This window comes from Nicotiana tomentosiformis, chromosome 5, assembly GCF_000390325.3.
Source record: "Nicotiana tomentosiformis chromosome 5, ASM39032v3, whole genome shotgun sequence".
Taxonomy (NCBI): Eukaryota; Viridiplantae; Streptophyta; class Magnoliopsida; order Solanales; family Solanaceae; genus Nicotiana; species Nicotiana tomentosiformis.
The window spans coordinates 64,974,632-65,046,720 of record NC_090816.1 but is presented as its reverse complement, the minus strand read 5'-3'; the positions used below and the strand labels follow the sequence as shown (position 1 = coordinate 65,046,720).

At 40.9% G+C, this 72,089-nt stretch overlaps 1 long non-coding RNA gene across 1 annotated transcript; it reads left to right on the top strand.

Annotated features, from left to right (window-relative positions):
• The first annotated feature begins 36,966 nt into the window (after positions 1-36,966).
• Positions 36,967-51,969, top strand: LOC117273030 (uncharacterized). The gene is made up of 5 exons (XR_011407837.1): positions 36,967-38,735; positions 41,888-41,955; positions 49,706-50,398; positions 50,742-50,810; positions 51,716-51,969. It is a non-coding gene; the product is annotated as an uncharacterized lncRNA (long non-coding RNA).
• Positions 51,970-72,089: the final 20,120 nt, after the last annotated feature.

Here is a 72,089-nt window from a genome sequence, read left to right as displayed (position 1 = left end):
TTATTACATCAAAATCAATCATCCCTAGTTCAATAAGAACGGCCATGGTATCCCGATCATGCACCGTGACAACACAATCTCTATAAACCCGCACGGCCGTAATAAACTCGCCAATTAGGGTAGATACAGAGAACGGCTCATGAAGTTGTTCCGGTTCTACCCCGAAGCTCGTAGCAACATAAGGAGTAAAATAGGACAAAGAAGATCCGGGATCAATAAGGGCATACAAATCATGAGATTGAACGGTCAATATACCTGTGACGACATCTGGGAAAGCTTCTGCACTCTGTCGACCACTCATAGCATACAATCGGCTGGGTCCTCCCAAACTCTGTGCACTACCCCTAACTGCACCAAAGCCATGCGGGTGATGAAGAGCCTCGGACTGGAGGGTGTGCTGAAGATGTGGCAGCTGTAGGACTGGATGACTGAGTTGTGCCCCTGCCTGTACCCTGACGGGATGCACGACACTCCTTCTGAATATGGCCTCTCATTCTGCATCCGTAACATACTGACATGTCCAGGTAGCAGACTCCCAAATGTATCCTCCCACACTTAGGGCACAGGGCCCTCTGTTGCTGTTGGAATCTCCCTCCTGATCGGCCCTGATGGTGGGACCCCCTGCTGCCCTGACCGGGCCTAAAGCGACTCCCCTGCTGCTGACCGTGCCCTGATGGCAGGGCACTAGCTGAAGACTGAGCATAAGACTGGGATGGCCCTGATGATCCTCCCCGAGAAGCTGATCTCCCACCTCTGAATGAGTCCCAAAGGTTGCCCGCTGATCGGGCCCTACTACTACTTTCCCGTTCCATCTTAAGCTTTAACTTTCGAGCCTCCGTAGCTTGGACAAATGCCACCATCCTTCCATAGTTCATGTCAGAATTTAGAGCAGCTGTGGCAGCCTCATTAATAACCAAAGGGCTAAGGCCCTGCACAAATCGACGCACTCTTGCCTCCAGAGTCGGCTTCATATGAACAGCATACTTCGACAGGCACACGAACTCCATGTGATACTCCCACACATTCCTACTACCCTATTTAAGGGTCTCAAACTCCACAGCATGGTCTGCCTTAGTCTCGGCAGGCAAGAAATGGTCTCTGAAGGCATCCGCGAACTCACTCCATCTCGTCGGAGGGCTCCCCTCCTCCCAGAAATCTTTCCACATTTCAAACCAGGAATATGCCACCCCTTTTAGACGATAAGAGGCCAACTCTACTCCCTCTACTTCAGTAGCAAGCATAACTCAGAGAGTCTTATGCATCTCATCAATGAAATCCTGAGGGTCTGCCCCGGGATCAGTACCTGTGAACACTGGAGGGTCTAACTGAAGGAACTTGTTTACCCTGGAACTAGAAGAATCCTCTTGCGAGCTAAATAAGGTGGGTGCAACATTTGACCTCTGGGCCTGAGAAGCTACTAACTGAGTCAGCATCTAAATAGCTCCCCTAAGATCCCTATCAGAAATACCGGGACCAGGAGCTGGGGCTGTAGGTGGAACAGGTATATCGGTGGGAGGGATTGTGGCACTCTCCGCGGGTGTAAGAACTAGGGTAGTCTGTTACAGAGTAGATGAATCAGGCAGTGTGATAATAGGGGGATTATCCTCACCCGCATTATTAAGTAGTGGATCAACAGCCACTCCTGGTGTGGCATAGGCTTCTTGGCCAATTCTCGCTCTCTTCTTAGGTGTCATTTACTGAAAGTTTTTAGAACAATGCACGAGTTAGGGGAAAACAACCTCACGTTCCACTCTATCACACGATATAGAACAACAATGAAGGGTATCATTCTTAAATGTCCAAGTAGCCCCCTAATTATAGATGTGGTCGACAACACACCGATAAGAAGGGCTCTGCTAGACACTGCTCCGAGACATCCTAGGACACTTTAAAACCTTAAGCTCTGATACCAAGTTTGACACGTCCCAACCTCGGGGAGCGCGACCGACGCTCAACCGAGTGAACCCGTTCGAGCAAGCCTAGTAAACCTTTTCTACCCGACTCATTCATGATCCAAAAAGGGAATGCGTCACCATTTGTAAAATAGTGGAGAGATCAGTTATATAAGTGTATAAATGTTACTAGTTCATTTTTTTCATTTTATGCATTATGCCATAGTTAAATTTCAAAAATACAACTTGCTGTGAGGAGAATAAGAAAGCACCACTATCTGCGATCGACACTATCTGCAATGGAACCGCCTACATCCATTCAAAGATGTTCGTCCCCGGCAAAAGGGACGTTAGTACTGTCTAATAGTACTAGTATGTAAGGCAAACACTAATCTTAGTAGAATGAACAGTGAAACAAAGAGAAGGCAGTAATAATAATCAATAAGTACTTCATAGAAATACAAAGAAAACACCAAGTAAGGATCACGTAGTTTCCAATTCAATCTTTTCCATCTTTTTAGATTAATAATCTTTAGTGCCAAGCCACAACTCTCAATGCCACCGTGTTTTTACACGGAGTCCGGTCTCGGCCCGACCAGCTAAGCCATCTCAAGTGAGACATATCCTTATCCACAATGTAATTCAATAATTCCAATACAAATGCTACCATGTGTACAACATGGCATCCGATCTCGGCCCGATCGGCTAAGCCATCTCACTTGAGACATAACCTCTTTCAACTGTCCACTCAATTCACATTTCTTTCCCATCTTCATTACATGGCACAAACAATCTCATTTATTAAGTAGTTCTTGGCACTTGGGCACATTTTACAATTCAAGTCTTTCCCTTTTTATTTGTTCAAATAACATCATCATTCATGTCGATAAGTACCATCACATAAGGCATTTAATACATAAGCGAAGGAGCTTGGAAAATCATAGTCACGTTCTCAAATAGCATGATGACATGGTAAACATCTAAAACAATTAGGGAACATGAATCTTCCAACCCAACACACTAAGGTAAAAAATTCTAGTATGATCAAGTCGGAACTTACACCAAATATTCGGACATCAGGAGTTCGATTCTAGGAAGAAGAGAGTTAGCCATACATACTTCAATTGCGCTTCTTTAGACTCTACAATTATCCGGAACCCTTAGCAACCTCAATCTATTTTAGCAATATACAAATTGAACCCAAAATTAGGAAAACATTCATGGTTCTAGTTCCCTTTTCCACACTCTTTTTACCACACATGCATGCAAGATAAACAGCCCTCATACCCATGGACCATCTTATTAATTACTCATTTTTAGTATAAGTTTCAAAAATTTAGGGCTAGGGTATAGATTCTTAACTCTAGGATGGAGGCCTAGATTGCTTTCCTTGATAATCTTCAAAGTTTTAAGCAAGAATTGAAGAAGAATTGATGAGGATTACTTTCTCACTCTAAGGCTCCCTCTCTCACTCTATAGCATCAGAAAATGAGCTCAAAATAGACTAAAGGGGGTGTTTTAACGGAATAGGTGTCGAGTTTCAAATTAAGAAAATGGGTGCCCCGACACAGGTCTGTGGTCGCATATATGACCGCATAACAGTTATGTGGTGTGCAAAGTGACCGCAGAAATGGCCCTCAAGGGCTTGAACTTACGGCTCCGGTATGCGACAGTATGTGGTCCACATACTCGTTCTGCGGTAGCATAATGCACCGCAGAAGTTCCTCCGCAAAATTCCAAGAGGGATTATGCGATTGATATGCGGTCCGCATAGTGGTTATGCGGTCACATAATCGACCGCAAAGCTGACCTCAAACTGGCCAACGTACTGCTTCACTTTGCGGCCATTATACGGTCCGCATAGTGATTATGCGGCCGCATAATAGGCCGCAAAAATGTGTTCCTCTGCGATATATTTTCCTCTCAGTTCGTAGGGTACTGTTCAATCCAAAAAGTTCTAACCGCGGTGAGGTTGTGACCCGCGAAGAATTTATACTATAATAATGCAAGAATCTAACTTGGCACCATGAAACCCCGAGTTTTTGGTTAAATTTTTTACGGGTCCTTATAGATACATGTTATATGTATTCAATCATGTATGAAACATATAAACAGATAATTGGAACAAAACATGTAACAAACTATCAATAATCAAATACTATGAGAAAATTATACTAATGTGGTGGTTATACATGGAAAATAATTTACCTTGAAAACCTTTCATTGTCATTAAAAACTAAACCCCTAAAGAACCAAAAGTGTCAATGAATTAAGGGCTAAGGAGAGAGTTCTACTCAAGGTCGATGCCCCCTTTGAATCCCCCGATACTTCAAAGTTCCCAAGGGTCTCAAGGCCTAGGGCAATGCTTGTGCAGGGGAGCGCATCCCAACTTAGAGTTAAACTCCACTCCCAAATACCCCTAACCACTAACGACTCATTTTTCCCTATGGGTTTAAATGCCAATGAGGCTCTTTCAATGTAAACCAAATACCACAATACAACTACCATAGAAGTATACTTCTCCCTAACAGAACAGCATAAAGACAGAAGAGTAGTTCCATTCTAATACCAAATGAAGTATACACATATTAAACAAATCAGACTTCAAATACATATGGGGAGGGGAACAGAACACTAAGCTTCACTGCTAAGGACTTGAACACTTGGAATCACATTCAAAGAATAAGTAAAGAACACACAACTCAGATATGCAGCAACCCAGAAATGGATACTTCTGCCTTTGCAGACTAATTATGGGTTGATTAGCTCAGGTATTGCCGCTAGCACATGCATAGACTGACTACACTGCTTGGAATTCTTAGAAGCATCAACAAGGATTCAAACAAACAATCACATCAAACAACTCCTATAGGTGTTATCAAGAATATCATAACATGATCAGGATTCTTAGTAGCACTACAGGCTTACAAACTCAAACATGGAACTCCTAAAGATACTTAACAGGATCATTCTCAAAATAGTATTAATCTTGAATAAGCCACTATGTTCAAGTTGTGGCAATAGAGAACTTCTCATATGATTAAAAATCAGGATTCAGTTTCAGAATAGTAGGAAAGAGAGGACTGAGTACAATTTCAAAACAAAAGCATGGAGTCATGAAACCAAACAGAGGAACTTACAACATTTAAAATCAACTACACACAGATACTTTAGTGGTCTTACAAAGACATGGAAAGTTTCACAAAATCAGCAGTGTCATAAAAGAAAACTAAGACAGAAAGGGTGTTGTACCAAACAGGTTTAATTCACTCATGTAACTGAGGGTTACATCTAAACATGAGGCAACTATGTTCAGCTTAACAACAGTTACTAGTCAACTATAACAAACATGATTATGACTTATTTTTCACGAAAAGGGATGACTTAATTTTAGCAGGATATACACATCAGAGTTATTAATATTCATGAAAAAAAAAGTTTAACTCAACAGGATTGTTTCATATAGATGCAACCAACAATTAGATATGAACATGAGAATGTCATAGTGATAACTCAGAAGTTGCCCTCAGATTTAGCAGATATATGTATAGAGAAGGAGAGCACTTAAACACTTATACTTTCCATGCTTCGTCTAAGTAGTGAAGGATTAAACTATGAACTTTCAAGTTTTGTCCTAATTAGGATTATCAAACAATAACATCGACCACAAGAATGCACACAAATAGTGTATAGAGATAAAGATCACAATAGAACTATTGACAGAAAATTTGTAGTTTAGACAAGCATGGAAGTCATTAAGGCATATTAAGGGAACTTAATCATGCAGACTATTAGGATCCAGAAATGAGAATCATTAAAGTCATATAACAAGCTAGTCGATATCAATTTGAATATATTTAGAAATATGACAAATGATCACAGATCAACAACACCTTATCATGAAGATGGAGTTAACATTTTTTATATTAATGATAATATCACAGACGACTACAGTTAACATAAGACAACAAGAATATTCATAACATTCTAATAAGATGATAAAAAAGAGAAACGTTAGAGGTATACTGACCTTCTCGAGAGAAGCAGACCAAACAAGGATTTCTCTTAATTTCTTAAGACCCAAAGCTTCAAGCTCAAAGCAGTGAAAGCACTCAGAAACAAAAAAAAGAAATCATTAAGAAACCATAGGTTTTGGAAATCTCATAATTACTCTTAGATGGTTATTGGTCGTTTTCTCTTTTAGGTTGTTCATGTTAGGTGAGAACATTAAAGATCCTATTTATAGTGCCATTTAAGGCTCTAGGGTTTCACAGATTCAAAATCATGAGTGAAAAGTGACGAATGGTAGATGAGGTGAGCACGATTGAGTGAAATTGAAAGAAACAGAGGGGAAAAACAAGGTCGTGTTTACCTGAGCACGATGAGGTCGACCGTTGAAGCTTTGGACCAGCGGTTAAACCCTAATGTCCAGAGGTCACTGCGTTTGACCTTTGGACAAAGAATAACAGTGGTGATGATGAAGAAATGCCATGCATACCATGGATTTAACAGCACATGAGAGAAATCCAAGATTTGATATTACATCGTTGAGTCTAGGGTTCAAAATTGGGTATTTTGAATTTTGAGTGATGAGATAGGAAATAGTCGGCTGGATTCACGGATTTTAGAAGGCAAAAGGATGGTTTCAGGCTCGATATTGTGACTCATGAGAGAAATCAGATGATTTGAATGTTTTCCATTTCGAGCTTAGGGTTTCGAATTAGGGATTTTGAATTGTAACGATGGAACGGGAATGTTCAGGAGGGATTCACGGTGTAGCAGGGACAGAAGGGATGATTTAGAGTGATTTCGAGTGACCTTGCACAAATTTGTGCAAGGTTTTTGGACATTGATGGCTGATGGAGATGAGAGAAAAGAGAGGAAAGGGAAATGAGGGCGGCATGGGAGGTGGGAAATGATTAGTGTTTTGGGTAGGTTTAGGGCAATCTCTGAGTTTAAGTTGGGAGATGGAATGGGAGTCGTTAGATGTGTTGATCAACGACTCCGATTGTTTTGGTATTTAGGTATTTTAGAAATAATTTAATAGGAAAAATCAAACGGTCGTTGGATCTCTTTGATCGGATGGTTGCAATAAAATCTCTGGGTGCCTAAATTTTAAATAGGAAATACGATTAAAACATGGGCCGATTGATATAAGACATGGACGGCCCTGATGATTTGTTTTCGTTTTGTGTGTGCTGGAGATGGGTGACGTGGCACGTGGTGATTGGTGCAAAGTTGATGGGCAGGATAGCCAAAGTGGAATGAGATGGGGTGTTTGGACTGGGTCAGATCTGTTTGGGCTTGGCATTTGGGCTGAAAATAATTTAAATGGTAGCCACTTTGTAACTAATTAGAGAATTGCAATTGCATCCTTTTAGTCTTTAATCCCTTTAAAATAAATTTAATTAAACTTAATTATTTTCAATAAAATATAGTAAAAATTATAATAATCTAATATACTACTAATTATTATAATTAATTATTTGTAAAATACTTTGTTTTCTAAATTGTAACATTAATTTTGAATTACTAACATAGTAGTTTAATTTACTGAAAATTAAGGACTAATTCATTAAATTAACTATATAGGCCTATCTGATGTATATAAAATTTATTTTAATAATCTTATCATAGTAAATATATTTATAATTACATAATATTAATACTACGTGATTAATTTTAAAATTAATATTTAATTAATTTGTAAAAATAGGTATTAATTACTAAAAAATACTTTTAAAATATTTATTGCAAATTATTAAGTATAACTAAATAAATTTTAAAAGGGAGGGTCAAAATTGGCCGTCAACAACTGCCCCTCTTTGATCGGAGACGATGAAAGAGTTTTTCGGCAAAGAAATTGAACCAAAGCCAATTTTGTTCGGACGTTAGGCATGCGTTGCAGGAGTGGCATGAAAATCATGAGTTGCAGGATTGAGTTAAGGAAGATTCTGGGAAGATTTTGGAAAGAATTTTGGAGAGATTGGGGCCGAATTCTGGCTTTGAATTCCTTACATACATGGAGTGAAGATTTCTGAGGGAGCGGCACTCATATGGAATTTCCCAGTATCGTATTATGACGATACGACGAGACGGGGGATTGGGCACTCATGATAGCTTGAAATTTTGTGGCTTGATTTGAAGGATTGGAAAATTTTGAGTTTCACTGGTCGTTTCATGTTTGAACTTGGATCCTTGGCCCACTAATGGGTTGGCTGTCCCTCATAGCATTGTAGTTTGGTTTTCTTCTTAGAAAAGTTCCACGTTGCGGTGTTTGTTCCTATAAAACAAATAAAATACACGCATACCAGTATATTGTAATGCAGAATATATTAAGATGCGATGTAAGTGAGGAATGATGATGTATGACTGCCGGCCAGCCATTATTTGGGATCGGGATGATGGAATACTTGATCTCGACTTGATCTGTTAGTCGGGCTGTGTACCGTTTTACAGCTGTCAGAGCATTTGAAAATTGTCTCCGCTTGTTGGGAGAGCTTGATTTGTAGAGTGCGTCTCTGCTTGTTGGGAGAGCTTTACACTGAAGAATGTAAAGTAACCTCTGCTTGGGAGTGATTAATTAAGAACATAATCATGCCTGAAGCTGCATGAGCAAAACGTTAAAACATTCAATGTGATAGCAAATGAAATAAAAGCATGCCCAAGAGATACTCTTAACTGCACAGCTAAGTTGCGGCCACTGATTGGCTGAACGTTGGTGACGAGATTTGCGACTGTTTATTCTGGCATTCATTTTGACGGAATGATGATGCAAATTGCTTCGTTGGGAGTTTACAGTTTGCTATTTATAAGGCTCCGGTTGGCGAAGCCGACGTCCGATTTGTACAGGGTGCTCCGATCCATTGAGCTGACGGTTTGCTGTATACATGACTTCAATTGGTGAAGCCGACAACTCATTTGTGCATGGTGCTTTGATTAGTTGAGCAGGTGGTTTGCTATATACAGGGCTTCCATTGATGAAGAGAATGGCTCATTTGTACAGGGTGCTCTGATTAGTTGAGCAGGTGGTTTGCTATGTACATGTTTTTCGTATTAACGGTCTAACTCTGAGGTACCTACAAAGAATTCAAAGATTAGCTTTAGCCGTACCAGTAAAATTCAAGTAAACGAGAAAGTGAGATAATCTTAGGCAAGTGGCGGATCCGTCATTTGCCCCAGTGTGGTCTTAATGCTTCCTTGCTCCCTGTTGACCCTGCACTCAAAGAAAGATTCTTGGTGGGGGCGGGGAAGTTGGTTTGTGTCGACCACAGTGTTGGTTTGCCCCGACCTTTGACATGAATGCTCTGCGGGGTTTGGTAGATGGAAAAAATTACTGTATGTATATTTTTTTGGTTGTAGAAAACATTTTGAAATACTTTGTTTTTAAGGCAAATGCAGTCGTTCCGGATTATGACATGTTACGAAAGGTTCTCCACACATGAGTGTATCCTATTGAAAACCTTGTCCTGTTGATCTTGATCTTCCGAGAAGCTTCTCACAATGCAGCTTCTTGTTGTCGCGACTGCATCCTAATTCGAACTACTACATTACAAGGCTTTGCTAAGGTTCTGACTGAACCCTTTCAGGTGCCTACGTATCCAAAACAAAATCAGGTCTGAACGTAGTTTGTGGATTATGATCAAATATTATTAAAATGACCGATCTTGACTCCGACAGCCTACGTATCTAAATGGAATCAGATCAAGACATAGTTCAATAACAAAAGATGCAAAATGATGAGATTAAGAATGAAAATGGCCGAGTCTGACTCAGACTGCCTACGTATCCAAATGGAATCAAGCCAGAACGTAGTTCAATTACAAAAAATGATTGAATTCAATGATGATTGCCTACGTATTCCTTTCTGAGAAAATTAAGTTGGTGTAGTTCATGAGCAACATACAAAAGTGATATTTGGTTTTTCTATTACAAGAGAAGGGGGGAGAGAAACTGAACCTTATGTGGGTTGCCTACGTATCCCTCCGTGGGAAGTCAGGTTGAACGTAGTTCTGTTACAGCAAAAACCTAACTCTATTTATCTTCAAACATAGTATCTCTTTATTGTGTCTGAGTTGATAGGCTTCGTGTTGATTCTTCCATCCATTTCTGCCAAGATTAGAGCTCCACCCGACAGTGCTCGGTGAACCACGTTAGGACCCTGTTAGTTTGGTGCAAACTTTTATGGGCTTCTTCTTGGAGCGGAAAGACTTTATTCAAGACCAACTGCCCCGATGTGAACTGGCGAGGCTTCACTCTCTTATTAATTGCATTGGCCATCCTGTTCTGATATAGCTGACCATGACATACTGTATCTATTCTTTTCTCATCAATGAGCATGTATTGCTCCTGACTGACCCGTATCCATTCTGTGTCATCCAATTTTGCCTCTTGAATGACCCTTAAAGATGGTATTTCAACCTATGCGGGTATCACAACTTAAGTACCATATACCAACATGTGCGGTGTTGCCCTAGTGGATGTTCTCATGGTAGTCTGGTAACCCAGTAAGGAGAAATATAGTTTCTTGTGCCATTGTCTATGATTGTCTACTATATTTTGTAAAATCCTCTTGATAATTTTCTTGGCTGCCTCTACTGACCCATTCATTTGTAGTCTGTATGCTGTGGAATTGTGGTGGATGATTCTGAACTTCTCGCAGATTTCTCTCATGAGGTCGCTGTTGAGGTTAGCGGCATTGTCAGTGATGATAGACTCCAGTATCCCAAATCTGCAGACAATGTTGTTTCGGACGAAATCCGACACTACCTTCTTTGTGAAGGCCTTGTAAGTAGATGCCTCGACCTACTTGGATAAATAGTTGATAGCTACCAAGATGAAATGATATCCATTTGATGCGGCGGGCTCTATAGGTCTAATCGCGTCCATGCCTCAAGCGGCAAACAGCCAGGGTGAACCTATTATGTTTAACTCATTTGGTGGAACCCGAATGAAATCCCAGTGAATCTAGAACTGGTGACACTTTTACACATAATGGATATTATTGCTTTCCATAGTCTTCCAAAAGTATCCAGCTCTCAAGATTTTCTTGGCTAATGTGAACCCTTTCATGTGGGGTTCGCACATTCCTCCATGTATTTCCTCTAATAGTTTGGTTGCCTTGGCAGTGTCTACACATCTTAACAAACCTAAATATGGGTTCTCCTGTATAGGATTTCCCTATTGAGGAAATAATGGTTTGCCAGCCTCTTGAGGGCTCGCTTTTAACCATTAGTAGCATTCTTCAGGTATTCTCTAGTTGCAAGGAATTTCCTGATGTCATGATACCATGGTTCACCATCTGGTTCTTCATCTACATGGAAGCAATAGTCATGTTGATCCCAGAGTTCTACCTCGATAGGGTCGATGTAGTTCTTGTCTATATGTTGTATCATATATGATAGAGTTACAAGGGCGTAGGCGAACTTGTTCTGAATCCTGGGGAAGTGCTTGAACTCAATCTTCACGAACTTCATGCATAGCTCCTTCTCGCGGTGCAGGTATGGAAGTATCTTGACATTCTTTGTAGACCATTCCCCTTGCACTTAGTGTATCAATAGATCAGAATCCCCTATTACCAAAAGTTCTTAAACGTTTATGTCGACTGCCATTCTGATCCCAAGGATGCACGCTTCGTATTCAGCCATATTATTGGTACAAGGGAATCTTATCCTTTCCGATGCTGGATAGTGTTGTCCAAATTTCGAAATCAGAACTGCCCCAATTCCGACTCCTTTGAAGTTTGCTGCTCCATCAAAAAATATTCTCCATCCGGGGTACGATTCTGCAATATCTTTTCTAGCAAATAATGCTTCTTCATTGGAAAATATGTGGTAAGCGGCTCGTAATCCCCATACACCGGATTCTTTATGAGGTGGTCAGCTAAAACTTTTCCTTTGATAGCCTTCTGAGTTATGTACACAATGTCAAATTCACTGAGGAGAATTTTCCATTTAGCTAGCTTTTCAGTAGCCATCGGCTTTTGAAAGATGTACTTGAGCGGGTCGATCCGAGATATCAGATGTGTAGTGTATGCTGACATGTAATGCCTTAGCTTCTGGGCAATCCAAGTCAGAGCACAACAAGTGCGTTCTATCAAAGTATACTTGGCTCGCATGGCGTGAACTTCTTACTTAAGTAGTAGATGGCCTACTCCTTTCATCCAGTTTCGTCATGTTGTCCCAACTCACAGCCGGAGGTGTTATCCAAGATTGACAAATATAGTAACAACGGCTTCCCGGGTTTGAGGTGAACCAGCACTGGTGGATTTGATAGATACTCCTTGATTCTGTTGGAGGCTTTCTTGCACTCTTCTGTCCACTTTGTGGAAGTATCCTTTTTTAGCAACTTGCAAATGGGCTCACAGATTACCGTGGACTAGGATATGAAGCGTCTGATCTAATTCAATCTACCCAAGAAACTCATTACATCTTTCTTGATCTTTGGTGGTGCAATACCTTAATGGCCTTGATTTTTGATGGGTCAAGTTCTATTCCTTTCCAACATACAATGAAGCCCAACAGCTTTCCAGCGGGGACTCCGAACGCGCACTTTGCTGAGTTCAACTTCAAATTGTACCTTCGTAGGCATTCAAAAAATTTCCTCAAATCGTCCAACTACTCTGAACTCTTTCGATACTTTATGATGATGTCATCCACACACACTTCGATCTCCTTACGAATCATGTCGTGAAAGAGGGTCGTCGTGGCCCTCATGTAGGTGGCGCCGGCATTCTTGAGACCAAAAGGCATGACTCTATAGCAGTAAACTCCCCAAGGTATAGTGAAGGTCGTCTTCTCTGCAACTTCCTTATGCATCAATATTTGGTTGTACCCAGCGAAACAATCCACAAACGATTGCAGTTCATGCTTCGAACAGTTATCGATGAGGAAGTGGATATTTGGCAGAGGCAAATCATCCTTCGGACTAGCTTTGTTAAGATCTCGGTAATCCATGCATATTCTGATCTTTCCATCTTTCTTGGGTACTAGGACGATGTTTGCCAACTAGCTTGGATAGTTGGTGACCCTCACCACATTTGCTTCTATTGACTTGGTCAGTTCTTCCTTTAGCCTTAATCTTAAATCAGGTTTGAATTTACTGGGTTTGTGCTTGGCCGACAGTCTGGTAGGATCGGTGGGCAGTCGATGCGAGACAATGTCAGTACTTAATCCTGGCATGTCATCATATTACCATGTGAACACATCGATGTACTGTTGGAGGAGATCAACCAGTTTTTCCTTCTGCTCGGCTTCTAGGTTAATGCTGATTCTGGTTTCCTTCACGCCTTCTTCACTTACGAGGTTGATCACTTTCGTTTCTTCGAGGTTGGGCTTTCTCTGACTCTCCAAGTGATCGATCTCCTGCGGGAGATTGTCTGGCATCATATTCTCGTCATACTCCTCATAATCTGGGTTGTTTCTCGACGGTTTCGTAACATGTCATAATCACGGGATGCGGGTTTTTAGCATTTTGATTACTGAAAAGAAAAGCTAAGTATAAATGAAGCGATAAATAAAGTTGCAATATTTGAGAAAGTGATTCTTTTTATTTTATAAAAAGTGGAGCGTCTTAAGCGTTCAAAAGAGGCAAATGACAAAAAGGTACAGACACGGTACATGCCTCAATTGACAGTGCGCTTTTCAAAAGAAAACTTTTACAGTTCCATACTACCAAGACTCCCGGTGAACTAAAGATGGATTGGCGATCCAATTCCTTAGCTAGCATCCCTGATAGTCGGTGTCTTAATGTCAGTCCCTTCACATCATTCTTCAATCATATTCACGAACAACTTTCCCATCCCGTCGATGATATTATCTTCTAGTACTGAACTCTGTCCCGAACTTAAAACATGCTCTGGCACAAAAACCTTTTCCTCGGAGCTAATGGTATGGGCTTTCCTGTCTGGAGGCTGATATCCTATGACGGCCCTTCCTTTCTACACGTTAGGTTCACTTAGCTTTGTGATTTCGTCCGACCTGACCCCCAGCCCTATTCCTGGCCTGTATCCATATTTCATCATATCCCTCATAGCCATCTTGAATCTATACGATGACTGCATTCCCATGTTTTGTTCAGTATTTTCCATTTTGGTTGTCTGCATAATTTCCACTGCATGGAAAGCGACTCTGTCTAGCCCTTCAATGAACGGAACATCATATTCCAAATAAGCGGAGTGACCCCACTCGGGGTGAACCACAATCTCCTGACAGCCCCACTCAAATTTCATGCATTGGTGTAAAGTGGATGGGACGGCCCCTGCCATGTGTATCCAGGGCCTTCCCAGCAGCAAGTTGTAGGAAGAGGACATGTCCATTACTTGAAACAATTTGGGAAATTCGCACGGCCCGATCTACAAGGCTAAATAAATTTCTTCAGTAATATCCTTTTGCGAATCATCAAAGGCCCTTACCCTCACGTGGCTTTCCTTGACTTCCCTCAAATGAATTACTAACTCCCGTAGGGTGGAGAACAGACAAATGTTGACTTCTGACCCTCCATCAACCAATACTCGGGACACCACTTTGTCCCCACATTTGACAGTGATACGAAGAGCTTTGTTGTGACTTGTACCCTTGACATGAAGTTCGTCTCTTCTGAAAGTGATCATATTTGCTTTAACCAATTTCCCAATTGTCGCGGCCAGCACTTCACTAGTGGTGTTACTTGGTACACTTACTCCACTTAGCACTTTCAATAGGCTGATCCTTATGAATGCCAGAACTCATTAACAGATCCATGATTGATATCTGTGATGGGGTTTTCTTCAGCTGCTCCTCCATAGAATACTCTTTGTTTGACATACTCTTCCAAAACTCGGCAGCTTCTGGGTCTGTTGTTGATACCCAATTTTGCCCTCATATTTTTATAAATGTCATATATGCTTTTAAAACATCATTCCTGCAACATCACCAATTCACAAGAGTCATACAAGTGTTTTCTATACTTTTTAAAGCTTTAAAATTGATTTTATTGCATTTAAATTATTTAAATATGTATCAATTACCCCTTTAAATTATTTTTGTGATGACTTAATCATCCAAATTTATTATTTTTATCCATATATGTGTTTCATAATATTTTTACTTCATTTATATAATTACATTTGTATTTTCAGTTATTTACACAATTTTTGCAAATAATAGCCTATAATTTATAAATAGTTGAATTTATTATATCAATTATGCCAAAAATAGCATTCTATATTTTTATAATTCTGAGTTTTTATTTTAAATCATTTATTTCATAAAGAATAATTTTTTATTATTATTAGACGTTTTAATAATTTCATTTTCATTAATTTTATGTATTTTAAAATGTGGCCCAAATCAGGCCATTTTCTGACCGAATTAGTGGCCCAAACACCCACACCTTAGCCCAATAACCCCGAAAGCCCAATCTAAACGACCCATGTGATTAACCCGATCATGACCCACTTCAAACGACCCACCCCGCCTATTCTTTAATCCAGACCGTTGATCTCTCAAGATCAACGGTCCACGATAACCCCACCCTTTTAATTACACCTGCCCTAAACCCTAGCCCCATTCTTCAGAGACAGCCGCCTTTGAACCCTCTCTACTCCATTCTCCTCTCAAACTCTAATAATCGCCTTCTCTAACCCCCCCCTCTCCATTCCAGTTCTAATATGGAATCTCTCCATAATTTTCCTTCCACATATGCTCAATCTCTCCGTTATTTACACGGTTTTGATATCACATAATACTTGCCTATCTTTGGCAAGTATACGGTCCTAAATCAAGCACAATCATCTCCACACCTTCGAGACTTAGACGATATTTCGTCTATATACACTCACTACCAGGTTATATGGGTCCGATTTACCAAGATCCTAGGCCAATCTTTGATTTCCATCGAACTAGAGTTTGAAATTTCAATTTTTTCTTCTTTACCAGTTCTACTACTGATGGCATGTGATATTCTTTCCTTATTTGTGATTGATTAATTATTTTTCATGTTTGTTTGTTCGATTTCTACCACTATATAACCCCTCCCCAATTTCCCTTTTGGACAGACTTTAATCGCTAAAACTACTTCTATTCTCTTATTTTTTTCTTCACTTATACTACTCTAAGGCTCAATCTTTTGGCCGGCTGAAAGCCAAGGCCATAGGAATTCGATTATCGAACCTTTCTCAGTGTGAGCACTACCCGGGGTTCATTCGAAACCCTTGGGAACTCTGACGCACTGAGATTCCTGGGTCCTACTGTTCGTTTTGCTATTGACATTGCAGTGTTGCTGAAATTATTCCTCTTGTTTACTTTTTTATTCATCTGTAACTGGTAAGCATCTATGACTCTTGTAATTTCATTTCTTTTCGTTTGAATTCCCTCTCTGCATATCTATGTCTCTGAGAATATTTATGAACCAACATGCCATTGCATGCTCTGAAGCTCTTCTTGAGGCTCTATACCTTCTAGTAGTCCAACTTGGCTATTTGTTGCCTTGATTCTACCTTCTTAAGCCTGCTTTCTAATGTATGTGCTCGAATGCTTATTATTGTTACTCATTCTGAGTTTGGTTTCTAGCCTTGTTCTGTACTCTTGTGATGAGTCGAGTCATGCCCAGAACTTGTTTTAATTCTCGAGTCATTCATGCACAACTTAATACTAGAATCAACTCCTGATCATGTTATTAGCCCAGGCATGCTTGTTTACTGCCTTGTCCTGTACCTTGTGATGAACCCATGTATGTGTTTCAGACCTTGTAAAGTCATTCTTGTCCAACCAGCTAAGTTCTTGATGTTGTACTGATCAGCTAGTGCCTGCTTTTCATGTCATTTAAGTTATGATGTATGCTTTGACTTATGCAATCCTGTTTGAGACCTTAGGGTAAACCTCATGTCTAGCCTCTTCCCCCATATGTGATTAAGCCTAGTGCAGGATAGTCCTGTTAACCTATATTAGACATATCCTTGCCCATTGTAAGACCTAGTAATATTTAAACCTTTGTGTATAATGTTAAAGTCTTCATGCCCGGCTGAGTGGATTGTTACAGGCTATGTTCATTAGCCTGTTTTTATTGATCATATTTGCACCAGACCTTCATGCTAGAAATCTTACATGTCTGTCTGTGATTCTGTAAGATTCCCCTGTCAAGATTGTATTTAATTTGATCTTAGATCATATTATGTCTTGAAAGTCTATTTGGGATTGTCTGGTAGTTTTTGATGTTCCATCCTGTTTTTGAAATTTTAGCATATTATGTATAAAACTCCGTGTGATCCCATCTACATGCTCTGGTTCAAACTACTATTAGTTGTGGTCCTAAGAACTAAGTGTATGGACTTCAAGTAGTCTGATTAACATATGTACAATTTGTTATGTATGTGGTTAAGTTTGGCATTATCGGGTAAGTTAGTTTCCCCCTTCAGACTTGGTATGGGCCTGTGTTTGAGTCATGCAGCTGATACACTCTAATATCCTGGGGTGTCCTTATACCTGGGTTTACTATTTTGTGTGAAGAATGAGATCATTGAAGACCTCGAAGTTGCTGGGTTATTCCTCTTTGGGCCTGCTCTACTTATTGGGCTTGTACTCATTTTAGCTTGTAGTATTCAAGCATGTATTCTTTATTTTAGACCTCTAATAACTTGTAAAAGAATATTTGGGGTGTTAGTGAAATTGGGGAATGGGTGTTCTTTATTCTTACATAAGGGGTAGAGAACATGCCTATAGGTCTACATGCTTTATTTGCTATCTTGTTTAATTTGCTCTACTTCTGCACGCTAATAGAAATCATGTCTATAGGAACTGTACATATCTTCCCTAATTTGACCAATACTCACTACCTCAAACATGTTGGTAGTCACTATATTTGATTTCTATGTTATTAATGTGCGTTTAGACAACATGCCTATAGGATGTATAACATATGCTTTGTCCACCTAGAAACCTTGCTTATAGGACTTCAAATAATCAATTGGTCAATTGCTTCTGTTACTTTTAGTGTACTGCCCTGCCTAGATGGCATGCCTATAGGATTAAAGTGTTTTAAAATCAAAAATAGTTGTCAATTGTTAGAAATCCTGCCTATAGGATGCCGTTACTCGCATAAGAACTGCTATGGGATCAATGTTGTTAATACTAGACTCTCAAAGCTGTTTCATTGCCGAAGTTATGCCACTACTAGAAATCATGCCTATAGGATAGTCTCACTCACCTAAGACGCCTATTTATAAAATCAAAGATAATAATCCTGAGCCTGCAAATAGTTTACTGCCTCCTCGCCTAAGCCATTTAGAACAATAACGATGCATATACGATACTGGAAATTAGCATCACCTAAAAATTATGCCTATAGGACTTAACGGCTATAATGTCTCTTAATTCTAAAACTGTCCAGTTTTGCCCGCGTGCATTCCTTGCTTATGTGTGGAGGTGAACTTGAGCCGTTTGTTGTCTTTATGTGTAGTCCTATATATTTTTAATGTGCGATTAGTTTTATCATTTTGAGCAACCTAGGTAAAGGCTAGAACCACCCAAATAGAGGTCCAAAGCCTCCTGGACCATAGGTATGGGACGAGTATTGCACACATAGGATACGATTTAGAATTGAATCGGAGCGCCTTTAAGTAACAACTTCAACATAGTAATTGGGTAGCAGGAGATGATAGTCTATGCCCGCTGAATAATATGAGCAACCCCTAACTTAAGGGAGTTGCGAAGTATTATTTATGTTGCACGGGGTGATCCTTTAGGCTTAAAAACATAGGACCCCTCTTTCTTTATATACTTGTTATTTACGTTTAGTTACCTAAAGCATGCCCTACATCATACTCCAATCATACCTATTATAAACATAGAGGTTCTTGATGAGTGTCCACGCTTTCCTGAAATTACCTTTTTTAATCGAAAAGGTTTATTTGCGGTAGACTAGTCGATCAGCGGTGCGGTCGATGGTCCTGTGCCTTTCCCTCTCAAATTGTCCACTTGGGATTACTAGTCTAGACCCTTCTAGAAACCCCACTCCAATTTGAAATGTACATGCATCATGCTAAACCTAGTACGGTCGAAGTGTGATTGACGTAACAACCCGCTTAGATAAACCTTGTCCAAAGTCCGACGGAATTTCCACAATTCCAATGGACACTAAGCATATTATGTGCATTACTTGGAGAAAATGTGCCAACATGTGATTATTATTGCGTAAGTAGTCGAATTTGGAGGGGGAAAGGGCTAACTCTTATTTGTTTGCAGAAATGAAGCATGAAATCCCCAGGTTCGGTATGGTCCAGAACATCTTGCCTTTGCTACTTGACTGGTGGATAGACCTTGCACCTTGTGACAAAAATCATGTGAGGAGAGTAGTTGGTGACCTGCCATCTTTGTTGAACATTCAACCAAATAGGGAACTAATCGAGGCTGCTACCATGTTCTGGGATGAGAAAAGAGCTGCTTTTCGATTTGGCAATATAGAAATGACTCCTCTCCTAGAAGAAATAGGTGGTTTCGCCAAGTTACCATGGGATAGTGCGGGACTACTGATGCCATAAAATCGTACTCCCCCCGATTTTCTAAAAATGTTGGGTTTTAAGAAGAATGATAAACTGCTCTATCTAAAGAAATCATACATCCCTTTTGATTTTCTCTACGAGCGTTATGGGCATAGTAAATCATATCGCCCTCATCATGACAAACTAGTCATTACCTCTCTAGGATGGGTGCATCGCCTGGTTTATGTGTTCATTGTCTTCTTCTTGGGGTTGTTGATATTTTCAATGCAAGGAGGAAGGATTCATACTTGCTTAGCCATGGTCGCCAGGACCATATTGGATGGTATCGAAGGACAAACTTACACTATCATCCCCATGATCTTAGATGAGATGTACCACGCTCTAGATCGATACAAGCAGGGGTTCAGACACTTTGAGCCAGACAGGTATCACGTCAGCCATATGTACTACTATCTATCATGGTTAGAAGATGATGTAGCTGGGGACGTCAAAACAGGAGTCAATCTGAATGATAGGATCATAGATGAAGTAGCTAAGGCACAGGTGAAGTACAAAAGGCTACGCAAAAGGGTGTTCGAGTCCGAAGCTAAGCATCTGGAGCAACACAAAGTAAATATGGAGGCAATAAGGGAATGGAAAGAGATTGCCACTAAATCAATAGAGAAGTTAGAATACTTGGAGCAAGGATTGATGGACTTAGAAAGGAAGATGAGGAAGAGACTTTGGGATTGTCAGGGCATGGACGACGACGAAGGAGGAAAGCTGGCAAAAGCTTACTTATTGCCGGGCATGCGCAATCTAGGGAACATGATTGATGGGGTCAAGAGAGCCAAGCATGGAGAAGGTCCTTCAGGTACGAAGTAGATTAGGAGATGATGTTCTTTACTGCTTTCTAGCTTAGATCAGATTTCGATGCAATAAGGCCTAATGCCATTAGTGACTTCATTACTATTGTTGATTTAGTGAAAGTTTGTTTTTGCTTATTTTAGCATTAATGAAATGAAGGAAAGTTGGCATCAATTTTCTCCAAATCTATGTGTCTCTTAGGCTTACCTCAAGCACAATGAGGTCCCCCAAATTAGGACGTGGATTATTGCATGACTTTGTGAAACATGTTTAAATATTGCAAATACTCTTTTATTTCACCTTACTAACTTGGTTACCTTTTGTTTTTTTTCTTTCTTTTGATTATTCCCATTCCCAAATGTTGGTTCATGCATACTAGCATCATCAAAATACCACACTAGATCCAGAGGTCCTCCACCTCCTCCTCCACCTAGCGACTAGAAAAGCAAAAGCAAACGCAAAGGGAAAATGGATGATTTAAGTGGTATCCAGAAAGATAATGCTGCTGTGGCAGAAAATGTTAAAACTTCAGTGGTAGAAGCACTTTGGGGCAGAATGATTTGGTCTTACGTTTGGAGCAGAAAATCCTAGAACTACAGGGCGAGTTTGAGCAAGTCCGAAATCTACAAAACCTTTTCCTTACCCTCAATGTTCCCGACATCAACCAGCAAAACCCGACTACCCAGAACCAAACACCGCCACAAAACACACAAAACCAGAATCCACCACCCATAGCTCCAAATCCTCCCGCACCACACCAGTATCATAATCTCGCACCTCCCCAAAACCTTAACCCACCACTAGTGCAAACCCCTCAACAACATCGCTATTATCAAACTCAATACCCGCAAACCATTACTTATCACACTCCCCAAAATGCAGGGCAACCTACTCCTAATCCACAAAACTCAACCAACGACCACACATATACCCAAGTTCCAGGAACTCATCAGAGCAATCCGATATATGTGGAAACCTTACACCATACCCTGCAGCAAACCCCATACATACCCGAATTGACTGAGAAGGAACTGCTCATTAGAAATATGACGGAGGAACTCAAGAAACTCACAGAAAGAGTCCAGAGCGTTGAAGGTGGGAAAGGCGTTGAAGGCTTGAATTACGAATCTATGTATTCAGCCAGATGTTGAACTGCCAGAGGGTTACAAACCTCTAAAGTTCAAAATGTTCGATGGCACTGGTATTCCGAAGGTGCATTTAAGAACATACTGCGACAAGCTTCTAGGAGTGGGTAAGAATGAACAAATCCGCATGAAACTGTTCATGTGAAGTCTTACAGGAGACGCCTAGTCTTGGTATATCAGTCAAAACCCGAAGAAGTGGGCAAATTAGGTAAGTATGGCATCAGACTTCATGGACAGATTCAGGTTCAACACAGAAAATGTACCAAATGTTTTCTATATTCAAAACCTCAAGAAGAAGCTGACAGAAACCTTCTGCGAGTATGCTATTTGTTGGAGATGAGAGGCCACAAAGGTAAGGCCAGCACTCAAAGAAGAATAAATGAACAAGTTCTTTGTTAGAGCTCAAGATCCGAAGTATTATGAAAGATTGATGGTCATCGAGAATCACATGTTCTCAGACATTATCAAGTTTGGAAAGAGAATAGAAGAAGGAATCAAGAGCGGGATGGTGACTAATTTTGATGCGCTGCAAGCCATAAATAAAGCCTTGCAATCAGGAGGTATTTCAAAAAAGATAGAAGTGGGTGTCATGATGGTAGCCAAGGGCCCTAAGTCTCCCCTCACATACCAAACACCTCCACCTACATATCAACCCTCACTCCCAAAATACCAATACCCTGCCACCGCCTACCCTACCTACAACATTCAACCTGCACATTACCATTCACCTCCACCCGCCCGCCAAAACTACCCAAAGCCACATCCAAATTTCGACAGCAGATCTCCTAGACATTACACCCTAATTGCTGAACCCATATCCAACCTATATGAGAGACCGAAGGCCGCTGGTTATGTCACCCCTATTCCTGCTGTTGTTGCGGAAAATCCTTCCCAATTGATCAACCCTAACAAAACTTGTGCTTATCATTCAGTAATGAAGGGTCATACCATTGAGGAATGACGCTCGTTGAAAGACAAGATTCAGACGCTGATCGACACTACGGTTATACAAGCAAAGAAAGCTCCACCGAATGTCTGCAACAACCCTCTCCCAGATCATAGAGGGGAGGGAGTGAACGTGATAGAAATTGATGAGGAGTGGGATGAGGAAGGGACCATCGAACTCATTCGAGAGGGAGACGCTCCTAAAACATCTCTGGTCACCATCACGCCAGTTGTGGCACAAACTCAGGCGCCATTTGAAGTTGAGGTAGCTACACCCTTCACTGTAATGGTAGCTCCCACATTATCTTACAAGTCTGATATCGTCTCGTAGGATTATGTTGCGGAAGAAAGAAGAAAGGGAAAAGCCAAAATGGAAGAAACAGGTGCCACACAAGGTATGTCTAGAACTGGCAGAGTTTACACACCCAAGAATCTGGGAGGAACGAGCAAAGAAGCTTCACCTAAGATGTCCATTGTTGAGACTGGCACTGACGGCCTTTGGAAGAAGATACAAGCAAGGGAATACTCCGTTGTTGACCACTTGAACAAGACTCTCGCTCAGATATTTATCTTATCATTGTTGCAAAACCCAGTCGCACACAAGAATGCCTTGATGAAAGTGTTGAGTGAAGCTTATGTACCCTCTGGCATTACTAGTGGAGATATGGCTAACATGGTCAGACAGGTACTGGAGAGTCACAAAATTACTTTCCACGAAGATGAGTTACCACTAGAAGGGTTGAGTCACAACAAGGCGTTGCACATCATAGTGCAATTTGGGGACATGTTCATTGCCAGGGTCCTGATAGATGGAGGTTCAAGTCTAAGCATATGTCCACTAACAACTCTGAAGAGATTAGGTAAGGGTCTACACGAGATACGAATGGGAAGCATGAACGTGAAGTCATTTGACGGATCTCAGAGAGCCATTATCGGGGAAATCAACCTTGATCTGCAGATGGGTCTGACCTGGTTTGATGTTGAGTTCCAAATGCTAGATATATCTAAGACTTACAACCTGTTGTTGGGACGACCATGGATACATGCAGCTAGGGTAGTGAATTCTACTATGCACCAAGCTGTGAAGTTTGAATGGAATCATCAGGAGGTGATCATTTATAGAGATGGAAGCAACCCTATCTACACCAACCAAACCGTTCAAGTCATCGAAAATAGGAGGAAGTTGTGTGGAGAAACATATCACTGCATTGAGCGGGTGAACACAATTAAAGATGATCGATGGTGGAGCAAGAAGATAGAAAGCATATTGTACGGGATATGAGCCGGGCAAGTGTCTTGGCAAAAAGCTTCAGGGGATCACTAAACCCGTACAACCACATTATCATGGCACGACCTTTGGACTCGGATATGAATATACCGTGCAAGAGTATCAGAACTGGATACCACCATGGCGCACCCATTATTATCCACTGGAACAACCCGTACCACCTATGCACCAGACATTCTGTCAAGATGACATGATGTGGGGATTCGAAGAAGATGAGATTTTAGCCTGTATGAGGAAGCTATTTCTGGATAAAGAAGACATGGACTGCAGTGCAATTATTAAGGAGGAGGAGGAGGAGGAGGAGGAGGAAGACCTTACCATTCAGACAATAGAGGAGGGAGTTATTCCCAAGAACTGGACCGCGGCACCATCCCGGGCTCGCCGAGTTCCTGGGTAGCCTGGCAAATTAGCATGACTTATTTTCAAATTGTTTTGAGCATGTAAGACATTTTCAGTATTTTGTTTTGAAATAATTACTCGAGCCATCGAGTCGTACTTGTTGACATTTTAAAGTTTTATTAATGCATTATTGCTTTTCATATTTATTATTATCTTTGTACATTCTTTTCAGCATAATTATTACATATCCTGATGAACCTATGACTGTGACATGTAATGAGACAACGCAACATAAGAACAGTTATTCAAAAGATCTGGAAGATGATGTAATACCTGAGGAAATTATCAAAGAAGTAGAGAATTTTGAAAACAAACTGAAGTCTAATTTGGAGGAAACTGAGGCCATTAACTTAGGGGATTCTGAAAGGGTCAAGGAAACTCGTATAAGCATTCATCTATCACCGTCAGAGAAAGAAGAGTATATCAGGTTCCTAAAGGAATATGAGGATATCTTCGCATGGTCCTACGATGATATGACTGGGTTAAGCACATCCATAGTAGCTCATAAGCTACCCACCAATCCCATGTGTCCACTGGTGAAGCAGAAGCTCAGAAAGTTCAAGCCAGATATGAGTTTGAAGATAAACGAGGAGGTCACCAAACAAATTAAAGCCAAGGTTCTCTGAGTGGTCGAATACCAGACCTGGTTAACCAACATTGTGCAGGTCCCAAAGAAAGATGGGAAAGTTAGAGCGTGTGTCGATTATCGAGATCTGAACAGAGCAAGTCCTAAGGATGATTTTCCATTTCCTAACATACACATACTAATCGACAACTGCGCCAAGCATGAACTCCAATCCTTTGTGGATTGCATCGCAGGATATCATCAGATATGGATGGACGAAGAGGATGCTAAAAAGACTGCCTTTATCACACCATGGGGGGTTATATTGTTACAAAATGATGCTATTTGGATTGAAGAATGCTGGGGCCACCTACATGAGAGCCATGACTACTATCTTACATGACATGATACACAAGGAAATAGAAGTGTACGTGGATGATCTTATCATCATGTCTAAAAGGAGTTCGGATTACATAGCATACCTGAAGAAATTTTTCGATCGGCTTCAAAAATACAATTTGAAGTTTAACCCTGCAAAATATGCCTTCGAAGTCCCTGCTGGAAAGTTATTAGGTTTCATCGTCAACCGTCGAGGTACTGAGTTAGACCCGTCAAAAATCAAAGCTATCCAGGACTTCCATCGCCAAAGAATAAGAAAGATGTGATGCGTTTTCTAGTCGTTTTATAGAACAATCAACGGTGATATGTGAGCCAATCTTCAAAATGCTGAGGAAAGATGCTGCAACAAGCTGGACTGAAGAATGCCAGAAAGCCTTCAACAAAATCAAGGAGTATTTATCGAAACCGCCCGTGTTGGTGCCGCCATAACTAGAATGACCTCTGCTGCTTTATCTGCCTGTGTTGGATGGGGCCTTTGGCTGTGTTCTAGGGAAACATGATGAAACTGGGAGGAAAGAGCAGGCAATATATTATCTGACCAAGAAGTTCACGCCTTACGAGGCCTGATATTCTCTGTCGGAACGCACCTGCTGTGCTTTGACATGGATAGCACAGAAGTTGAGACGTTATTTCTGTGCATACACTACATATCTCATATCAAGGTTGGATCCACTAAAATACATCTTTCAGAAACCCATGCCTATGGGTAAGTTAGCAAAGTGGCAGATACTACTGAGTGAGTTCGACATCATATACGTAACTCAGAAGGCAGTCAAAGGGCAAGCGTTGGCTATTCACTTGGCAGAAAATCCCGTAGACGGAGAATACGGACCATTGAAGAAATATTTTCCCGATGAAGAGGTTTCATTTGTAGGAGAAGACATTATCGAAGCATACGACAATTGGAGGATGTTCTTCGACGGAGCAGCAAACTTCAAGGAATTGGGCATCGGAGATGTCTTAATATCATAAACTGATCAACATTACCCGGTATCCGGAAAACTCAAGTTCTCGTGCACCAATAATATGGAAGAATACAAAGCCTGCATTTTGGGACTCAGGTTGGCCGTCGACATGAACATTCAGGAGTTGCTGGTAATCGAAGATTCTGATTTATTGGTGCATCAGGTTCTAGGAGAATGGGCTACCAAGAACACCAAAATATTACCATACTTGCATTGTGTACAAGAGTTGATCAAGAGGTTCACAGAGATAGAATTCAAACATGTTCCAAGGACTCAGAATGAGTTTGCAGATGCATTAGCCACCTTGTCTTCCATGATACAACATCCATACAAGAATTTCATCGATCCTATCCCAATAGGAATTTATAAGCAGCTAGCTTATTATGCTCATATTGAAGAAGAGTTTGACGGAAATCCATGGTTCCATGACATCAAGGAATACTTGGAAAAGGGAGAATATCCAAAGAATGCTACACACAATCAGAAGCGCACGCTCCGAAGATTGGCGAATCATTTCTTTCAAAGCGGAGGAATTTTGTATATAAGAACTCCTGATTTGGTATTATTGCGATGTGTCGATGCCAAAGAGGCATCTAGATTGCTCGAAGAAATACATACCGGAACTTGCGGAATCCACATGAAAGGTTTTGTTTTGGCCAAGAAGATATTAAGAGCAGGGTATTTTTGGATGACTATGGAAACAAACTGCATCAAATATGTTCAAAAGTGTCACCAATGCCAGATACATGCTGATATGATACGAGTACTACCCAACGAACTCAATGCAATGAGTTCACCCTTGCCTTTCTCTGCTTGGAGCATGGATGTCATCGGACCAATCCAACCTACTGCTTCAAACGGACATAGGTTCATTTTGGTGGCTATAGACTACTTCACAAAATGGGTTGAAGCCATATCTTATAAGGCTGTAACTAAGAAGATCGTAGCAGATTTTGTTTGGGATCGCATTGTTTGTCGATTTGGGGTACCTAAATCAATCATTACTGACAACGTCGCCAATCTTAACAGTGACCTGATGAAAGCTATGTGTGAAACATTCAAGATTAAGCATCGGAACTCTATAGCATACAAGCCGCAAATGAATGGAGCCGTAGAGGCTACCACCAAGAACATAAAGAAGATATTAAGGAAAATGGTGGACAACTATAAGCAATGGTACAAAAAGCTACCGTTTGCTTTGCTCGGGTATCACACCACTGTTCGCACATCCACGGGGGCAACCCCCTACCTACTGGTCTATGGTACCGAGGTCGTTATCCCTATCAAAATGGAAATTCCTTCCTTAAGGATCATATAAGAGGCCGAGCTCAGTGACGCGGAATGGATACGGAATAGGTATAAACAACTAGCTCTCATTGATGGTAAAAGAATGAATGTAGTGTGTCACCTTCAACTCTACCAGAACAGAATGGCAAGAGCTTTCAATAAAAAGGTTAGGTCAGGGCAATTCACACCGGGGCCATTGGTGCTGAAACAAATCTTCCCACATCAGGATAAAGCAAAAGGGAAGTTCTCACCCAACTAGCAAGGCCCTTATATGGTTCATCGAGTACTGATAGGAAGAGCGCTTATACTTGCAGATATGGATAGAGAAATATGGCCAAGACATATCAATTCAGACGCAGTCAAGTGATATTATGTTTAAGAATATGTTTACACATTCTATTTAATGTAACCTGAACTACGCTTGACCTAATTCCCGTTTAAGAGGGGATACGTAGGTTGTCCTGTGGGTTCGTTCACATCATAATAAAAATACTCATTCCCCCTATGGTCAGAAACTGGGGCAAGATCTCGAGTTTGCCCGATCTCATCGTATTTAGGAGCACCAAGGAATGTATCGCAAAAAGTATGCATTTAAACTGGGGTAGAATTTTGAGGAGGATCCTCAAAATCCTAAGTTAAGGACGTTGCAATGTCTCAAAAGCGTGTCACTCATCGATTCGACAAAATTATTTGCTTTCATGCATTATCACATATTTTGAACAACTAAATTTTTATATATATGATTTATCACTAATGCATGTTTTTCAAAAATTTCATTTTTATAGTAGCCAGACATTACCCGGGGTGACTCAAATAGGACATCGAAACAGAAACAAAGGCAAAGCAAGGAATCGAGAGCACAAACCAACCTTTCCCCTTCCAAATTCACAATTTTCCTTTGGATACAGGCACATGAAATATAACAAGGACGTCCGCAAATATATGCACACAACAAGATCACTATCTTCATATCGACAAAAGCCGCCAAGGACAAACGCGCCAAGCTAAGAAATACTTTGCCCTCTCGCATTTAATCATTGCACTTCTTGCACAGGGCTAAGCACTACCCTCATTCCTTGCTTAAGGCTAAGAACTGCCTTTCTTTGCATGAGATCAAGCACCGTCTCCATTCTCCACATGAGGCTAAGCATTTCCTCCATACTGCACAAGGCTAAACATTGCCTTTCCTTGCATGAGACTAAGCACTATCTCCATTCCTTGCAGGAGGGTAAATGCTACCTCCATATTGCATAAGGCCAAGCACTACCTGTCCTTGCATGAGACTAAGCATTGTCTCCACTCTTTGCATCAGGCTAAGCATTGCCCTCATTTCATGCAAGACTAAGCCTTGCCTCCTCTCGTTCTCGCATATAACTAAGCATTACCTGTTTCCTCTATCAAACAATCGATATCATCGCATACTTGCATTTCATAGGCTGAAACATCGCCACATTTTTTGAAGGCGTCATAGTTTGAAGTCACCATCCTCATAGCCTGAAGACACCATTCCATGGCCTGAGGATCTCTCGAAACTGCACATCATTATTCAAAGGCATCATAGTCCAAAGGCATCATCCTCATAGCCCAAGGATACCATTTCATGGCCTGAAAATCCCTTATAATACGCTTCATGGCCCAGGACGTCATGGTCTAAGGACATCATCCTCATCGTCCAAAGACAACTCTCATGGTCCGAAGGGAATTTGCATCATGTTCCAATTTTCGCAATAACCCATATATACTCAGGTGCATCATGTTTTAATTTTTGTAGGTAACTCGGGAGGTAGCCGTTCTTCAAACAGGAGCAATTCTCGCTCTGGTTTCCATCCACAACGTTCACATCCTTCGATCACCTCAAACATAACCGATGATCAGCAATTGATTACCCTTTGTTCTATAACCATTCAAATATCTGCCTTATACATCTGTAACGTTAAATTTGCATTGATAGCCCCACCTGAAATTATCCGTTACTCACGACACTATCCTACTCAAAAGATCCTTTTTCGAAACACCCGACCACTCTTATAACAACTCCATTGGTTTATTTTGCTGTTGGATCCAGAACTACATACGACCTGATTCCCGTAACACCAGGGATATGTAGGCAACTCAAGAACCAAGGTTCGGCTCCCATTTTCTTAAAACACATCATTCCTCACTCACTTCGAACAAAATTGATCATCATTTTCTTTACTCGGAACACTTTCATCATTCCCGGATAAAGAGGGACAGCTGTTAATACCCAATTTTGCCCTTATATTTTTATAAATGTCATATATGCTTTAAAAATATCATTCCTGCATCATCACCAATTCACAAGAGTCATACAAATATTTTCTATAATTTGTAAAGCTTTAAAATTGATTTTCTTGCATTTAAATTATTTAAATATGTATCAATTACCCCTTTAAATTATTTATGTGATTCCTTAATCATCCTAATTTATTATTTACATCTACATATGTGTTTCATAATATTTTTACTTCATTTATATAATTACATTTGTATTTTTAGCTATTTACACAATTTTTGCAAACAATAGCCTATATTCTATAAATAGTTGCATTTATTATATCAGTTATGCCAAAAATAGCATTCTATATTTTTGTAATTCTGAGTTATTAATTTTAAACGTTTATTTCATAAACAATAATTTTTTTTATTATTAGACGTTTTAATAATTTTGTTTTAATTAATTTTATGTATTTTAAAATGTGGCCAAAATCAGGCCTTTTTCTGACCGAATTAGCGGCCCAAACACCCACACCTTAGCCCAATAACCCCCAGAACCCAATCCAAACGACCCCCAAAGCCTCTTCGCCTAAGCCATTTAGAACAATAACGATGCATATACGATACTGGAAATCAGCATCACCTAGAAATTATGCCTATAGGACTTAACGACTATAATGTCTCTTAATTCTAATATTGTCCAGTTCTGCCCGCGTGCATTCCTTGCTTATGTGTGGAGGTGAACTTGAGCTGTTTGCTGTCTTTATGTGAAGTCCCATATATTTTGAATGCGTGATTAGTTTTATCATTTTGAGCAACCTAGGTAAAGTCTAGAACCACCCAAATAGAGGTCCAAAGCCTCCTGGACTATAGGTATGGGACGGGTAGAGCACACATAGGATATGATTTAAAATTGAATTAGAGCACCTTTAAGTAACAACTTCAACATAGTAATTGGGTAGCATGAGATGATAGTTTGTGCCCGCTGAATAATATGAGCAACCCCTACCTTAAGGGAGTTGCGAAGTATTATTTATGTTGCACAGGGTGATCCTTTAGGCTAAAAAATATAGGACCCCTTTCCATATATACTTGTTATTTACGTTTAGTTACCTAACATAGACCATTGTAGTTGTGTCCTTGCAATCATTAAAGATTTGTACCGATTCTCATATGTTATGATAAGACTCTTCGACTTCTATATTTTCCTTTGTTTATTCGATCACCTAGCCTAATCACATAATCTACATAGTTTAAAATTCGGCCAGGACCCACAGTTGTGGACCTCGAAGAGTGCCTAACACCTTTTCTTTGAGGTAGTTTGAGCCCTTAAAAATCGTTAGGTGGCGGCTCTTCTCTTTTAAATACCTCCCTTTAAAAGAGTTGTCACATGTCAAAGCCCGCTTTCGCGAGAAAACGGGGCGTGACATCTGTTATGTTCGTTCATTGAATTTGCTCTCTTCCCAAGTTCCCTCGATTGACCTCTTTAGGAGTGTAGCATCCCCCAGACCTAGTCATACCATGGGCTGTAGCAGAGTCACTCATATTTGCCTTCTACTTTTACAGGTACGTCCATGGGATGGTTTTGTATTCTCGACTTTCTTCGTCTTTTATAACAATGTAGGTTGTCGTTAATAGGTCTGAACAGTCACTGTAGGTCTCACTTGTACTGTAATCATTGGAGCTCTTTGAGGAGGGATCCTGGTAGCTTCTGCATTTCCTATAGTGTCAATCGTTCCCTTTAGGTCATACTCTTCGTCCAATGTGATAATGTAACTCCCTGGTTTCGATGATTTGGCAGCGGATTGCGATTCACATTGGGCGGTCCCAGAGTGCATTAGATGGTGCCGCTCTTGATCAGCATTTTAATCTCATTTTTCAGCTTAAAACAATCTTCAATATCATGCCCAGGCACGTTGGAGAGGAACACACATCTTTTAGTTGCATCAAAATACTTGGAGGGGTATTTAGGAACCCTTCCTTCAACTGGATGTATCAATCCTGCTCTTCTCAATCTCTCCAACAATTAGGCCAGAGGCTCAGCAATCGGGGTATAATTTTTAGGACCCCTTTCTTTAAAGTTGGGACGAGGGCATGGTGCATAAGATGGTCAGCTTTAGTGAGTAGTGGTTTGGACAGGAGCATAAGGTCGTTGTGGGTTCGGGTTGTTGTTGGCTCGAGGAGGGTTGTATTGTCGTTGAGGATGATAATATGGCTGGGTGTTATATATTGTAGCGTAAGTTAGTGGTGGTGAATGATTGTTTGGGGAATAGGAAGTGTTTCCATGATTTGGGTTGGGTTGATAGTAAGGGACGACTGCTGAGACATCCTCTTTCTTCTTTTTTCCAATACTGATTGACCCTAATTGGATGGTTTTGCTGGCCACTTACAGTGCTGCCATAGATTGTACTTTACCAGATTTTATGCCATCTTCTAAGAAATCTCCCATCTTAACCAGCTCAGGGAATTTCTGTTCCATAATTCCCATCATCTTTTCAAAGTATATTCCTTCCTGGGCTCTGATGAAATACTTGGTTAATTCATTGTCGTCCTGTGAAGGTTGCGCCCTAGCGGCCTCTGACCTCCACCGACATGCATATTCTTGGAATGGATCGAATGGTTTTTTTGCAGGTTCACTAGTGTGAATCGATCGGGGGTGATCTCTGTGTTGAATCGAAAATGATTCATGAAGTCCTCCGCCATATCTTGCCAAGTTCTCCAATTTCATGGATCATGTCGGGTATACCAGGTGATTGTTTTTCCCCTCAAGCTCCTTATAAATAACTTCATTCTTAGCTTCTCATTCCTCCCCAATCCGACCAGCTTGTCATAGTCTGCCCTCAAATGTGCATGGGGATCACCCAGCGAATATATCGAACTTTGGGGGTTTATACCCTGCCGGCATATCCACATTCGGATGAATACACAAATCCTCGTAGTCCAAACTTGCACTTCCTCAGGCAACTTGGAGGTTCTTCATTTGCTTTCTCAAGACTTGCAATTGTTCAGATACTGACTCCACTTCCTTACACCTAGCCTCTCTTTCCATCTCGGCGCATTGGTTAATCTTATAAGGCACCCTGACCATGACAGGCACTGTAAAGGTAGGTTCAGAAATGGCATATACAGGGGGAACGTACTGCTCATAAGCGGCAGCGTGTGCGACAAGTATGCGCTGGTTAGTGGTAAAAGTGACTCCGTCACAAGGAGGGGTGTGAGTTGCATTGGTGGTGATAGGTGGGTTTTGTGGTGTTTAAACATATTATGGTACGTAGGGAATGTGGATAGGGGGATTTGGTGGGTTTGCGGAGGTTACTGGGGGTATGACTCGAGTGGTAGTAATTGAAGTTGGGGTGTTGTTGTTTTGGTGTGATGTGGAAGGAAAGCGGTCAGGAATCAAATCCAAAGAAGATAATCGAGGTGGTTGATGAAGCGTTATCACGGCCAAGTGCGCTAGTTCCCCGATATGCCATACTTCTTCCCTTAGAGATTCCATTTCCTGAGCCATCCTGGCCATGTTTTCATCATTCCTGGTGTCGTCCTTTTTCCCCGATCACCCTGAGCTGTCGTCTATGACCAGAGCATTTTCAGTTGGGTTTTCTGTAGCTGACATCTTTCCCTTTAACCTTGGATTATATGGTGGTTGTGCCAGTTTTGGTCGACACAAACCAACTTTCTTTTCTTTTCGGGGGTAATAATAAAGCAAAAGAAAAATAAAAAGAAACAAAAGAAAAAGGAACAAGAGTCAGTTTCTTCATTTATACAAGCATGAAATCACATAGAGCAATTAATTCATGCATTAAGGCTAGAGTATTTCCTAGAATTCGCAGGGACCTCTCATTGCTGGAGGTAGGCCTGAATCGCAGATATTTGATAGACATTTAGACTTAACAGATTTAGATCTGAAGCAATTTTATTTTCATTGATAATTTGGACTGATATAAGTGGGAACAAAGATTACATCACTGTTTCACAGAACTGCTAGGGCTTGGACAACTTGCCCTTTTGGAAAGTAAAGAGAGAACTAGGGATAAAGGTACAAAGTGAGAAATAAAGGTAAATAAACCAACTCTAATAACCATCCCCTGAGTCGTTTCCCATATCCTTCTCTTCTTCTTCTAGCTCTTCTTCCGGAGCCTCCTCCGGGTCTTCTTCAAACCCCTCCTCATCATCGTTGAACTCTGACCCATCCTCTGGATATTCTTCTAGCTCTGTGCTAGACTCTATTTGGATGCACTCCACTACTCAGTCATCGTCTTTAGTAGGTGGCAATATATCATCGACGAATCCTGGGACCACTTGGCGGTGCATCAAATTAGTAACAAGGTAATGTGGCAGGTTCTCATGATAAATTTGCAAAGCAATCACTGTGTCCTCCAACAGGCAATACCCTCTCTTCTTGCCGGGCCAACTCTTCTTCCTAGTTGATTCAGACGTAATACTCAGGAGTGCACCACGAGTTTTGACCCATCGGCATTGTGACCAGGTCGTTCCGCTTTTCTTGGAGACTTCTTATCCTAGGGATTGGAATCTATCTGTTATACTCATCCTTGTATAATGTTGTCCTTGTCCACAAGGGCATATCTTGGATCATCCCAAACTACCTGAGGACCCGCAGGGGTGAATATGGTTGAATACCTTCAATTCCGATCAACTCAATGAAGTATTTCTAAGGAGAACTCAAAATTGCTCTTCTACCTAACCAGGATAGCTTCTAGTTGATCCACTCCCCACTCATATTGGTCAGCATTTCCCTCCACTCTTCTTGCCCATTTGGTGAGACCCAATGTCTCATTCTTTCGCTGTGGCTGCGGATCATATTGCTGACGCCCACAAAGTAGTCGATGGTGGCCTCTCGCTGGAAGAAATGTTCAACAGCCCAGATCTAAAGCAGCAAGTTACAACCTTTAAAGAAATTATACCCTTTTGCACAAGCGAACAAGCCCTCAGTATCTTAGCTAACACTATCGACATTAAAGTAGCTTGAAGATTGCCACGGAAGGTTGCCATAACCACAAGTAATAGGTTGATGTTGATTCGACCTCTTCTCTGCGGGAAGACCAATAGTCCCAATTGTGCCATGGTGAGCCCCACTTCATTTCGGGGTCATGTATCTTTTGTTTCTCATGTACTGTGTTTTGAGGTATAGCTGGGGCCTTGTTGCCGGTATTTTCATATTACTCTTCTATTGTACTTAGAGGCTCCGTAGACAGGTTGTGGGTTATGGTTGATATTGGGAATTGAACTAGAAATGTAGGTACTTGGAAATTATGATTTTCATTAATTCTATAAACTTGTAATATTTTGGAAATTATGAATAAAGCTGCTAATGTGAATGAAAAGGAAGTTGTTAATAAAATCTTTTTAGTGATTGATTAATGGAGTACATCTCCTCTTTATTCATGGATGAGTTTGGGTAGAAGAAAGTCTAATAGGCTTGCTCGGCCGGGTTCTCTCGGTTGAGCATCGATCGTGCTCCCTGAGTTTGGGGCGTGACAATTAGGCCTAGTGTATCGTCTTGGGGTGCACCTATTCTGTTTGTGAAGAAGAAGGATGGTACTATTCGGATGTGCATCGACTATAAGCAATCGAACAAAGTTACAATCAAGAACAAGTATCCTTTGCCGCGTATTGATGATCTATTTGACAAGCTTCAGGGAGCGAGGGTGTTCTCTAAGATTGATTTGAGGTCTGGGTATCACCAGTTGAAGATTCGGGACTCGGATATTCTAAAGACGGCATTCAGAACCCGCTATGGTCACTATGAGTTCCTTGTGATGTCTTTCGACTGACCAACGCCCCAGCAACATTCATGTATCTGATGAGCAGTGTATTTCAGTCGTATCTCGACTCGTTTGTCATAGTATTCATTGATGAGATATCCTGGTGTACTCACGTAGCTAGGAGGAGCATGCCCAACATTTGAGGATTGTACTACAGTGGTTGATGGAGGAGAAGCTTTATGCCAAGTTCTCCAAGTGTGAGTTTTGGCTTAGTCGGTGGCGTTCTTGGGGCACGTGATGTCCAATGAGGGAATTAAGGTGGATCCAAAGAAGATAGAGGCGGTTTAGAGTTTGCCCAGACCGTCTTCAGCTACTAAGATTCAGAGCTTTCTCGGCTTGATCGGATATTATTGCCGCTTTGTGGAGGGATTCTCATCTATTGCAGCGCCTTTGACCAAATTGACCCAGAAGGGTGCTCCATTCAGGTGGTCAGATGAGTGTGAGGAGAACTTTCAAAAGCTCAAGACTGCCTTGACTACAACTCCAGTTCTAATTTTGCCTTCACCTTCTGGCTTTTATACAGTGTATTGTGATGCTTCACGGATTGGTATTGGGTGTATCTTGATACAGGAGGATAGAGTGATTGCTTATACTTTGCGCCAGTTGAAGCCCTATGAGAAGAACTACCATGTTCATGATTTGGAGTTGGTAGCCATCGTTCATGCATTAAAGATTTGGAGGCATTATCTCTATAGTGTGTCTTGTGAGGTATTTACGGGTTATCGAAGTCTCCAGCACTTGTTCAAACAGAAGGATTTAAATTTGAGGAAGCGGAGATGGTTGGAGCTGCTAAAGGACTATGATATCACCATTTTGTATCATCTCGGGAAGGCCAATGTGGTGCCTGATGCCTTGAGTAGAAAGGCGGTGAGTATGGGTAGCCTTGTATTTATTCCTGTTGGTGAGAGACCGCTTGCAGTTGATGTTCAGGCCTTGGCCAACCAGTTCGTGAGATTAGATGTTTCGGAGCCTAATCGGGTTCTAGCTTGTGTGTTTTTTGGTCTTCCTTATATAATCGCATCAGAGAGCGCCAGTATGATGATCCCCATTTGCTTGTCCTTAAGGACATAGTTCAACACGGTGATGCTAAGAAGGTTATTGTTGACACTCAATTTTGACCCTCTGTATTTAAAAATTAAGCTCTACAAGCTTCCTTGTCAAAAAAAAAAAATAAAAATATAATTTTTGCACATTATTTAGCTTTAATGCAATTTATTGATAATTACAACTATTTTTACAAAATATGGTAATTTTTATCGTTTTATTGCAATTAGTTAAATACTACAGTTTTTGTGCGTTTTCCAAATTTTAAGCGATTTATTGATAATAGTACTATTTTTCAAACATTAGGATATTCTATTAATTTATTGTCTTTGTAAAAATAAAATAATAATTACTACAATACCATTGTAGTAGTTACATTTTAAATAAATACTATGAGATTTTTTAATTAAAAAATTATATTTTATTTCGTAGCCAATCTATTTAATTACATCGAAATCAGTAGAATTAATTTCAAAATACGGATCAAGTTCGGTTAAATTTAATATCGTGTTAACATCTGACGCGATAAGACATTGACATGACATGACACTGATGTAACATGACATTGATGTGATATTGACGTGACATGACTTCCTTCACATTTTGACCACATATTTTTCTTTTACATTTTTACATTTTTTCTTTTCAAACTTAGTCACTAAGTTTTGCACCTAACCCCACATATTATATCTACCTATTGTACCCACTTACCACACACCCCATCATATTTTTGTCTCTTAAAAACCCTTAGCACTTTTATCTTTATCTCACCTCTCACTATGGAGAGAACTCAGCTGCCTGCCCTCTTCTCTCTATACTCGGGCGATTTTCGGCCACTACGCTGCCGTCAAATTTCATCACCGACGGCCAGCGACTCCTCCTTCCCCGCTTCCTGTTTCCCCGCTTCTCTTTATCTTTTTCTCTACTCGCTTAGGTTCTGCCGTCAATCATCACCGGTCGTTGCCGCTGGAGGTGGTGACCAGCCAGGCGGCGACCACTGTTTCTCTCACCTCCCTTTCAAACGCCGGTGACCCCATTAAAACTGGTCGATTTGAAGTTTGAGGCTTAAGATGTGTGCAGATCTGGCCGGATTTATTCCATCTCCGACGACTCGTGTTCCTCATCATTTTCTTGTGCTTATTCGATGGTTATTAGCTCAGATCCGGTTTCGTTTTGGAGAAATATGGATATAACAGATTTTTCGGCGACCTTCGTGTACTGTTGTAGACCGTTTTGTTTTACTGGACTGGTCATCTTCATTTTAAATCTGCTATAGCTTTGATGTTTTTGTTATGTTCTTCTGATGACCTCTACTATTGTCTCTCGTTATTGTCAGATTTTCGATTTGAGGGATGTTGACTCTGTTACTGTTTTATTTTTAGCTTAATCTTGTGCCTATCACATTTTCTGGCTGCCTGCATATTTCCAGTGGATAACTTCGTTCCTTTACTGCGTTATGCTACTGCTGCTCTGTTGCTTGTATGCGTACTGTTGTTGCTATTTTGGGGACTGTTAATGTTGTCCAAAAGATAATTGGCTTAAGGCCATGGTCTCGTCTTGTTTGCTGCATCGTCGGAAATACGGTTCTGGTACTATCTTGAGGCCGTTTCTTGGAGTTGTTTTTAACTATGGGACTTTTCAATATTTCTTGCTCATTTGCTATAGCTTGCTGCTGCTTTTATTTCAGTTATTTTACAACACTACTAAAATTAACCATGGGCAGGCTTTGAATTTGGAAAAAGGAAAATACTTACCTTTGGCCTCATTCTTATACAGGAAAAGACATGTTTAAGGCCCGTAAATGATATTCTGGTGGGGAATATTTCGTGATGGTAAACAATGTTGTAATGACTGGCCAATGAGAATTATTATTTTTGAGGTCAGGACGCCCCGAATGACCCTCCGGAATGAGCCCAAAATAACGAAGCGATAATGATAAATGTCAGAAAAGAAAATTGACGAGAACACGAACCAACCTATGGGAGGCAACACTGTTGGCCACCGAGGTTTCTAACGAGGCAGTTTTTACTCTCATGTCTAGATGGATATCGGATATTACATGTATTTGAGCCTTTTATATTATTTGTTAAAATTATTTTCCCAAATTATTTTCCAAAAAAAAAAAAAAATTTAAAGTAATCTTTCAAAAACCAAAAAATATTTTCTTAAATCATTTTCTAAAACAAATTCCAAAAACATTTTAAAATTATTTTCTAAAACAATTCCAAAAAACATTTCAATTTATTTCCAAAAAATAAAAACAATTTTTTACAAAAGTATTTTCAAGTAAAATCATTTCAAAAAAAATAAGTTTATTGTTTACTTTATGTTTTACTAACAATTTTATTTCTTTTCTCTTGCGAGGTACTATCACATGAAATCGCTTTCGGAATATGACACTGGAAGCCAAAAAGGACAAATGTTAAGCTTCTCGCTTCGTAACTTCAGTTCTTGGATGTACAAAATGCAAGTATAGTGAAATTATAGATATCGTATTTGTTAGTTTACTTTGATATTGTTTATTTGCAAAACACTTAGGGAATTGTATCTAGTTAATAATCAGAGTAACTTGCAATATTGTATGTCAAATAATTCTTGAAGTGTGTATGAGATGTTGAATATATTTTATAATGTGATTAACTAATTTAGGATCGGTGTATACCTAACTAATTAGATTAGTCATATCCATAAAAATAAAAATATGTCATTTTCTTGCAAAAATAAAATAAATAATCTTGTCTTTGTCTTAAATTATATGAGTACCTTTCCGAGCCACTTTATATGTAAATTGTTCTTTAATTGATACACTTTCAATGACCATAATTGTAAAGAAATTGTAATTGAATTATTGCACTTCTGTTGAAAGACTTAGGCCTTGTAGTCATTTGGGTTTGGCTCGTATGAGTTGCGTTTCAATACCTTGTGTGATGACCCGAACGGTCGTTTTGAGAGAATTAGCCCAGAACCCCTATTTATTGCTTCCTCCATTTCATTTTTGGGTTTTGTGACTTGCCGAGAGGATTTGATTTTGGTTTCGGAGTGAAATGGGACACATAGTCCCTAAAATGGAAGCTTAAGTCATAAGGATTGACCGTAATTCAAACTCTGTGAAGACGACTCCGGAATGGAGTTTTGGCGGTTCCTATAGCTCAGTAGGGTGATTTTGGTCTTAGGAGCGTGTTCGGATGTTGAATTTGAGGTTCGTCGTCAATTAGCGAAAGTTGAAAAATTGGATGATTTTTAGAAAGTTTGACCGGGAGTGGACTTTTTAATTTCGGGGTCGGATTCCAATTCCGAAAGTTGGAGTAAGTCTGTAATGTCAAAAGGGACTTGGTGCATGGCTGAAGCAGGACTCTGCTGGTGTAACCGCACCTGCGGAGCTTTGATCGCAGGTGCGGGCCGGGTTGCATAGATGCGAATGTTTGGACAGGCGGTTGTGGAGCGTAGGTGCGGAGGGTGTTCCACAGGTGTGTACTCGCACTTGCTCTTGGAGGGTCGCAGAAGCGGACACGGGAGTTTGAGGCTGGTCCGCGGAAGCGGGTTTTGTTGCGCAGAAGCGCGCCCGCAGATTGAAGGTTATGTAAGGCCTCATAAATTTTTTTCCTAAAAACTCGGGTTCCATGATGCCAAAGTGTGCGTAAAGGTTAATAATAGTAGAAATTCTTCACGGCGAGCAAGCTCGCCGTGGTTCGGATTTTTTGGATTGAACAGTGCGCTGGGAGTTGAAGGAAAATGTTGGGCAGAAGTACGCATTTTTGCAGCTGCAGAACTACTCTGTAGACCGCAGACTGGTCGCAGAGTGAGGCAGCTTTCTGGGGCATTTTTGATGCCCAATTTCGCGGCCATTATGCGATCGCATATCCGTTTCGCGGGCCGCATTCTTGTTGCATATCTCGCCTTGGGATTTTTCGGAGGAAGGTTCTGCGGTGCACTATGCGACCGCAGATCCGTTCTGCGGTGCATTATGCGACCACAGAACAGGTCTGCGAGCCGCATAATGACCGCAGACCAGATTAGTTCCTTTCCAGTTCTGGTCCTCATTTTCGCGGTCATTTCACAAATCGCATAACCATTATGCGGTCGCATATACGACCGCAGAATCCGTTCCGGAGCTTCATTTATGGAATTTTTAAACCCGACCCTATTCCGTTAAAACACACCCCATAGACCATTTTGAGCACATTTCTGATATTTTAGAGTAAGAGGGAGAGTTCTTAGAGTGGGGGAGCAATCTTTAACCATTATCCATCTATATTTGCTCAATCATTGAGGATTAACAAAGGGAGTCTTCACCCTAAAGGTAAGAATCTATGTCCTAGTTCTCAATTTCGAAATTTTGCAAAAAATGGGTTAATTAGAGGAAATTATTGGGTGTGGAGGTTGTTATCTTGCATGCATGTATCCTTGAAGTATGTGGGAAGATTGTGAGCTAAAAATGGCAGAGAGTGGGTTGGGAAATGATGGAATCTTTCACAAGAAGGGGCTTAAAACATTGATGCACACCTAGTGTTTGCTAATATGCTCGAATGAGCTAAAACAATGTCCATCTTTCTTATTTTGGTCCAACTTGTTATATTTCTAAAATAGATTAAAGTAGCTAAGAATTCCGGATCATTTTAGAGTTTGAGAAGCTCAATTGAGGTATGTTGGCTAAACCCCCTTCTTCTTAGAATCGAATCCCACCATGTTCATGTAATTGGAGTAAGCCCTTGATTGTTATAGAATTGGCAATTTCTATATGTTTGTGTTGAAGGATGTAAGTTCAATCTTTGTTCTAAATGCGTCATCATGTTATATTATTATGTGAGGATATGTTCAAAATGTGAAATATGTTCTAGCAAAGTTAAGACTTCATGTCATGACCAAAATAAAGGTTGTTATGCCAAACTGTATGAAAACCCTCTATGTGCCTAAGACTCCTAAATTGCTCATATGTGAATTTAACATCTTGAATGGTAAGCCTTATTGTCATTGATAATAATAATTTTGGAATGCGGAAAAGAACTTGAATTATGAAATACTGTCTAGCTCCAAGAATAACTTTATAATTGGGGCCACTCGCGCCATTGTATTGAAAGTATGGGAAAGAAATATGAATTGAGATGACTAATCGAATATGGGTGATGTCTCAAACGAGATGGCCTAGTCGATCGGGCCGAGATCGGACTCCGTGTAGGAACACGGTGGTATTGTAGATGAAATTGTGAAAATGGTTGATGTCTCAAATGAGATAGCCTAGCCGATCGGGCCGTGATCGGATGCCATGCCGCACACATAGTAGAACTGTGCTGAAAATTATAATGAAATTATGGTAATGTCTCAAATGAGATGGCCCAGCCGATCGGGCCGAGATCGGACTCAGTGTAAGAATACAGAGGTATTGTGAATTGTGGAATATCGGTACTAAAGGTCACCCAACCTAATAATATGAAAATTGTCTTGAAAACGAATATGATCCTTAACTTATTGTTTTACTATTATTTGAAGCCCTTATTGAATTCTTGACTGTTCCTCTTGTATTATTATTCGTTCTATTGAGTTGGTGTTTAGCTTTACATACTAGTGCTATTCGACGGTACTAACGTCCCTTTTGCCGGGGACGCTGTATCTTTAAATAGATGCAGGTGGTTACATAGCAGATATCTCTAATCACAGATAGTGCTGCATCCTCTTCTCAGCGGACTAGGTGAGCCCCATTTCATTTCGGGGTTTGTATTGTACATTTTATTTATATTATGGTCACTTTTTGAGGTATAGCCTGAGCCTTGTTGTCGGCACCATCTTTACTCTCTTTTGTATCTTTAGAGGCTCCGTAGACACTATGTGATTTGTGTATGGGTATTGGGAATATTAAACAAGTATATGTTGTATTGATCACTTGTTCCTCTCAGACTTTAAGAAATGTGTATTTTGAGACTTAAAGGCGCAATGACTAATGAAACGATTTAGGATTGTATGAATGAGCTTCCTACGATATAATTAATGAAATCACATCTTTTCTTGATCATGGGTTAATTGGGTAGAAAGTATCTAACAGGCTCATTCGGTTGAGCGTCGGTCGTGCCTCCTGAGGATGGGGCGTGACAAACTTGGTATCAGAGCCTAAAGTTTTTAAGTGTCCTAGGATGTCTCGGAGCCATGTCTGGTAGAGTCCTTCTTATCGGTGTGTTGTCGACCACATCTATAAGTTGGAGGCTACTTGGACATTTAGGAACAATACCCTTGTTTGATATTCTGGATCGTGCGATGAAACTAATTGTGCAACTGTTCCTTTCCTTTAAGTTTCAGTATATGGCACCTAAGAAGAGAGAAAGAACTGGCCATGGAGCCAACGCCGCCTTAGGAGTGGCAGTTGACCCTTTATTTGATGATGCAGGTGAACACCCGAGGGGTAAGGATAATACCCCGACTGCTACACTACCTGATTCTACTACACCGGCCCAGGCCATACCAGTTCCTACACCTACTGAAGGTGTGACGGTTCCTACACCTGATATTTCGATTCCACCTCCAGCCCTAGCTTCCGGCTCTGGTATTTTTGATGGGGATCTTAGGGGAGCTATTCAGATGCTGACTCAAATAGTGGCTTTTCAGGCCTAAAGGTCGAATGTTGCACCACATTTTCTAGCCAAAAAGGGGATTTTAGTGGTTCCAGGGTGAACATGTTTCTGCAGTTGGATCCTTCGGTGTTCACGGGTACTAATCCCGAGGAGGACCAACAGGACTTCAGTGATGAGATGCATAAGACTCTCCGGGTTATGCGCGCTACTAAGACGGAGGGAATGGAGTTGGCCGCCTACCGCCTGAAAGGGGTTGCCTATTCTTGGTTTGAGCTGTGGGAGGACTCTCGGGAGGAGGGGAGCCCTCCAGCGAGATGGAGTGAGTTTTCTGATGCCTTTATAGACTATTTCTTGCCTGCCGATACTAGGGTAGCCCATGCCGCAGAGTTTGAGAATCTTAAGAAAGGGAGTAGGAGTGTGTGAGAGTATCACATAGAGTTCGCGCTCCTGTCAAAATATGCTATTCACATGTTTCCTACTATGGAGGCTAGAGTGCGCCGGTTTGTGCAGGGCCTTAGCCCCTTAGTTATCAATGAGACCGCTACAGCTGCCTTGAATTCGGACATGAACTATAGGAAAATGGAAGCATTTGCTCAAGCTACAGAGGACCGCAAGTTGAAGAAAAGGAGGCAGTAAGGGTACCAGCAAGGCCCGGTCCGCGGGCAACTTTGGGGAGTCATTTGGTGGGGGGAGATCAGCTTCAGGGGAGGGTCATCAGGGCCAACCCACTCTCATGCTCAGTCTTCAGCTAGTGCAGCGCCAGCGGGGCACAGTCAGCAGCAGGGGAGTCATTTCAGGCCCAATCATGGCAGCAGGGGACCCCACCATTAGGGCCGATCAGTGGGAAGATGCACTCGGGGATTTGCTACATGGACTTATCTATATGTTATGGATGCGGATTGAGGGGTCATATTTAGAGGGAGTGCCGTTCATCCCGCCAGGGTGCGGACAGGGGCACAACACATCCATCCAGTTCTGCGGCTGCTACATCTTTAGCACCCCCTCCAGCTCGAGGCCCTCCGGCCCAAGCATGGCGTAGTGCAGCTAGGGGTGGTGCGCAGAGTTCAGGAGGACCCAGCCGATTCTATGCTATGAGCGGTCGCCAGAATGCAGAGGCTTCTCTAGATGTTGTCACGGGTACATTGACTGTCCAAACTCATGATGTATATACTCTTATTTATCCCGTTTCTACCTTGTCTTATGTTACCCCTTATGTTGCTATGGAATTTGGGATAGAACCGGAATAACTTCCTTAGCCGTTCTCTATATCTACTCTGGTTGGCGAGTCTATTGTGGTCGCACAAGTTTATAGGAGTTGTGTTGTCACGGTGCGTGGTCGGGACATCGTGGCCGATCTCATTAAATTGGGGATGGTTGATTTTGATGTAATTGTGGGAATGGATTGGCTTTATTCATGTTTTGCTAAGCTCGACTGCCAAACTAGAACTGTGAGGTTTGAATTTCCTACTGAACCAGTTGTTGAATGGAAGGGGGGGTAATGTGATGCCAAAAGGTAGGTTTATTTCTTACCTTAAAGCCACAAAGAGGATCAACAAGGGGTGTATCTATCACTTGATCCGGGTTACGGACACCGATGCTGAGGCACCTACACTCGAGTCAGTGCCAATTGTGAATGAATTTTTGGAGGTCTTTCCTGATGAGCTCCCTGGGATTCCGCCAGACAGGGAGATTGATTTTGGGATTGATATGATGCCAGGCATACAACCTATATCTATTCCTCCCTACAGGATGGCACCAGCAGAATTGAAGGAACTAAAGGAACAATTGAAGGATTTGTTAGAAAAGTGTTTCATCCGACCGAGTGTGTCGCCTTGGGGCGCACCGGTCCTTTTTGTAAGAAAGAAGGATGGGTCACTAAGAATGTGTATCGACTATCGACAACTTAATAAAGTCACAATCATAAACAAATACTTGCTACCAAGAATAGATGATTTGTTTGATTAGTTACAAGGTGCTAGATACTTCTCCAAAATTGATTTACGATTCGGGTATCACCAATTGAAGATCAGGGAGCAGGATATTCGGAAAACAGCTTTCAGAACACGGTATGGGCACTTTGAATTTCTGGTAATGTTTTTGGGCTAACAAAAGCCCCTGCAACTTTCATGGATCTTGTGAATCGGGTTTTCAAGCCTTTCCTCGACTCCTTTGTGATAGTGTTCATTGGCGATATTCTTGTGTATTCACGAGGTCGGAAGGACCATGCCGATCATCTCAGGGCAGTTTTGCAGACTCTTCATCAGCACCAATTGTATGCGAAGTTTTTAAAATGTGAATTTTGGCTAGAATTTGTCACATTCTTGGGTCATGTTGTCTCTAGAGAAGGAATCAAGGTTGATCCTCAAAAGATTCAGCAGTAAAGAATTGGCCCAGACCTACAATGCCAACCGATATTCGCAGTTTTTTGGGCTTAGCAAGGTATTACAGGAAGTTTGTAGAGGGGTTCTCTACTCTTGCCTCTCCATTGACTAAATTGACTCAGAAGGCAGTTAAGTTCCAATGGTCCGATGCTTGTGAAAGGAGCTTCCAGGAGTTGAAATCGAAATTGACTACGCGCCGGTGTTGACCCTGCCAGAGGATACATGAGTGTTTGTGGTATATTGTGATGCTTCAAGAATTAGGCTTGGGTGTGTATTAATGCAACACGGCAAGGTTATAGCCTATGCTTCTAGGCAACTCAAAAATCATGAAATGTTTTTCCAACACATGACTTAGAACTGGCGGCAGTGGTTTTTGCATTGAAAATTTAACATCACTATTTGTATGGAGTCCATGTGGAGGTATTCACGGACTACAAGAGTCTTCAATATATTTTCAAACAAAAGGAGCTGAATCTGAGGCAAAGAATATGGCTTAAGTTACTCAAGGATTACGACATCGATATTCTATATCACCCGGGGAAAGCCAATGTTGTGGTGGATGCTCTTAGCCGAAAATCTATGGGTAGTTTAGCACACTTGGAGGTGTATCAAAGGCTATTGGCCAAGGAAGTCCATCGATTGGCTAGTTTGGGAGTTCGTCTTACGAACACTAATGAAGGAGGGGTAATTGTGCAAAATAGGGCTGAATCATCGCTTGTTGTGGAGGTCAAAGAGAAGCAATACAACGATCCATTGTTGGTACAGCTGAAGAAGGAGATTCAAAAAAGGAGATTCAAAAACATAAAACTATGGCTTTTACTCTTGGCATGGATGATGGTACACTAAGGTACCAAGGGCGACTATGTGTTCCAAATATAGATGGTCTCCGGAAAAGAATCATGACCGAGGCTCACGCTTCTAGGTATTCCGTGCATCCAGGTTCTACAAAGATGTATCATGATCTCAAGGAAGTCTGTTGGTGGAATGACATGAAAAGGAATGTGGCGGACTATGTGGCAAGGTGTCCGGACTGTCAACAAGTGAAGGCCGAACATCAACGGCCTGGTGGGTTGACACAGAACATAGAAATTCCAATGTGGAAGTGGGAGATGATCAATATGAATTTTGTGGTAGGATTACCACGCACTCCGTGCAAGTTTGACTCAATTTGGGTGATCGTGGACCGACTCACGAAATCAGCACACTTGTTGCTAGTTAAATCTACCGACACAACGGAACAATATGCTTAGTTGTATATCAAGGAAATAGTCGGGCTTCATGGCACTCCAGTTTCTATCATTTCCGATCGAGGGGCTCAGTTCACGGCCAAATTTTGGAAGAAATTTCAGCAAGGTTTGGGTACTCAGGTGAATCTTAGTATAGCTTTTCATCCACAGACCGCCGGGCAAGCAGAGCGGACTATTCAGACGCTAGAGGACATGTTGGGTGCTTGATTTCAAGGGTAGCTGGGATGATCATTTGCCACTCATAGAGTTTGCTTATAACAACAGCTTTCATGCAAGTATTCAGATGGTACCATTTGAGGCATTATATGGTAGGAGATGTAGATCTCCCATTGGGTGGTTCGAGATTGGGGAAGCAGAGTTGATAGGGCCAGACCTTGTACATCAGGCTATGGAAAAAGTTAAGATCATAAAGGAGCGGTTAAAAACTGCTCAGAGTCGTCAAAAATCCTATTCGGATGTCTGTCGCAGAGACTTAGAGTTCAAAGAAGATGATTGGGTATTCTTGAAGGTTTCCCCCATAAAGGGTATTATGCGGTTTGGGAAAAAGGGAAAATTGAGTCTGAGGTATGTCGGGCCATACAAAATCACCCAAAGGATCGGTGAGGTAGCGTACAAGCTTGAGCTACCACCCGAGATGTCATTAGTGCTCCCGGTATTCCATGTGTCTATGTTGAAGAAGGTAGTTGGAGATCCGTCAGCTATTGTGCCGGTTGAGACCATTGAGGTTAATGAAGAATTATCATATGAAGAAATTCCAGTTGCTATTCTTGATAGACAAGTCCGAATATTGAGGAATAAAGAAATTGCCTCCGTGAAAGTCTTATGGTGAAACCAGCAGGTTGAAGAGGCCACTTGGGAGGCCGAGGAAGAGATGAAGAATAAGTATCCTTACTTATTTGAATAGCTGTGTAATCCTTTCTTTTTATGAACATGTCGCCTATGAATTTTGTATCACTTGTTCAGTTAATGTAAAGGTGTTACTTTTGATTATATATTGTTTACATGAGGCCACGGTTGGTACTGTTATGAGTTTGTTATGTCATTAGGTTGTGCATATATTTGTAATATGTGTTTCTGGGGCTCTCTGACAGGTGGATAAGGCCTAGAAACAAAGGAAACTCTGGCGAAAGTTTTGGAAATTTGGGGAGTTAGTTAAATTTGGGGTTGCTGGTATAGGGTATGAAAAAACAAAGTTGAATAAGGTGATAATAGCAGACCCTGATCCTCATTCGAGGATGAATGATCTTAATTGGGGGAGGATGTAAGGCCCCGTAAATTTTTTTCCTAAAAACCCGAGTTCCGTGATGCCAAAGTAGGAACAGTGTGCTGGGAGTTGAAGGAAAATGTTGGGCAGAAGTACGCATTTCTGCGGCCCATTCTGCAGTCGCAGAACCACTCTGCGGACCGCAGACTGGTCGTAGAGTGGGGCAGATTTCTGGGGCATTTTTGATGCCCAATTTCGCGAACATTATGCGATCGCATAACCGTTTCACGGGCCGCATTCTTGTCGCATATCCCGTTTGGGAATTTTTGGAGGGAGGTTCTGCGGTGCACTATGCGACCGCAGAACCGTTCTGTAGTGCATTATGCGATCGCAGAACAGGTCTGCGGGCCGCATAGTGACCACAGGCCAGATCAATTCCTTTCCAGTTCTGGCCCTATTTTCGCGGTCATTTCGCGTACCGCATAACCATTATGCGGTCGCATATGCGACCGCAGAACCCGTTCCAAAGCTTCATTTTTGGGGTTTTTAAGCCCGACCCTATTCCGTTAAAACACACCCCATAGACCATTTTGAGCACATTTCTGATATTTTAGAGTGAGAGGGAGAGTTCTTAGAGCGGGGGAGCAATCTTTAACCATTATCCATCAATTCTTGCTCAATCATTGAGGATTAACAAAGGGAGTCTTCACCCAAAAGGTAAGAATCTATGTCCCAGCTCTCAATTTCGAAATTTTGCAAAAATGGGGTAATTAGAGTAGATATTATTGGGTGTGGGGTTTGTTGTCTTGCATGCATGTATCCTTGAAGTATGTGGGAAGGTTGTGAGCTAAAAATGGCAGAGAGTGGGTTGTGAAATGATGGAATCTTCCACAAGAAGGGGCTTAGAACATTGATGCGTGCACCTAGTGTTTGATAATATGTTCGAATGAGCTAAAACAATGTTCATTTTCCTAATTTCGGTCCAACTTGTTATATTTCTAAAATAGATTGAAGTAGCTAAGAATTCCGGATCATTTTAGAGTTTGAGAAGCTCAATTGAGGTATGTTGGCTAAACCCCCTTCTTCTTAGAATAGAACTCCACGGTGTTCCTGTAATTGGAGTAAGCCATTGATCGTTATAGAATTGGTGATTTCTATGTGTTTGTGTTGAAGGATGTAAGTTCAATCTTTATTCTAAATGCTTCATCATGTTATCTTATTATGTGAGGATGTGTTCAAAATGTGGAATATGTGCTACCAAAGTTAAGACTTCATGTCAAGACCAAAATAAAGGTTGTTATGCCAAACGGTATGAAAAGCCTCTATGTGCCTAAGACTCCCAAATTGCTCATATGTGAATTTAACGTCTTGAATGGGTAGTCTTATTGTCGTTGATAATAATAATGTTGGAATGTGAAAAAGAACTTGAATTATGAAATACGGCCTAGCGCCAAGAATTACTTTATAATTGAGTCCACTCGTGCCATTGTATTGAAAGTATGGGAAAGAAATATGAATTGAGATGACTGATTGAATATGGGTGATATCTCAAATGAGATGACCTAGCCGATCGGGCCGAGATCGGACTCCGTATATGAATACGGTGGTATTGTGGATGAAATTATGAAAATGGTTGATGTCTCAAATGAGATGGCGTAGCCAATCGGGCCGTGATCGGATGCCATGCCGCACACATGGTGGCACTATACTAGAAATTATAATAAAATTGTGGTAATGTCTCAAATGAGATGGCGTAGCCGATCGGGCCGAGATCGGACTCCGTGTAAGAATACAGAGGTATTGTGAATTGTGGAATATCGGTACTAAAGGTCACCCAACCTAATAATATGGAAATTGTCTTGAAAACGTATATGATCCTTAACTTGTTGTTTTACTATTATTTGAAACCCTTAATGAATTCTTGACCGTTCCTCTTCTATTATTATTCGTTCTATTGAGTTGGCGTTTAGCTTTACATATTAGTGCTATTCAACGATACTAACGTCCCTTTTGCCGGGGGTGCTGTATTTTTAAATGGATCCAGGTGGACACATAGCAGACAACGTTAATCACAGATAGTGATGCATCCTCTTCTCAGCAGACTCGGCGAGCCCCATTTCATTCTGGGGTCATGTATTGTACCTTTTGTTTATGTTATGGTCACTTTTTGAGGTATAGCCGGGGTCTTGTTACCGGCACCATCTTTACTCTCTTTTGTATCTTTAGAGGCTCTGTAGACACTATGTGGGTTGTGTATGGGTGTTGGGAATGTTAAACAAGTATATGTTGTGTTGATCACTTGTTCCTCTCAGACTTTAAGAAATGTGTATTTTGATACTTAAATGCGCAATAACTAATGAAACAATTTAGAATTGTATAAATGAGCTTCCTACGGTATAATTAATGAAATCACCTTTTTTCTTGATCATGGGTTAATTGGGTAGAAAGTATCTAACAGGCTTGCTCGGCCGGGTTCACTCGGTTGAGCGCCGATCGCGCCTCCCGATGATGGGGCGTGACAGGCTATGACCCCAGAAGCGGTTGGGCGGCTTAGTGGACTCTGCAGATGAGAGGGCCTGACCGCAAAAGCGGTGCCACAGCAGCGGATAATATGACCGCAGAAGTGAGAAGCCTGGGCAGTGTTTAAAACCGAAGGGCTTCGTGATTTTTGTCATTTTGGACTTTGCAAACTCGGTCAAGGGCGAATGTTGAGAGCATTTTCGAGGAATTTCTTGAGGTACTTCCCTTGTGCTTATTTTTAATCAATAATCTTGCTTCCCCATTTATTTTCCCACATAGTTAGTGTGTATTTAAGGTGGAAATTGGGAGTAAGAGGTTAGGGATTTGGTGAGTTGATTTGAGAAATTGAGTGGCGATTTGGTGTCGGATTTTGGTAATTTTATATGGGTGAACTCGTGGTCGAGTGGGTGTTCGTATTTTGTGACTTTTGCCCGATTCCGTGATGTGGGCCCGGGTCGACTTTTTTGGCCGAATTTTCGATTCTTTGCTAAAGTCGTAGATTTATTATTTAAATTAGTTTCTCGTAATTGTATTCATGATATGTAATTGCTTTTGGCTAGATTTGAGCCATTCAGAGTCGGAAAATCGAGGGAAAGGCATCCTTATCGATTGATTGAGCGAGATTTGAGGTAAGTCGCTTGTTTAACATTGTGTGGGGGAAAAATTCCCTTAGGATTGGTACTGTTGTAATAATTTGTGATATGTGAGCGCCGTGTACGTGAGGTGACGAGTGCGTACACGGGCTGATTATGGAAAATTATGTTCTTGCTGATTTGCCATCTTTTGAATTCGTTAACTGAGTTGTCTCCTTTTAAAATTTATTTACTGAGTTGCCTTAGCATATGTAGTGATCATGTTTAGCCTAGTATCGCATGTCTATGTGCCTTAACTCTTACTTGCAATTTGTGCAACATGCTTAGTTTTATTACCCGTTTTCCTTGATTTGGATTAAATCTTTAACTGTAAGATTCTTGCTGAACATTCGTGTTTTCCTTCGATTACCTGTTGTATATTTACTTTGGGACTACTAGACGGTTCCTCAGGAGATCCCCCTATACTGCATATTTACTTTGGGACTACGAGGTGTTTACTCGGGAGATCCCCCTGTACTGAATATTTACTTTGGGACTACGAGGCATTTATTGGGGAGATCCCGCTGTATTGCATATTTACTTTGGGGTTACGAGGCGGTACCTCGGGAGATCCCCCTGTCTTGCATATTTACTTTGGGACTACGAGGTGGTACCTCTGAAGATCCCCCTGTCATGCATATTTACATTTGGGACTACGAAGCGGTACCTCGGGAGTGCCCCTGTTGTTTACTTCTATTTACCGTGCTGATATTTTCTTAAACTTCTTGTTGTTTAAATTCTCAGTTATTTAAAAATATTATTACATCTTCTGCCTTATTTTTCTTTTAAACCAATAGAGCCCTGACATGGCCTCGTCACTACTCTACCGAGGTTAGGCTTGGCACTTACTGGGTACCGTTGTGGTGTACTCATACTACACTTCTGCATATTATTTTGTGCAGATCCAGGTTCTTCCCACCAGACGAGATACCAGTGAGTTGGACCGCACGTGGAGACTTCAAGTTACATCTGCCAGCATCCGCATACCTTGGAGCCCCACTCTATCCTTAATATGTTGTTTTTCCTTATTTTCTTTAGACTCTGATGTATAATGACACCTAGTATTTGCTTTTAGAAGCTTGTGACTTGTTTCCACAGGGTGTTGGGAGTTGTAATTCTTGAATGGCAGTTTTATAATTATTTCAGGTGTTGAGAATTGGGCTTCAGTTTTATATTATGTATTTTACCTAGACTTAGAGATTAGGTGACATCAGGATATCTTACGGAGGGTGAAATGGGGTCGTGACAAGTTGGTATCAGATGTCTAGGTTCATAGGTGTTAGGAGTCACAAGCAGGTTTAGTAGAGTCTTGCAGATCGGTACGGAGACGTCTGTACTTATCTTCGGGAGGCTATGGAACTGTTAGGAAAAGTTTCACTTTCTTTAATTCCTTATCGTGCGAGATTTTGACTTCGGACTCTAAACTTCTGTCTTTCTATTCTATCACAGACGGTGAGGACACGTACAGCTGGATCGGATGATCAGAAACCCGCGCCCCCTACTAGAGCCGTGAGAGGCTGGGGCCGGGGTAGAGGTTGAGGACGTCTACGTGGTGCAGCCAGAGAACCCGCACTAGCTACCACAGAGGAGCCACCATTAGCTCCAGTTGGAGGGCAGGCACCTGAGATGAGATGCCTGTTACTATACCAGCCCTCTAGGAGACTCTGGCCCAGTTCCTGAGCATGTTCAGTACCTTGGCTCAGGCAAGATTGATACAACTTGCTCCTGCCACATCTTAGACTGGGGGAGGAGCACAGACTCCTGTCACCGGTACCCCAGAGCAGCGGGTTCAGGTCGACCAGGTTCTAGAGATCCTACCGATGCAGCCGGTAGCTCTAGTTCAGCCCGAGGTTAGGCCAGTAGCTTCTGAGGTAGAGCAACTCAGGCTCGAGAGGTACAAGAAGTACCACCCTCCTACTTTCAGTGGCTTGGTGTCAAAAGATGACCAGGATTTTATTGAGGAGTTCCACCATATCCTCCGTACTATAGGTGTTGCGGAGACTAGTGGGATTTCTTTCATTACATTCCAGCATAGAGGAGTGGCCTATTAGTGGTGGCACACATACGAGTTGGATAGTCCGACTGAGGTAGCTTCACTCACTTGGACTCAGTTCTCAGATATGTTCTTGAGGGAGTATGTTCCCTAGAGTCTCAGAGATGCTTGGCGCGCAGATTTTGAGCAGTTGCGCCAAGGTTCTATGACCGTGGCAGAGTATGCGGTCCGATTCAGTGATTTGGCTAGGCATGCACCAGCCTTGGTTGCTACTGTTCGAGAGCGGGTTCGTCGGTTTATTGAGGGGCTCAACCCCAGCATCAAATTGAGCATGGCCCGAGAGTTAGAGATGGATATTGCATATCAGCAGGTAGTGGGGATTGCTAGGAGGTTAGAGGGCATACTAACTCAGGATAGAGAGGAGAGAGAGGCCAAGAGGTCTCGAGAGTCTGGCACTTACAGTGGTACTCGTGCCCCAGCTACAGCTCGTTTGGGCAGAGGTTATATGGGTCGTCCTATTCATTCAGCACTTCTAGCCGCCAGCAGTGCTCCGACCACTACTAGGCCCTAGGATCCTTCTTATGTACCGCCAGTGTCTAGTATGCCTCCTTTATGGGGTGCTTCCAGTGGTCAGTCCAGTCGATCAGGCCCGAGCCAGTCGCAGTAGCCACATCCTGTGAGAGCTTGTTTTAAGTGTGGCGACACTCGTCATTTGGTGAGGGATTGCCCCAGATTTAGGAGGGGTGAACCTCCACAATTATCTCAGGCACCGCGTGCTCCACCTGGTCCTCAAGCTATGATTGCAGCACCAGCTACCTCCCCACCTGCACAATCAGCTAGAGGTGGAGGTCGGACATGTAGAGTTCACCCTAGAGGGGGAGGCCTGGCCAAATATTATGCCCTTCCTGCTACGACAGAGGCAGTTGCATCAGATTCTGTTATTACATGTATTGTTCCGGTCTGTCATAGAGATGCATCAGTCTTATTTGATCCAGGCTCTACTTATTCCTATGTGTCATCTTATTTTGCTTCGTATTTGGGTGTATCCCATGATTCTCTAAGTTTACTTGTTTGTATATCTACACCTGTGGGTGATTCCATTATTGTTGACCGTGTGTATCGGTCATGTTTGATTGTTTTTAGTGGTTTTGAGACCAGAGCCAATTTATTATTGCTTAGTATGGTGGATTTCGATGTTATTTTGGGCATGGACTGGTTGTCGCCCTATCACGCTATCCTTGATTGTCATTCCAAGATGGTGACATTGGCTATGCCAGGTCTACCATGACTTGAGTGGAGAGGTACCTTGGATCATGTTCCTAGCAGGGTTGTTTCATTTCTTAAAGCTCAACGAATGGTTAAGAAGGGGTGTGATGCCTATCTGGCGTATGTGAGAGATGTTAGTGTTGACACTTCTACCATTGAGTCTGTTCCGATAGTGAAGGACTATTCAGATGTATTCCCAATGGATCTTTCGGGCATGCCGCCCGATAGGGATATTGACTTTGGCATTGATTTGTTACCGGGCACTCAGCCCATTTCTATTACACCTTATCGTATGGCCCAGTAGAGTTGAAAGAATTAAAGGAACAGTTGCAAGAGTTGCTCGATAAGGGCTTCATTCGGGCCAGTGTATCGCCTTAGGGTGCTCCTGTCTTTTTTGTGAAGAAGAAGGATGGTTCTATGCGAATGTGTATTGATTATCGCCAGTTGAACAAGGTTACGGTGAATAACAAGTATCCATTGCCACGTATTGATGACCTATTTGATCAGGTTCAGGGTGCCTGAGTGTTATCTAAGATCGACTTGCGTTCAGGCTATCATCATTTGAAGATTCGGGAGCTAGATATCCCGAAGACTGCTTTCAGGACTCGGTATGGTCATTACGAGTTCTTTGTGATGTCTTTTGGTCTGACCAACGCCCTAGCAGTATTCATGCACTTGATGAACTGTGTATTTCAACCCTATCTTGACTCCTTCATCATTGTGTTTATTGACGACATTCTGGTGTACTCCCGGAGTCGGGAGGATCATGAGCAGCACATGAGGACTGTGCTTCAGACCTTGAGAGAGAAGAAGTTGTAAGCAAAATTTTTGAAGTATGAATTCTGGCTAGATTCAGTGGCATTTTCGGGTCATGTAGTATCGAGTGAGGGGACAAAGGTAGACCCGAAGAAGATTGAAGCAGTGCAGAGTTGGTCCAGACCATCCTCAGCTACGAAGATCCAGAGTTTTCTTGGATTAGCGGGGTATTACAGTTGATTTGTAGAGGGTTTCTCGTCTATTGCAACACCTATGACCAGATTGACCCAGAAGGGTGCTCCGTTCAGGTGGACCGATGATTGTGAAGAGAGATTTCAAAGGCTCAAGGCTGCTTTGACTACAGCCCAGTGTTTGTTATGCCTACTAGATCGGGGTCCTATACGCTGTATTGTGATGCGTCGTGCATTGGTCTCGGTGCGGTGTTGATGCAGGACGGTAGGGTGATTGCCTACGCGTCTAGACAGTTGAAGGTGCAAAATTTGAGATCAATCGGACTTGATTTGGTAGGTTTCGGCATCAGATGTAGAAGTTTGAAGTTTTAAAGTTTATTAGGCTTGAATCGATGCGCGATTTTTGTTTTTAGCATTGTTTGATGTGATTTAAAGGCTCGACTAAGTTCGTATGATATTTTAGGACTTGTTGATATGTTTGGTTAAGGTCCCAGGGGCATCGAGTGGATTCGGTATGGCTAACGGAACGAAAAAGGGACTTGGTGCATGGCTGAAGCAGGACTCTGCTGGTGTAACCACACCTGCGGAGCTTTGATCGCAGGTGCGAGCTAACAGGTGCGGGCCGGGTTGCGCAGATGCGAAGGTTTGGACTGGGGGTTGTGGAGCGCAGATGCAGAGGGTGTTCCGTAGGTGCAGACTCGCACCTGCGCTTGGAGGGTCGCAGAAGCGGACGCGAGAGTTTGAGGCTGGTTCACAGAAGCGGGTTTTGTTGCGCAGAAGCAGGGTTATGACCGCACGGCTTAGTGGCCTCCTTAGATGCGAGGGCCGGACCGCAAAAGCGTTGTCGTAGAAGTGGCTAATGTGACCGCAAAAGCTAGAAGCGTGGACAGTGTTTAAAACCGAAGGGCTTCGTGATTTTTGTCATTTTGGACTTTGCAAACTCGGTCTAGGGCAATATTTGAGAGAATTTTCGAGGGATTTCTTGAGGTAAGTCCCTTGTGCTTATTTTTATCAATAATCTTGCTTCCCAATTTATTCTCCCACCTAGTTAGTGTGTATTTAAAGTGGAAATTAGGAGTTGGAGGTTAGGGATTTTGTGAGTTGATTTAAGGAATTGAGTGGAGATTTGGTGTTGGATTTTGATAATTTTGGTATGGGTGAACTTGTGGTTGAGTGAGTGTTCATATTTTGTGACTTTTGCCCGATTTTGTGACATGGGCCCAAGTCAACTTTTTGGGCCGAATTTTTGATTCTTTGCTAAAGTCATAGATTTTTTATTTAAATTAGTTTCTCGTAATTGTATTCATGATATATAATTTCTTTTGGCTAGATTTGGGCCATTCGGAGTCGAAAAATCAAGGGAAAGGCATCCTTATTGATTGATTGAGCGAGATTTAAGGTAAGTGACTTGTCTAACCTTGTTGGGAGGGGAGGGAAATCCCCTTTAGGATTGGTACTGTTGTAACAATTTGTGATATGTGAGCGCCGTGTACGCGAGGTGACGAGTGCGTACACGGGCTCATTATGGAAAATTATGTTCTTGCTTATTTTACATCTTTTGAATTCCTTAACTGAGTTGTCTTCTTTTAAAGTTCATTTACTGAGTTGCCTTAGCATATGTAGTGATCATGTTTAGCCTAGTATCGTATGTCTACATGCCTTAACTCTTACTTGTAATTTGTGCAACATGCTTAGTTTTATTACCTGTTTTCCTTGATTTGGATTAAATCCTTAACTGTAAGATTCTTGCTGAAAATTCGTATTTTCCTTCGATTACCTGCTGCATATTTACTTTGGGACTACGAGGCTATTCCTCGGGAGATCCTCCTGTATTGCATATTTACTTTGGGACTACGAGGCGTTTACTCGGGAGATCCTCATGTACTGTATATTTACTTTGGGACTACGAGGCATTTACTCGGGAGATCCCGCTGTACTGCATATTTAATTTGGGTCTACGAGGCGGTACCTCGGGAGATCCCTCTATCTTGCATATTTACTTTGGGACTACGAGGCGGTACCACGGGAGATCCCCCTGTCGTGCATATTTACATTTGGGATTATAAGGCGATACCTCGGGAGTGCCCCTGTTGTTTACTTCTATTTATCGTGCTGATATTTTCTAAAACTTCTTGTTGTTTAAATTCTCAGTTATTTTAAAATATTATTACATTTTCTGCCTTATTTTTCTTTTAAACCAGTAGGGCCCTGACCTGACCTCGTCACTACTCTACCGAGGTTAGGCTTGGCACTTACTGGGTACCGTTGTAGTGTACTCATACTACACTTCTGCACATTATTTTTTGCTGATCCAGGTTCTTCCCACCATACGAGATACCAGTGAGTTGGACCGCACGTGAAAACTTCAAGGTATGTTTGCCAGCGTCCGCAGACCTCGGAGTCCCCCTCTATCCTTACTATGTTATGTTTCCTTATTTTTTTAGACTCTGATGTATAGAGACACCTAGTATTTGCTCTTAGAAGCTTGTGACTTGTTTCCACCGGGTTTTAAAAGTAGTAATTATTGAATGGCAGTTTTATAATTATTTCATGTTTTGAGAATTGAGCTTCAGTTTTTTATTATGTATTTTCGCAGATCAGTTAGGCTAACCTAGTCTTAGAGATTAGGTGCTATCACGACATCCTACGGAGGGTGAAATGGGGTCGTGACACCTTGGCTCTAAAGGTGGCCCTTTGGTTATTCATTGAAATGATAACTCATTTTTGGCGTAAATGTTTCTTTATATTAGTGTGATGATTTTCTATGTGATAAACATGTCAACATATTTTCTTATACCACATTCATTCTTTATTCAATAAATTTATTCTTTCACCCTATTCGTTGTATACTGAGATTTTTTAAAGATTATTCTTTTCCACCTTTTATTAATCATTTAGAGTAAATTTCTATTTCTCACACTTGGTTTTTTTCATTTCAAATAGTTAATTCATGTACATAAGTTAATTTCTTTCAAGCATATTTTAATTAATATTCATTTAGTCAATTTACACATATTCCACTTATTACTACATATCCTCTCACATTTTCATTCCTTTAGCAACTTCTTATACTTGTTCATTTATTTTAAAACGAAATTTTTTTATACTTCATTTATTAAATTAAAGTGTAAGACATAGTGTTTGCATATCATCTAACTTTGTTTTGTTTATTGTTATTGTTCTTTATTACATTTTATACTTTAGCTAAATGCAAACATTATCCCATCTTCACGTAACTCATTCGGTAAATACCAAATTCTTCTCTTTAAATCTTGTGCACCGATTTCAAAGAATGTAAATTATTTTGTACACTTTGATTTATTGTACACTTTGTTCATTTACTTTTACTACATGTGCATGTGTACATAAATATCCTACTATTTTCATGTTGATTGTCCTCTATTTAATATAACTTTTCAATTATTCTTGTGAATATTAAACCAACTGTTTCTTATCCTATTTATTACACAAAACTACTCAAAAAATAATTCTCTCCTCTTCTTAGTCAATCACTTTAAATATAAGTTTCCTTTTCCTACTCTTTAGCCTCGCACTTAAAATAATTCATCCTTAGATATAAATTACATTCTTTCAAGTGCATTTTTTAGCTAAAATTTTTCTAGTTAATTTATAAAATACATCACTTGTTACTACATATTTGCTTTGCTTTTTATCAATTTATAAAAATATAATTCTCATACACTTCATTTTCCTTTTGTAAATAATTTATCATACATAGACATTTATCTTTCATTATGTGACGTTCTTGTTCAATCACTTTTCATTCAAGCTACTCTACCGTTCTTTGTACATATCAAATTAATCATTCTTTTGAATCTTCCCTCGCTTATTTGATTGAGCCCACAGGAACCACATTTTTGTGGATTTTGAGGGATGCATAACACCTTCCCCTCGAGATAACTTGAACCCTTACTCAGAATCTCAACGGTTTCGCACACCATAATTTAGTGTACATTATTTAGTATAGTATAGGTATTCTAGTATATCATAAATACTAGGTGGCGACTCTAAACAATAATTAACCTTGTAGAGTACTATAAGTTGTACATTATTTTGTCTTATGCAAAATAGGGTGTAACAACATGGAGACTCTGCTGGGGATACTTCAAGTTCTAACCACAACGGATTTGATCAATTATTTGAGGGATTACAGGTTCTCCGATACTTCAATTTCTATTCTTTCTATCACATTTTTCAAGTCATATATTCTCTGCTTCATGTTGTATATTCTTTGTTTCAAGTTGTATACTCTTTGCTTGAAGTTGTATATTCTTTGCTTCAAGTGGTATATTTTTTATCGCATGCTCCAAGTAGTGTATTGTTTGTCATGCGTTTCAAGCGATATATTATTGTTATGCGTTTCAAGCAGTATATTCTTTGTCATATGCTTTAAAATGGTATATTATTTGTCATCCGCTTCAAGCGGTACATTCTCTGTCATGCTCATGTTGTAAATGCTTCCCACATGTCTATGTTGTATATTTTGTTACATATGACTGTGTTGTATATTCTTTGTCACATGCTTTTGGTGTCGCCTTATCAAATTGTCATCACTTTTCTATCGATACTTGGTCGTACATAATCACACATAAGTCACGCGAGGGTTGTCTTTTTACCCCTCCAAACCTTCTTTCAAAACTCCTTAGTTTCAGAGATTGACAGACGAGATTAACTACGTACCATCTCGCAGTTGTCCTTAACTTACGTCTGAACCTAGGTAAATCGACTCTTAGAATTCCTAGGTCACTGTGCACATAATCTTGCAGCTTGCTTTAGCTGAATTAATCCTTGCATATCCTTTACTTGATACATATTCTTTGTATATTTGTTATACATTCTTTGCCTGCCATTGTTATGTTTTCTTTATCCGTTACATGTATATTCTATTTGTCATCCATTGTTAGGTTCTCTTTGTCTGACTAAACTTTGGTTGACTTGTGTTGAACCTTGACCTTTCAAATGCACATTCCTACTTCGGTCTTCAAGACCATCCCCCTAATCATACCATCATATGGACTCTATCATCCTTTTAAAAGATACGTCAATCTAGCTTGGTACATCTTCCACTGATTTGACGTATTCTTCTCAATCATATCTCACACTTTCACTGATTTCAGTTATTTGAGACAGATCCATGCGCTATGCTACCATCTCTCTCTTATTCAGGAGTTATGAGTCTCCACCCACCCACCCAAGAATTCATTGACACTCTCTTCTTCTCAAGGAACAGTCACCCATTCATGATAACCATACAAATCTCATAGTTCTAGTAGCTGGTTCGAACTACGTTTTGACCTGATTATTGCTTCGGCAAGATACGTAGGCGGCCCTACATAAGGGTTTAGTCTCCCCACTATTTCGAATTAATTTCCTCAGCCTTGGAAAAATGGGACAGTTCTCTTGAAACATTACAATGATGCTCTCAACCCAGAAATCTTCGAAAGCGTCAACCAAACTCCACCCAACCAAAGTCAAGTCTAAAGAAAATATAATGATTGATAAATAAATCACAGTCTTTTTTTACATTATTCTCTACAAAAAGCTACAAAACAATTAAAAAAAATACAGAAGACAAAAGAGTCAAGTTTTGTTAATGGTAGAGTCAGGTTTTATCGTAACAGAACTAAGCCTGGCCTGACTTCCTATGGGGGGATACGTAGGCAACCCACATAGGGTTCGGTCCCACTCTTGTAATGAAAAACCAAAAAATTATTTTTATATATTCGAAACTACGCCGTGACTTAATTTCATTTGGTAGGAATACGTAGGCAATCCATATCAGATTCAATCACTTTTTGCGAATGAACTACGCTTTGGCCTGATTCCATTGGGATACGTAGACAGTCTAAGTCAGACCCGGCCATGTCATTTCAAGATTCTATCATTTTTTTCATCCATTTCCTGCTTGAGTCATTGATGATAGAACCCTTTCATCAATTTTCCTATATAGAAATAAGGCATAATGGCCTCCGAGCCACCTAAACTTGCACCCAATTGTCAACCCGATAAATGAACTTAAAAGTTTCCCATTTTAACACTTCAACTTAATCATTTTTATATTAATAAATCACTTTGACTATTGACCATGCTTATGTGGCGATGACATAGCTGATGTGGCCTAGCTACGTGCAAATCACGTTTGTAAGGCGCGTAACTATGCTAGTTTTTATTTTTTTAAAAATAACTAAAACTATAAACAATAAATAAACAAAGGAAATGTTTCCTTCTGTTCCTTTCCTCCCATTAATGCCGTTCCCTCCACCTCCCCTAATTCCCCTTTAATTTCTCCTCTTCTTCTTTTTCACGATTAATTTTCTTTTTCTTATGATGAAAATTTTGTGCAACTTTTCGATTTTTCAGGGATTGTGATTTTGATTGGTCTTAGTAGTTAAAGATAAAAAAGTGATGATTATCAAAGGTGATTTTTGATGAGGTCACTAGTGGATTTTTTCGAAGCGGATTGATTGTACTTCTCTTAGTTGCAAATTTGGATGTTGGGGTTTTGAGAGTTGAATTCTATCGGAATTGTCATATATCTTATGCAATTCCCCAATTTCTTTCGCCCCCACGATTCTAGCAGGTATAGCGAATAGGAATAGAAAAAAAAAGTTAAAATATTAAGAAATTGATATTTTTTTTATTGATTTGGTAGTTTTAGAATGAAGAAGGATGGAGTTCATAGTTGATTTGAGGGGATTTTAGAGTAGATGAGGATGATATCTATGGTGGATGAAACGTATGGTGATGGTGGGGCTTCCATGGTGTAGAGGAAGAGAAAGATTTTTTTTAAATTTTTTTTAATAAATTCTTGAAAAAAGACAGGGACCTATAAATTACACTTGTCAAACAAAATAGGTTAAGAATATGGCGTGTCAATTGTGTCATAGCGATTGAGGAACACACTCACCTGGAGGTATTTATTAGTACTCATTCTATCAAGTATAAGTATTCAAATGGGAAACTTCTAAGTTCATTTACCGGGTTGGCAATTGGGTATAAGTTTAGGTGGCCCAGAGGCTATGCGCCCTCCTGAACAATGGGCATTGTCAATCTTCCACGCACATTCCTGAACAATGGCCATTCTCATTTCAACGTCAATCTTCCAGGCTCCCTCCTGAACAATGGGCATTTTATTTCAAGTTCAAATCTTATAGGTGCCTACCTTATAATACGGGTATTTCAGATTTAAATGCTCCGATATCATTTCGGACCGGTACATAGTCCTAATTTTCTTCAAAAATAAAAGTGCTCCTATCACTTCGGACCGGTATCTAGCCTGAATCCCTTTCGAATTAGAGTTCCAACCTGGGACCCTATTTCTTTCAAAATCACATCATTCTCGCATCGTATACACGGGCATTATTAAAACAAATCACAATCCATCAATCTCAAATCAATGGAAACATAGTCCACACATCGTCTACTCTTATGATCGAAGACGTGACGCAGCGTGGAATTATCTTCTGGCAATAAACTAGGGCAGATTTTGAGGGTGAACGTTGAGCTTTCCTACAACAATCGACGGCATGTCCCAAGTATCGTTTTTACGTCCCATTGATATGGGGTATGTAGGCAATCCGAACCCCGAACGTCATTCATGACTTAACATACACATTGACATATAGGCATAGAGATGTATTTTCTTCATGCCATTTGAAAATGAAACATTTACCTGTTGAAAGTTTTGGGAAAATAGCAATTTTACAAACTTACTCATATTTTGGTGATTTTGGTAAAGGATTTGGGTTTTTACTGATATACTTGAAAAGCATGCCTATTTTTCAGAATTGTGAACGAGCTGAGCAATATATCTATGATTTACTTCTTTTATTACTTTTATTATGCTGTTATGAACTGTTGTTGGCTATTGGTGTTGGACTCCGACCTTTGTTCCAACTCGTCACTACTTTCAACCTAAGGTTAGGTTTGTTACTTATTGAGTACATAGGGTCGGTTGTACTCATACTACATTTCTGCACCTTGCATGCAGATATTGGATGCTGATGTTGTTGTGCACGGCTGGAGCTGGATTTGAAGATGTACCTGCGTTCCGGTCATAGCTTCCTCTTGATCTTGGCAGCTTTAGAATTTTAATCTGTTAATATATATATATTTCAAATAGATGATGTACTTTATTTCATACTAGCTTTGTAAATTCTAAATCTTAGAAGCTCATGATTTGTACTACCAGTCCTTGGAAAATGTATAAAGGTTCAGTTATTTTATTATTCATTTGTCTCAATAAATCTCATTAATTGGATAGTTGTTAATTGGCTTTCCTAGAGGGTTGGGTTAGGTGCCATCACGATTAATTGGATTTTGGGTCATGACAAGTTGGTATCAGAGCTCTAGGTTCATAGGTTTTATGAGTCATGAGCAAGTGTCTAGTAGGGTCTTGCGGATCAGTATGATGACGCCCATACTTATCTTCAAGAGGCATTATTTGATGTATTTGAGTTACTTTTGGCTAGTTTTGAGCCGTTCGGAGGTCGGTACGCGCGGGATGGCATTTTTGGAGTATCGTTTGGCTTGCTCGATATTGGATTTGGCTTGTTCGAGCTAAGTAACACTTCTAAACTTGGTGTTGAGGGTATGAACCCCTGAATATACGTGATATGTGTTTGGTGTTGAGGTGACACACATACTAGGTGACAGGCGTATGGGCGTGCACCGTGTGAATTGTGACTCGGTTATTTCGATGGTACTGTGTAGTTAACTAATCTTATTTGTATCTATGAAATCTCTACGTGCTAGAGTAGTTAGGCTATGATCTATTTTAGAAACCATGTTTAGGCTATATGCTTATCCTGTTGAGACTCACTGAGGTCATTTCTGCTATTGAGTTATTTTCTTATATTGTAATTACATACTCAGTCATACGCATTCATTTGCCTATCATATCTCAGTCTCTGTTATCATTTATTGATACATCAAATCATTATTTTGGGCTGCTTTTCATGACATTGTGAGGCCGAGAGACTGGAGAGATTGATGACTGAGTGAGGCTGAGGGCGTGATCGTGAGGATATTGATGGGATCGGGTTGCACACTGCAGCAGGCATTATTGATTTATGATGGGATCGGGCCACGCCATATCAGTTATTATTGATTCATGCCATGATTGGCTTATTATAGCACTTGGGCTGGATCTTCCCCTCCAGAGTCTGCAAATCCAAAGTGAGTGCAGGTACCTACTGAGTGCGAGTGCCGAGAGTGAGTGCCGAGTGATTGGGTGGACTGAGTGACTGTGAGGACTGAGTGGATTGATACTCTAAGAGTGTGTATATAGTTTTATCACTGATTTGCATTGCATTCGATATGCACACTTGACACACAGGCATAAAGATGCATTTTCCTCATGTTGTACGATATTGCGTCATTCACATACACATTGACATGTAGGCACAGAGATGTATTTTTCTCATGCCATTTGAAAATGAAACATTTACCTGTTGAAAGGTTTGGGAAAATCGAAGTTTTACAAACTTACTCATATTTTGGTAATTTCGGTAAAAGATTTGGATTTTCACTGATATACTTGAAAAACATGCCTATTTTTCGGAATTGTAAACGAGCTGAGCAATATATCTATGATTTACTTCTTTTATCACTTTTATTATGCTATTATGAACTGTTGTTGGCTATTGGTGTCGGACTCCGACCTTTGTTCCAAATCGTCACTACTTTCAACCTAAGGTTAGGTTTGTTACTTATTGAGTATATGGGGTCGATTGTACTCAAACTACAATTTTGCACCTTGTGTGCAGATGTTGGGTGTTGATGTTCCTTTGCACGGCGGGAGTTGGATTTAAAGATGTACCTGCATTCCGGTCATAGCTACCTCTTGATCGTGGTAGCTTTAGAATTTTAATCTGTTCATGTATATTTCAAACATATGATGTACTTTATTTCATACCAGCTTTGTAAATTCTAAATCTTAAAAGCTCATGATTTGTACTACTAGTCCTTGGGAAATGTATAAAGGTTCAGTTATTTTATCATTCATTTATCTTAACAAATCTCATTAAATTTGATAGTGGTTAATTGGCTTACCTAGCGGGATGTGTTAGGTCGCATTACGACTAGTTGGATTTTGGGTTGTGACATTGTTGAATATGATTGGTTTTGAACAAATGTTATACAGGACGATGAGAATAAATTTGTAATGATCCGACCGGTCATTTTGAGCCCTAGTGCGTCGTTCAACGGTTTGAAGCCCTGGGCAGCTTCACTTTAGGTATTATGAATTGTACGTGTGGTCGGAATTGAATTTCAAGAAATCCGGAGTTGGTTTAGAAAGAAAATTCTCATTTCGGAAGCTTTAAGTTGGAATAATTTACTAAGGTGTGATTTTTGAGTAAACGACCTCGAAATCAGGATTCAAAGGTTCTAACAAGTTTGTATGATGATTTTGGACCTGGGCTTATGTCCGGATCGAGTTTTGGATAAACCTGGAACGTTTCGGCGCCTATTGTAGAAGTTGGTATTTTAGAAGTATTTCATAAATTTGGGTTGAAGTGTATTTCAATGTTATCGATGTCCATTTGGGATTCCAAGTCTGGGAATAGCTCCGTATGGTGATTATGGTATTGGGAGCACGTCCGGATGTGGATTTGGAGGTCCGTATATCATTTCGGGGTCATTTGGCGAAAGTTGGAAATTTGAAGGTTTTTGAGAAGTTTGGCCGGGAGTGAACTTTTTGATATCGGGGTCGGATTCCGATTCCGGAAGTTGGAGTAGGTCTGTAATGTCAATTATGACTTGTGTGCAAAATTTGAGGTCAATCAGACGTGATTGAATGGGTTTCGGCATCGAATGTAGAAGTTTGAAGTCCTAAAGTTCATTAAGTATGAATTGGGGTGCGATTCATTATTTTCATGTTGTTTGATTTGATTTGAGGCCTCGAGAAGGTCCGTGTTATATTATGGGACTGGTTGGTGTGATTAGACGGGGTCCCGGAGACCTCGGGTGAGTTTCGGGGTGGTTTCAGATCAATTCGAGCTGTTTTGGAATTGCTGTTCCTGGTATCTGGTTTCCTTCATCGCGAACGCGAAGGGTGTCCCGCGTTCGTGAAGTGGAACTTTTGGAGCTGCGGAATTTTTCCCATCGCGAACGTGATGTGGGAGACACGAACACGGTGAAGGGCTTGATGGACCTCCGCGAATGCGATTGGGCAGCCGCAAACGCGTAGAAGGAAGTGAGGATCTAGGCCTGAGGCTGTTTGGCTTACGCGAACACGACACAGGGGTCGCAAACGCGAAGAAGAAAAGCACAGTGGGGGCTGGAGTAGTTTGGCCTTCGCGAACGCGAAGCATCGGTGTCTGCAGCCTTCGCGAACGCGAGGCTTTGATCACGAATGCGAAGAAGGGCCTGGCCTGGGCAGATTGTTTTAAAAACGAGATTTGGCCATTTTTCCTCCATTTTTTATTTGGTTGGGCGATTTTTGGAGCTCTTGGAAGAGAGATTTTCATCATCTATGTCAAGGTAAATGATTCCCACTTATTATAAGTTAAATACATGGTTTGTATAAGGATTTAGATATGGAAATTTGTAGAAATTTGGGGTTTTGAAGAAAAACCTAGAAATTGGCATTTTTGAATTTTGACAACGAAATGGGCATGGAATTGGAAAAAAAATTATATATTTGGGTTCGTGAGGTTATGGGTAATAGTTATCTTCGAATACTTTTGGAATCCGGACACGTGGCCCCGAGGGTGATTTTAGCAATTTTTCGAGCGGAGTTAGAAATTGTTATAAATTGATTAATTATGAATAGTAGAGTATATTTTGATTGGGTTGCATCTTATTTGACTAGTTTTGGATCGACATTCATGGGTTTGAGTTGTTGGAGTGGCTTTGGAGCCGGTTATGAAATTGCGGAGCGAGGTAAGTCTCCTTTCTAACCTTGTAAGAGGGAATTAACCTCATAGGTCAATCAAATTATTATGTGCTTCTAAGCATGGATTACGTAGAACGACTGTAAGCTCAATATTATGAAATAAGTAAACAATGCTTAATTATATCATTGACATATTATTTATAGCCCATAGTAAGTGTCAAAGTCGACCCCTCGTCACTACTTCTTCAGGGTTAGGCGGGATACTTACTGGCTACGCGTTGATTTACATACTCATACTACACTTGCTGTATATTTTTGTGCAGGTGCATATATGTCTAGTGGCCTTGTGGGCGCAGAGGCGCGGTTATTGTGGGGACTTAGGTAAGCTGCATTCCACGATTACGAGTCCGCAACCAGCAGAGTCTCCTTCAGAGTATTTATATTTCGCCTGTCCGAATTTGTATTCTGGACATATGTTGTATTTTATTTTACATTCGTAGTTGAGGCTCATGCACGTGTGACACCGGGTTTTGGGGTGATTTGGGTTGTCCTGTGTTGAAATTGTTAAAAGTATTATTATTTACACTGTAAATTCTATATTTTACTATCTAATTGAAGGAAGATATGATTTCAAAAATACTAAAATGAGAACCAAATTAAGTATTTATTTTTGGCTTGCCTGATAGAGGTGTCCGGTGCCATCACAACCTTTAATGGATTTTGGCTCGTGACAACATGGTATCAGAGACCTAGGTTCACTTAGGTCTCACGAGTCATGAGCAAGTCTAGTAGAGTCTTGCGGATCGGTACGGAGATGTCTGTACTTATCTTCGAGAGGCTACAGGACTGTTAGGAGCACTTCCCTTCTTGATTCCTCATCGTGCGATTTGGTTCCTTTGAGGCTTATGCCTTCATTTCCTTCCTATTCAATCTTATGCGACTTGAAGCACTTGTTATAAATTGGGAATCAGGGAATTTTAATGAAACTACAGATGTGGTGCGGGATGTTTCTCCCTGCTTATTTGATTGGGCTACTGTCGTCGCCTTGCCGAAGAATGTTCTGCCATTTCAGCTCAGTATCTGTTGTACGTAAGTTGTTGAGATTTGGCATTGATTGTTATGACAATTCGTGCATTTCTATTGCACCGTGTTTGTGTAATGGTAGGATGCTTGTATATGCATCGAAGCAGTGAATGAGTTGGAAGGAGGTTTACTCAGTGCATGATTCAGAGATCCAATATTTTATTTCCGGCGAAGGAAAGGCAATCGGACTATGAATGTTCAGGTTTTGGTTAACGAGACTTGGTATTTCGAGCATGGTGGAATTTTCATCTGTGATGTGGTGTCGTTGCCCTGGATTGAATGTATTAAGTTTGACGGTGTTATGGTCTTCATCAATTTGCCTCCGAGGCAGGGTAGTGTGAAATATGGGGAAGCGGCTGTCAGAGATCGCAGTGTGTTATGGTTCAGGACTAAATCGATGGTCTGGGTGTTGAGGTCTCAAGGAAGATGATCTTTGAGGAGGTTTAAAGTTGGTAGCGATCTATTAGTTCAAGTCCTACAGAGATAGATGTTGAGTTAAGGCAACAACTGAGCAACGAAGGATAAGGAAGGACATGTGGGAGGTGTCTTGCGGTGGTTAAATTTATAGAAGGCCAAGTGTGAGAAATAGAAGTCGGGTAGTTGCTTAAAGGAGAGGGTTTGACCAAAGTGGGAGAGTGCTAGAGAAGAATACTTATTTCATGATATTGAGCTTACAGTCGTTCTACGTAATCCATGCTTAATTATATCATTGACATATTATTTATAGCCCATAGTAAGTGTCGAAGTCGACCCCTCGTCGCTACTTCTTCGAGGTTAGGCGGGTTACTTACTGGGTACACGTTGATTTACATACTCATACTATACTTGCTGCACATTTTTGTGCAGGTGCATATATGTCTAGTGGCCTTGTGGGCGCAGAGGTGTGGTTATTGCGGGGAATTAGGTGAGCTGCATTCCACGATTATGATTCGGCAGCAGCAGAGTCTCCTTCAGAGTATTTATATTTCGCCTATCCGAATTTGTATTCTGGACATATGTTGTATTTTATTTTACATTCTTAGTTGAGGCTCATGCACTTGTGATACCGGATTTTGGGGTGATTTGGGTTGTCCTGTGTTGAAATTGTTAAAAATATTATTATTTACACTATAAATTCCATCTTTTACTCTTTAATTGAAGGAAATATGATTTCAAAAATATTAAAATGACAACCAAATTACGTATTTATTTTTGGCTTGCCTGACAGCGGTGTCCGGCGCCATCACAACCTTTAATGGATTTTGGGTCATGACAACATGGTATCAGAGACCTAGGTTCACTTAGGTCTCACGAGTCATGAGCAAGTCTAGTAGATTCTTGCGGATCGGTACGAATACGTCTGTACTTATCTTCGAGAGGCTACAAGTCTGTTAGGAGCTTTTCCCTTCTTAATTCCTCATCATGCGATTTGATTCCTTTGAGGCTTATGCCTTCATTTCCTTCCTATTCAATCTTATGCGACATGAAGCGCTTGTTATAAATTGGGAATCGAGTAATTTTAATGATACTACAGATGTGGTGCGGGATGTTTCTCCTTGCTTATTTGATTGGGCTACTGTCGTCGCCTTGCAGAGGAATATTCTATTGTTTCAGTTCAGTATTAGTTGTACCTAAGTTATTGAGATTTGGCATTGATTGTTATGATAATTCGTGCGTTGCTATTGCACCGTGTTTGTGTAATGGTAGGATGCTTGTCTATGCATCGAAGCAGTGAATGACTTGGAAGGAGGTTTACTCAGTCCATGATTTAGAGATCCAGTATTTTATTTCCGGCGAAGGAAAGGCAATCGGACTATGAATGTTCAGGTTTGGGTTGACGGAGTAATGAGACTTGGTATTTTGAGCATGGTGGAATTTTCATCAATGATGTGGTGTCGTCGCCCTGGATTGAATGTGTTAAATTTGCCGGTGTTATGGTCTTCATCAATTTGCCTCCAGGCAGGGTAGTGTGAAATAGTGCCGGGGAAGTGGCTGTCAGAGATCGTAGTGTGTGGTGGTTCAGGACTTAATCGGTGGTCTGGGTGTTGAGGGCTCAAGGAAGATGATCTTCGAGGAGGTTTAAAGTTGGTAGCGATCTATTAGTTCAAGTGCTACAGAGATAGATATCGAGTTAAGGCTACAACTGGGCAGCGAAGGATAAGGAAGGACATGTGGGAGGTGTCTTGCGATGGTTAAATTTCTAGAAGGCCAAGTGTGAGAAACAAAAGTCGGGTAGTTTCTTAAAGGAGAGGGTTTGACCAAAGTGGAAGAGTGGTAGAGAAGCATACGGGTTCTGTGGTGGGATAGCCGCACGCCTTGGGGGAAGTTAGAGTGATTTGGGATTCATGGTGGACAGTGACTAGGTCTACGCACTTGATTTGGAATATTGGCTGCTATATTGAGGAAGATTTGGTGCGACAAGAAGAAGTTGCTTGATATGAAGAAGGATACAACATGACTTTGGATTGGAATGTTTCGTCGCACATTTAGTTGATTTCAATGGGGAGTGAACGGGCTTGTACAGCTGGTGAATGAGAACAAGCTTAGGATGGTTTAAGGATTTCATTGTAATGGTACTCAGTGCGGCGTCGTTGAAAGGTGTCGACGAAGCCTCTACGAAGGATTTTACTGGCTATCCGGTTAGAGGTCGAATATGTAAATGCGGCTAGTGATTCAAAGCGTTCATGAAATGGTTAATAGGAAGATTTTGAGGAATTTGGCGGGTCGATTGCACGAGGTCATGTCAGTAAGGAAGAAGGGATTTTGGTAGGTTCCAAGGTCATGTAATGGTAGCTTCAAGCTTAAGTGGGAGAGCTCCACCGCCTACGATTGGATTGCATGGTTGTCTACTTGTGAGATTTCTCGTTATCGGCATATTGATGGGTTGCTACGACTAAGGAAAGAGAACATCAGTGGTTATTTGAGCCAAGGATCTGAGGAATGTGTGTTATATTTTATCGGTTCATGTTTAGGTTTTGGGAAGACTTAGAGTCTATGCTTCATGTGGATGTGATGTACAAGGAAAGAAATTCAGCCGGTTCCTTCTTAGAGAGTGTCCATGTGCTAGCAAGGCCTTGGAGTTGGTTATTGTTACACCCCATGTTTTCGTACGTGAAAGTACGCCATAAGTAAATTGATGGAAGCTCAGAAATGTGATGTTACATCCCGTATTTTCGTATGTTGAGTATTGTCTTCTTCCAGTCAAGAGAGCAGAGATCCTATATTTATAGTATTACATTATTTTTATTACCATCGTGCTATTATCGATGGGCAGGCCCCTATTGGGCAACCAATGATCAGATGGTAAGTTATATACCGAGCCTACTGTGGCCGAGCGCCTATGAGCGAGCCCAGCATGGACGAGATACAAAGCCTAGTATGGCCGAGCGCCTATGAGCGAGCCTACTATGGCAGAGCAGTTATATATATACCGAGTCTTATAAGGCCGGACAACTATTTTACTTACTATATTGAGAGAGTTGAGTTAGTATCAGTAGGTGAGTATATCTTCTGATTATCTTTAACTCCAGTTACTTTCAGTTATTATATTATCAGTTCAGTTTCAACTTTCAGTATATTGCCTTACATACTCGGTACATTATTTGTACTGACATCCCTTTTGCCTGGGGACGTTGCATTTCATGGCCATAGGTCTCGATAGACAGGTTGAGAGTCCTCCAAGTAGGTGATCAGCTCAGCGGACGATGTTGGCGCACTCCATTTGCTCCGGAGTTGCTTGTTTGGTCAGTATGATTTAGATGTGTATTGTTTGGTATGGCGGATCTCTGTCCCTACCCTTATGACAATTACCTATTCTTAGAGGCTTGTAGACAGATGTCATGTACGTAAAAGATTGTATGGCCTTGTCGGCCTATGTTCAGTGTACGAGTAGTTATTTTGGTGTTGCAGGCCCATATCTCTTATGTATAAGTTGGTATTACATGTTGTATTCTTCTTATCTCACGGCAGCCTCTCCGGCTCAGTTATCTATGATAGTATGATACGAAAAGATACATTATGTTGGTACTCGGTTGAGTAAGGTACCGGTGCCCGTCGCAGCCCATCGGTTTGGGTCGTGACAAAAGTGGTATTAGAGCAGTTCTGTCCTAGGGAGTCTATAAGCCGTGTCTAGTAGAGTCTTGTTTATG